The sequence below is a fragment of the Dermacentor variabilis genome, chromosome 1, assembly GCF_050947875.1.
Source record: "Dermacentor variabilis isolate Ectoservices chromosome 1, ASM5094787v1, whole genome shotgun sequence".
In the NCBI taxonomy this organism is placed as follows: domain Eukaryota; kingdom Metazoa; phylum Arthropoda; class Arachnida; order Ixodida; family Ixodidae; genus Dermacentor; species Dermacentor variabilis.
In genome coordinates, this window is record NC_134568.1 from 69634012 (window position 1) to 69706100 (window position 72089).

General features: G+C 45.5%; 1 protein-coding gene across 2 annotated transcripts; it reads right to left on the reverse strand.

Moving 5' to 3' along the window:
* Window positions 1–2053: 2053 nt before the first annotated feature.
* On the reverse strand, window positions 2054–56855 carry LOC142579034 (splicing factor 1-like). Of its 2 annotated transcripts, none has more exons than XM_075688841.1 (10): window positions 56102–56855; window positions 51930–52172; window positions 50555–50630; window positions 44620–44772; window positions 36984–37257; window positions 31062–31412; window positions 23764–23937; window positions 14308–14445; window positions 3805–3910; window positions 2054–3600 (listed from the first exon to the last, which is right to left on the reverse strand). In XM_075688841.1, exons 1-10 carry the CDS (start codon window positions 56658–56660, stop codon window positions 3317–3319), a joined length of 2358 nt encoding a protein of 785 aa, XP_075544956.1. In that variant the 5' UTR covers window positions 56661–56855; the 3' UTR covers window positions 2054–3316. The 2 variants fall into 2 exon arrangements, with proteins under 2 accessions (XP_075544956.1, XP_075544966.1); XM_075688851.1 differs by lacking the exon at window positions 56102–56855 and adding an exon at window positions 55870–56015.
* Window positions 56856–72089: the final 15234 nt, after the last annotated feature.

A 72089-nucleotide genomic window follows, 5' to 3' on the forward strand; every position in this document is an offset into this window, starting at 1 on the left:
CATTTCATCATGACGCTGGCATCTTTTTATGCAGTGAAACTGGTCCTACGCTTTTATGACATACTGGTGCCATTGGCTCTCAAGCGCAAACGTCACAGTGGAACCTGTGCTTCATTTGTGAACCAAGCATATGCAAGGACGAAAGTTACACATAGAAATGGTTTCCATCAATGAGCGCTTTCTCCTTTTACGCAGTTCCAAGTCAATATGAGCCAACAAACTCGCGCACCACTTTATCCTGCCCAGATGGCAAACCGGAGAATGCCTATTCACAATAGTTAAAGCTATATTTGCACTGGTAGTGCACAGCTTGTCCTCGCCAAATATATTTGCAGTGCCTAACAAAAGCATGAATTGACACAGCTACGCACTCTCAGTACTACAACACGTGTCACGTCTCTAGCATGATATATGACAGAACACAGCCCACGCACTCTGTAGGTTCATACACCTGTTTACGACCAGCTTGATCAGGAAAACAAATCAGAACGAGCACCGAGAATAGCACCCATTGATAAGCTTACCCATTGCCTGAGCTCCGTACCCCGCCAACAAAGAAAACAGCTCCGTTCATACACGTTTGCACCTCGAGTACTCTTAAAATCAATCTCTAACATAAAACAAAACAAAAACCAAGTTCTTCAATGACCCGGTTGGCAACGAAACTTAGCCGAAAGATCCTAAATCCCTTGCGAAAGCCTCGCCGCAGAAACTCGACGGCCAGCAGTCATGATAGTGAGTGCGCCGCGACACGGAAAGGAAGACAAAATATAGAAAAGGGCACAAAAAATAGCATGTGACGGTGCTCAACCAATTCGGAGAAGCAGACCTTATCTCCTGCCTCCTCGCAGCAGCGGCGGCGGCAAGATGAAAGTATGTCACTACCTTTCAACTTTATTCAGGGACCTTAAATCGCAGCGCCGGGTCTGCACCTTCCTTTCGCTGTAACTGAGTGGCAAGGCTCAAAGGCCTTTGTTGTACATGCGATTTTGTGCCATTGAAATAACGGAAATTTTGACGGTTGCACAGGTTTTAAGTGAAAGTTCGTCTAAATGGGGCTGTTATATGATGGCTTCACTTACGACAAAAGCAATGTGGCTACAAAATACAGAGAGCTAGTCGAATCTCGTTAATTCGAAATTTCGGTTTATTCAGACTAACGCTGTGGTCCCGTGAAAGTTATGGGTACTACAATGGGCGAAAATGCTCGGCAATTTGAACGCGCAAGAATTTACGACGGTTAATTCGAATATACTGCGCTCCGACAATGCTCTCAGCAGTGCACCAAATCAAGCGGCGCCTCCGAACAGCAAATCTGCCGACAGCCGTAGCCACACTGCAGCAACGTTAAACCTATCAACTTCGACGTCCGTTACCAAGCTTCTTGCTATTCGGTGCCGTGTTTTTCATTGAAACGATTCGCCGCTGTTAACAATGGCACTGACTCCGTCTTTGTAATCCTCGCCAATGGTTTCTAAGCGTGGAAACTATAACGCCTTGCATAATACCGGTTTTCGAAAGTCAGCTTCGCCCCAATACAGCAGTGTTACGCGGTAAAGCATACCAAACGTTAGAAGGGGCAATTGTCACAGGACATGGCAAGTTTCCTTTAATTATACACACGTGCACCCAACTGTCTGCTATCACAGTACAAGCATCGATACGCTTAATAAGTGTACTGGTAGGCCTTTAGAGCTGTTTCGGACGTGCCTCTGGCGACTTGAGCCCATCAGGGCAGTAAAAGGCATGCATTCATTTTTTAGAACTGCCCGATTTATGAAATTTTCTCAGTCCCTATGAACTCCGAAAAAATTGGACTTGACAGTGATTTGTAAGTACGTGTGAATAAGTCTTCTGAAACTTCCCACTCATGTGTTAGCTCAGTGAACATGCACCACTGCAGGTAAGTCCTCCATTCAATTAGCTTCCTTTAATTCAAACTTGTTAATTTAAACAAATTTTCAGGCCCCTTCTAAGTTCAAATTATCGAGATTCAACTGTATATGCACTTCTTCCACATGCAGGATGCAACTGAATGAATACAGACACCAAATACAGGTTTTGATGTTTAATATCCTTTATGACATGTACAATCATGAAAAAAGCAACCATTCATGCCTAGCAATTTCATCTGAAGCAGCATAGACGTATGAAATGAAAAAAAGAATCCAAGCTCTACAGACAAAATGGCTGACAACTACATCGAATTCACTTCTTACACCTGTGGCATGTAACCTTCAATCCAGTGCAATCTGATCAAAATTTGTTGCACAATTTATTTCCTGTAGGCTCAATGTACTCAAAGGGGCAAAGAAAAATGGCATCAGATTCTGAGGAACAGCATTTTCAGGCGACAGTCTTGGATTATCTAGCTTAAAGTTAATCACTCTTAGCAGAAACAAATGCATTGCCCATCGCCAGAACTCATTCAGCTAAAGGCATATTATGAGAGGTTCTAATAAACCTATGATGACAGGTTCGTAACTACAAGCCACTACAAGCCACAGCTGCACATATTGCCATCATGCGCACTTTAAACAATAGCAAAAAATAATAGCTCGGTTTTTACTAGGAGACCATGCAGCATTGTGGTGACCATACAAGGTATGTAGTGCCGAAGAACACAGTTCACGCTACTGTGACTTGCCCCAAGGGAAACTGCAGCATGCCTACCATTTTCTCAACCCAAGGAGTGCAATAGCACAACAAACATAATATAATGTAAATCGGAAAATATCTGAATGGCTCGAAATATCATCCCAACAACAAAGCCCATAAAGATACAACAAAATAAAGCTCATTTACATGGTATATTCAATGCATTCCAAAACAAACCATACCTGCATTGAAAACAGCTGTTCGAGAACACATTTAGTTTTAATGAATCTGCACGAGAGAAAGTAAGACAATGCTGCTTATCCACGATGACTGTGCTTGTCCACAAAGCACCTTTGATTAGCAGCATGAATGTCACAATAAGAGAGCCACCATTGACTTGCCACCTTGAAAATACCACTTTGGGCACTATAGCCTGCTGTCAAGCAGCTGGGAGAACAGCATGCTACAATGCAGAACCAATAAACAAATACTTAAGAGAATGAAGACACTGACAAAAATTGAGAACAATGATGATAGGCTGCCCAATGTCTTGGATGCCTGATGACCAAAGTTTGATGTGTCCTACTGGTGCAAAAGTAGCGCAGTGTGTACGTGAAGCCAATTAAACCACCAGCCCTCAAGAGTAACCCTAAGATGGATACCAGGGTGAATATGAGGGTGTGTCTAGGCCAGCTACTTGTGGCCCAAACAGTGCTGCTTAACTTGGGGGTGGTGGTGGCGGCGGGGCTGCCAGCAGCCCAGGTAGCACAGCCAGTGTGCTTAGATCCACCATAGTCGTAGTAGTTGAAGTAGCCGTAGCACTGGTACTGGCACCTGAAGTGGTGCTGTCTGTGCTGGCTCCTGTGCTGGCTCCTGTGCTAACTGCAGGTGGTGGTGGCGGTGGCGGCGGCAAGCCCATGTTCATAAAGGCTCCTCCAGGGCCCCAAGGAAAGAGCTGAGGTGGCGGTGGGGGCACCCCTGCTATCGGCGTCTGCCAAGGGGCTGAAATACACAGTGCATTTTGCAGCAAATTTAGGCCAACACAACCTACTATATCACATGCCATGACTGAACAAATAAATGACAACCAAAGTGTCAGCCAATTCTCATACTCAAGGAGTTGATAGAAAGCAGCTGTAAAATGCCTACTTATTGTTTGTTCGCAGTAAAAAACAACACAGATGAGAAATTCAGTGTGCACAATACCTCCAGGCCCTTGTGGAGGTCCTGCCATCCATGGAGGCAACCCTGATGGTGGAGGTCCAATCATAGGTGGAGGTGGGGGCACTCCAGTCATGGGAGGCATTCCTCCCTGCCGAACACACATGTAAAAAACACTGCTTGTTAAATGAAGCATTTGAAATCTCCCATATAATTCCTCATAAAAATCAACACCTCTAAATTAAAGATTATTGAAATTTTAAAAGATTACTGACACAAAATTTTTTTATCTTGTTTTTTCTGCTGCAATATTAGCTAATGACCCAGTAATCACTGCACGAAACAGCATTGGCTTCAGAGCGCGACAGGCAATTATTTGGAGTCTTGTTTGTAGCGACCAGTTTCCGTTTGAAGAACAACAAGATGGGCCAAAGAAGGAATATAAACACAGCCGGACACGTGATTGCACAAAACTGTGATGTGCGCACACACTCACTTGCCGGCGCGAGAGCTTCGTCTTGCTAATTCATCTGCTACCGTAAAAACCGGACTATAGGTCGGACCGGAACATAGGTTGATCCCCCAACTAACGAATTCTAAAAATGAAAAAAAAAATTTTTTTTTCAATGGCAAAAGCAACGGAAGACACCCTTACCTTGAAACAAATGCGACTCATGCACAATAGTGACAGTATTTATTTAAATGCTGCTTGCATGTGCACCCGGCCAATTTTTAACAGTATCGTGCGACCATCGACCTGCGTGCTTGTCAGCACCTTATTAACGGTGCTGAGCGGCGAAACAAACAAGATACGCGCACGTGTACACGTGCGCTTACTTTCGCTATTTTGCCACTCTGTGCCGTGATGATCTGGTGCTGACAAACACGCGGGTTGATGGTCGCGCGATACTGTTAAAAATTGGCCAGGTGTACAGCACACAGAAGGGCACGAAATGCGCGAGCGCTACTCCGAATCAGAGCAACGCCTTTGATCAGAGTCGTCTGAACTAGAGTCGGATGACGAGTGCTTCTCGCTCCCCAGTCCAGAGGCGCACTCGATCTCTACCGCTTTCAAACGGATGCCTTCGACAGTCACAGGCAGCGATCTTACACGCAGCTCCCGGACGATCTCCGCAACCTTGTCTTTCAGTTTTGCGGTCCGCCCACGAAATGATGTTTTCTGTTGGTTTGCTGCTTTTGCCTCTGCCAGTGCCGAATGCTCTTTTCGGATACTCCAAATTCATGCTGTGCCGCATGGTTGCCGTGGGCTTCCGCGGACTCAATCGCCTTTTTCTTGAAGGCGATGGTGATTGCCGTCGGCTTCCGCTAATTTTGAAACAAAATGTGAAAAAGCAGCCTCTACCAATATAACTTTGTGACAACGTAAACGCAAATTGGCGGTGCCACAATGTCGCCACGCCGCGCTGCTGCTGATGGCGAAGGCGGCTCTTTACTTCATCCACCCATTGTTGCAAGACTTCCGTAGTTTTTCCGCCAATGTCCGGTATATAAGACGAGGGTCGACTATTCGCAATGGTTTTTTGAAAAAAGAAAAGAAACCATTGGATATTCCGGTTTTTACGGTATGCCTGCACATGCTTTGCGATTGGATTGGACAAACTTTATTAAAGGTCTTGCTTTACGATGTCCTCGCCATCATCGTCGTCCTTGTTTTCGTCGCCCAGAGGCGACTATTTCCTGCTTGCAGTAGTCACTGTGGAATTAAGACGTGGCCAACCATACTTGATTAGATTCACTACAAAGCAGCGACTCAGAAAGTGCGGCTAGTGCCAGCTATCAATACGCGTACGCACCGGTACAAGTAGTATGAGCCATTCGTCAAGGGCGCTTTAGGAATGAAGCATATTCCGGAGCAGGACACAAGGCAAGGTAAAAGTCGACACAGCATCAAGCTTAGGGGTACGTAGTCTTGGCAAAAGATCATCGGACTGCTCTAAGCTCGGCCAGTTTTGTTTATAACAGGCACGCTCGAAATGAAACGAGCAAATCTGGTTGCTCTTCAGCGGGATCCATTCTAAGCGTCCAGCGGTGCGCACGAACTCAGACCACTTCTGCCGCTTATCGCCGCCGAGCAAGCCAAGCAAGCTGGCGATCACTGGGAAACAGTATATAGGCCTAGCTCGCTAGCCGTCGGATCCGAGGCCAACGGCCCTTGCGGTCTTTCCGCAGCTGGTAATAAAGCATCTATATTCTTCCAACGCAATCAACGTCTGCACATTTATGTCGCTCATAAGTGATAATACAATTAGTCCTCCCAACGCCACTGGTAGCAATGAGAAAACATGTTCACCAGGCGAGCCGGTTCGCAGAGACGATTGCAGCCGCGGCTGCGCTGACAGCTTCCGAGTGAAAATCATACCAACGATTTACTACAACGCCTAACGTTTCTGACACGAAATAACTTAGTGAGTTATTTGGTGTCAGAAACAAATTTTAGCCGATTTTTGTGCCACCATCAGCACGAAAGAGATCAGCGTCACGACCAGGGAAAAAAAAAAAGAAAAAGACCAGAACAATCATAGCAGCGAGAAACTTGCATTTCTCGGTTGTTCACATTCCTTTCTTGTTGTCGATGTCGTGAGGTCCTGCTTTCTGCGGTTGGCTGTGCACACATACTTTAAAAGTTATTTTAAATATGTTCTAAGCTGTATTCGCCGTTGATATTTTGAAGACGATGTATGTGTGCCCACATAAATCGATCTCACACATTAACTCAAATTCAAAATTTTGTGTCAGTACTCCTTTGAAACATTTTACACACAACTCATGAGCTGCAACCTTCATCGCTACTTGCTGCGAATATGATATGCCTTGTAGTTTACAAAATTCATGCATGTGTCACCATCATCACTTTCAGTGTTTCAGCTGAGGCGCTGAAATGGAGTGATTCACAAATGCCTCACAGACCGCGTTTGCTCATGGTTCACATCACCTGCTCCTGACCAGAGTACCAAATGGAAACTATTTTCGTTCTTATTTAGCTTTACATTAAACTCTAGAGAAAAAACAAAGAAACATTGAAACCAGTTCACCTTCATTCGCATAACCAAATAATAATTAGAGGAAAACAGCATTAAACTTATCGTACAAAGGTCGACGCTGCTCCTAAGCTGCACAGTAATATTATACGTGTTATTCTGCATGCAGCACGCAGTAGTTACAAAAGAATTATCGAGAACAGACACCATTACTGGAATCTATGTTAAGCGAAGCTTTACTGAGAGAGAATTTGTTGAAGATATGGACAGATTCCTCTAGCCTGCTACTCTTCTCTGCAGAGTGAAAGAAGAAGAAAGAGGTAGGAGGACTGATGTTAGGGTAGGCAGTATAGGATGTGACTATACCTATCAAGCCTCGCCAATTCGGATTTCACTGGACCAGGAAAAATGTCCAAAATACCTCAATGTTGAATTATCAAGGGTATCAAGAAAACAAACAAATGCTTACTACATCAACATGCTTTTACTTACTGAATGAATTAGCAAATCCTGTTTCTAATCTGCACAACAGCAGCGCGGACGCAGCAATTTTCATCATCTCGTGATTGACTCTCGCAGCATGGCCACCAGTGCACGCAATCTTCTGACACACTTTTCACTTTTCCCAATTATTTTTCAACAGTCAGCTGGGCACCAACAGATCATCCGTACATCAAGATTTAGCCAGTGCTCTACACCCTCGACAGCTTTGCACCGAGTCGAAACGACGCGACTATTTGTCGCAACTGCTGACGACAAAACCGCAACTGCTCTCGGCGTGGCTGACACATGCACTGAGTCAAATTGAAATTACCATTTGCTGCAACTAAAGTCCCTCAATGTTTAAAAGCAGCACCATCCCTTAAACTTTGCCGCCACCACGCGGCTCTCTGCCTTTCTCCCTTATCCACACGTTCAGCCGCCCGCCTTCCCTTTATGATTGGACTACCGCCGTCATGTGAGAGCGCGTGCTCTTTTCCATTTTTTTTTTTTTTTAATCCAAGATGAAAGCGCACACTTTCATATGTTTCTCCGGTGCCATATTTAATGCAATGAATGAATACGTGCTGTATTGTACATAATATGTGGTTTATACGATGACTGTAGCTTCCGTCGTGAGCGTGTCTTTAAGAACAGCATGCTTCCTTGGCACTGTTTCTTCTCTTCGTCATGAGTTGCTGCACCTATGGTTGCCGTAATCGGTTCAATGAAGGAAAAAATGCTTTTTACACTGCCATTCGGCAAGCATGATGTGGAGCGACGAAAGCTATGGATGCACCAGATCAGTCATGCAAACTTCGACAGGCTGCAAACTGCACGCCTTTTTGAACGTTTGAACTGCACGCCTAGGGAACGTAAAAACGTCCGAAAATTCAGGCAGTCCGAAAAAATGAATGCATGAAAAAAACCGCACCTTTTTTTCCTTTTTTCTCGGATCTAGAGGTAAAGGGCGAAGTACCAATCTTCCGAAACCCTGCCAAAGCATCAATGAAGGTGCTATAAAAAGATGTGTTCAAAAACTCTGTATGCAGCCGACTGCCGGTTTATTATGTACATGTGCATCGTCGGGCAGCCAGTGTTATTGCTGCAGTGGCTTGAAGAACTTGTTGATTGTTGTTTGGACGGCGTTCCGGTTGCATGCGATCATATTCGCCTCGATCTGAGCAAGGGTCATGTCAGCACTGTACACCGATGAAAAAGTCAACAGTGCTCGCGTCAACTCGGCGCTTGTAGGGGGCGCAGGCATTGGCTCCTCATTTTCAACATCGGAGTCTTCTGAATCCCCCACAACCTGACGGACTATTCCCTCGTCAGTCAGTTCTGCGCAGAAGTTGAGTTCGTTGTCAGCGTCAACAAACTGTTCAAAAGTTATTTCCGTGGGTACGGTACTGCTTTCTGCACTTCGATGCCATCGGGGAGGATGACGAAGAGGGTGTGGGGGCCATCGAAGACAAGCGAAATCCTCAAGTTGCGAACAGTGGAGTTCGCTGACGAGCGTCAAAGCACCTAGGCCTAGCGTCGCAGAGCACACTTGACACAACAGCACAAGCACACACCATGCTAGCCAAAACGTGGCCTGCGCAAACCGTGGCGCAAACAAACGAAATAGCGCCGCTCCAGAAACTCCGCCGGAAGCAAAAGTGTGGCCATTTGCGGCGATGAACATAGCCAGCGTGGCCAGACTAAATCGGTATGTGATGGCTAGATCCGGCTACTTGTGGTTCAAAGCGGTGATATGCTTCGGCTGCAAGTCGATTTCCTTCGCAAGGGCGCTGCGGGAGGAGCCTAAGGACCTTCCATCGCATCAAAAAGTCCGGAAAATTGGACGGCGGGGGGTTCGAGCGTCCGAAACTTCAGATGTCCTTATACATTGATTCTATGGGGCTCGTGGCGGTGCCGCGAAGACATCCGAAATATCAGGCATGTGTGAAAATTTGGGCGTCCGAAAATTCAGTCGTTGACTGTAGTGCATCACTTTCATCGTCCAACAACGCGGCGCTATGGCAAACCTCTTCAATGATAGACATGTTGTTCAACTCTTATGTCCGCATCAACTCTTATTCAACTCTTATTATGTCCGCATCAACGGTGATTTACTCATCTATGCTGACGTCCATTGGTACATTTCCGGTGTCTCGAAGGGCTGCCCACGCCGCAGTAATTTCTGTAGAGGGTGGCTCCACTCTAAAACGGTCGTCTTCCTCGTCCATTGTCGAGTTGGCCGTCACTTCAGCCTCAGGCTTAAAGCCGGCATGTGCAAAGAAATTTTCAATTATGCTACGCTGGGTTGCCGTCCATGCCGTGGCAATCATTTGTAGGGGCATAGTCCACTTTGGTCTCCCGCCCGGTGTCAACATTCAGCAACAGTCGCTAAATTAACCACTGCCAATATGCACTTTTCCCATTGTGAATGACGCCTTGGTCTAACGGCTGAATCAAAGCAGTGCAGTTTGGGGGGAAGAAGCGAACTTCCACATTTTCCAACTAGGCATCCTCAAAATTATGCTTTGAGCAGTTGTCAATAAGCAAGCACACCTGGCAGTTTTGGACATTCATATCGCGGTGGAAAGCTATGATCCAATCGCAGAAGATGGCCCGTGTCATCCAGGATTTCTTGTTTGCTAAATAACTTACCGGCAAGCTCATACCACCTTTGAAGCAGCGAGGCCTTGCGCTCTTGCCGATAACAAGCGGGCAGTGCTTGTCGGTGCCATCCATGTTAGTGCAGAGAAGCAAAGTCACACGCTTCTTCTGTGCTTTCCTCCGCTGCATGGTTGGCTCTTCATATCCAGCGTCTTCGATGGCAGCAGCTCATAAGAGAGTCCCGTCTCTTCTGCGTTGTAGATGTCGGGCGGGGCATAGTCTTTCATTATGTCCGGCAAAGCAGACCACGCCCAAGTCGCTGCACCATTGCCGCCTGAAGCAGCAGATTCGCCGCACAACACTTTCGCAACGATGTCGTGTCGGGCCTTGAAGCAGGTCAGCCAACCTGTGCTTGCCTTAAAATCGTCGATGCTGAGCATGCAAGCATAGTTCAGAACCTTTTGCTGCAGCACGCTTCCGTTGATTGGCATTTTCTTGGCACGCATGTCGAGGAACCATGTAAACAACGCCGTCTCAACATCCTCGTGTGCAGCTTAAGTCAACTTCTTCCGTTTGGTGGACGCTCCCACAGAAAGAGCACTGGTGATCGTGTCCTTCAACTTCAAAATTGTCGACAGCATGCTGTTGGAGATGCCAAACTCTGCTGCAACGTCTCCTTTCTTTTTGCCGCTTGAAGCCTCGCTGATGATTTGCGCTTTGACCTCCAAAGAAAGAAACTTCCGCTTTGTCGCCATGCTAGCCAAGCGCACAAACACAAATGAAAATCTGCGACACCGCGTTGCACCAGCGATCGCGTGACTTAGGATGCACGACTGTGGCCGAGACGAAGCAATTCAAACATACGTTTGGTAAACTGTAGTTAGGCATCTCGTGCAGCATAATACGTTGTGGTTTGTGTTTTGTTTATTTAAAGCCTCCTGCAAGTTTTGACAGGCCGCAGTTGGGGCGACATCGTGCCGGTATGCTCGGCGACCAGCTTCTTTACCACGTCGGCCGTGAAATGCACACATGCACACGTCCTCGCCGGCCCTGCCATGGTCTCCTCTGTGGCGGGATGGGCCGCTTGTTTCGGTTGGTCTCGCTTCACCTAAGTTCTCATACACCACGAGAGTCACGTGGGCAACATGACCTCTTAGGGGCAGCGATATTTTCGGCTGGCTCAGCAACCCAAGGACACAAGTAGACATAGCGGTCTGCGCATGCGCAGTACCGTCACCCCTAGTTCTTGCATATGCAAGCCACTAGCATCCCCACTAGCATCCCTCTATTAAACGCGCCGGCAGCAGGGAGCAAATGTTTTGTCTGCCTCTTGCTCTGTCGTGTCGTGGAAGCTCGAGAATATGCAACCTGCAATACTAAACGAGAGGTAAGATAGCTTACATGATACCTCAACGTCTCGGCATGCTCACTCTCTGCACACGCGGCAGATTACCTCTAAAGCTGGGTGCGCGGCTGCGTATGTGCTCAGCCGTGCTTACTGCCATGCGTAGACACGGCTGAGAAAAACACTAGAAATCACCAAGCGCCAACTTAAACCCCACCGCCCCTCGCGCGCGCTTTACCGCGAGCGAGCTCCCCTGCCCCTTTTCCCCTTTGCTCGAGCGGGAAGGCGGCACTCATAAAGCCACCATCTTTCTTGCCTCCCTCGCACACTTTCACGCACACCTAAAGCACAAAGTGCGTGGGGCACGATAGGATCTTATCGCACTTGGACTTTACATTGAATGTGATGCGGCTCCAGTGGTCCTCTTGCCCAACATGTGCAATTTAGAGGTGCGCAGGCAGCCATCCATCTGTCTCCGTGGAAGTTTCCATTTATTGTCTTGGCATTCCAGTGTGGGGGAAGTGAAATTTCGTTATAGAGTCAACGATCAATTTTTCGAACCCTCTAGGGAACGTAAAAACATCCGAAAATTCAGGCAGTCCGAAAAAATGAATGCATGAAAAAAACGAATTTTTTTCTTTTTTTCTCAGATCTAGAGGTAAAGGGCGAAGTACCAGGCTTCCAAAACCCTGCCGAAGCATCAGTGAAGTGGCTATAAAAAGAGGCGTTCAAAAACTCTGTATGTAGCCGACTGCCGGTTTATTATGTAGTAAATGTGCATCGTCGGGCAGCCGGTGTTATTGCTGCAGTGGCTTGAAGAACTTGATTGTTGTTTGGACCGCGTTCCGGTTGCATGCGTTCATATTCGCCTCGATCTGAGCAAGGGTCATGTCAGCACTGTACACCGATGAAAGAGCCAACAGTGCTCGCGTCAACTCGGCGCTTGTAGGCGGCGCAGGCATTGGCTCCTCATTTTCAACATCGGCGTCTTCTGAATCTCCCACAACCTGACGGACAATTTCCTCGTCAGTCAGTTCTGCGCAGAAGTCGAGCTCGTTATCAGCGTCAACAAACTGTTCAAAAGTTATTTCCACGGGTATGGAAACCCCAGCAGAGCGGAGCCGATGCCGAACTCCTTGCTCACGTCAGCCTGCGATCGGCCGCTCACGACTTGCTTAATAACAACGGCTTTCTTCTCCATCGTTAACCGACGGTACTGCTTTCCGCGCTTCAATGCCATCGACGAGGACGACGAAGACGGAGTGGGGGCTATCGAAGGCAAGCGAAATCCTCAAGTTGCGAACAGTGGAGTTCGCTGACGAGCGTCGAAGCACCTAGGATTAGCGTCGCAGAACACACTTGACACAACAGCACAACCACACACCACGCTAGCCAAAACGTGGCCTGCGCAAACAAACGAAATGGCACCGCTCCAGAAACTCCGCCGGAGGCGGAAGTGCGGCGATAACATAGCCAGCATGGCCAGACCAAATCGGTGTGTGACGGCTAGATTCAGCTAGTTGTGGTTCAAAGCGGTGATATGCTTCGGCTGCAAGTCAATTTCCTTCGCAAGGGCGCTGAGCGAGGAGTCAAAGGACCTTCCGTCGCGTCAAAAAGTCAGGAAAATTGGACGGCGGGGGGTTCGAGCGTCCGAAACTTCAGATGTCCTTATACATTGATTCTATGGGGCTCGTGGCGGTGCCGTGAAGACGTCCGAAATATCAGGCATGTCCGAAAATTCAGTCGTTGACTGTATTGAAATCACATACAAACACACTTTGTTATACCAAGGTTCTAAATACATGCTGTTCTATGGACAAGAGGTTAGGAAAAGATAAGTAGAGTAAAAGCTCGTTAATTCGAATTTGGCGGGGATGCTACAAAAATTCGAACTAATGAAAGTCAGAGAAAAAAAATCGCTTGATTAATGGGCGTATATAGTCAGACGTGGCGTGAGCATGTGCGCACACACGCTACGTCACGTTGGTGTGAACAACAACGTCTACAGTTCAAATCACTGTGCAGCCAACGTAACCGGACGTAGTGAATGCGGCCCGACGTGCCCGACGTCATGATGGCTCCTGCTCCATCCGCACGTTCGTCGCACGTGTGGAGAAAAAAAATTGCAGTTTCGCCCGAAATGCGACGCATCGATTGCAATAGCAAATTAGTAGATAGCTATACGAAGCAAGGATAGTAGTTTTATCAGCCGTGTAAACTTGTAAACGTTTGCTTATCAACTAAATGAACAAATACGGTGTCATGCGCACATAGGTAGACATGATGACCGCAGAAACTCGCTGAAAATCACTGGAGTGAGGAACCGTGGCAGTAGCAGCGAGTGAATTGACCTTCGTATAGCTCTCGCTTCAACACAAACGAAACGTAGAAAGCACATTGCATACGAAGCTGCTGGCACCACGTGCACTCTGTAAACATTGCAGATCACTTTGAAGATGAGGCCCACGCGGGTGCGCACTTTGGCCATGTTTGACTCCATAACACTGCGACAACGGCAACAACTTGCAGTCATCGGTTACGAACAAACTACTAAAAAACGAGCCATCCTCAGCGTTTGCGTGGTTTTGTTCAAGGATGCAGATATCTGCCCAGTCAAAGGGGAAAATGCAAAAAACAAAAGTGATCTTCACTGTCAAATATGCATGCATACCTAAACAGGGCAGCTCACGCACCTTTATTCCCAACTGTGACAACAAACAGACTTCTATGACTCCAAGATATAGCAATATTTAGGACAAGAGACTAGTATCTAGCAATGAAATTGTATAAAGCATTTAATATTCAGCAGCGCCTACACTCCTTGCATACTGGAACCATCGTAGCACAAACACAACCAGCGCAGTTTCCAGTGAGAGCCAGCAAACTGCAGCAAGAACCAGTGCATGTACAGCGCAAACCAGTGCGCACCAGCGTCATGGCAGCGAGACGAGCATCTCGTACAGGGTGACCCAGCTTTTATCGACCGTTCTCACTGGTGTCCCAGTGACTCCCAGCGATCGCCACCGTCCCCAGCGCGATCCAGTGTCAAAAAATATGTTGCTTTCACACTCGAAGGCACTGGAAGACGCTGCTTCTTGCAATAGGGAGCTCTTTACACACCTGGGATGGCTGCCAGGGCATTCCAGTGCCAGCCATATGGGGTGGCGGTGGTCCACCCATCATTGTAGGAGGTCGTGGGCCTCCTGGGGGCATCATTCCTTTTGGTCCTGCAGCCCACTGCTGTGGTGGAGGGCGGTCCTGCACAGAAACCACCCCACCATCATGAGGGCCTCCCACAGGCACAATATTGGAAGCAAAATGATTTTTTGGTACAGAAGGTGCATACACAATGAACATAATAAACAAATGCGGGAGTGAATACACATTACAGTAGCCGACAGACTTTTCAGACTCCAAAAATTCAGACTTGATGGATATTCAGGACTTCATAAATGCATTGTCACGGTTCCCATAGAGCTAATGCATTTTTGTGCCAGATTTTTCAGATGAAGTTAGGCCCCAAAGTTCGATTTTCTGGACTAAATTGCTCATACTGAGCCACACTACTCGGTTTTGTAAGCCACCATGTTGGATTTTCTGCTGGCTTGGCTTCCAGTGGCTTGCTCCATAGCCTCCAAGATTGGGATGCGCACGCTAGCAATAGAGAGCGCATGCCATCGTCCAATCTCAGAGGCCATGCCCTCTCTTCCTTCGCTCACAACATGCTCCAAGGAACAGCACTCTTTTTTTCTTTCTTTTTTTCGGTCAGCACTATCGTCTTAATCACTTGATGCAGGATCCTTTTTTTTGTGCATGAAATTTTTCTTTTTTGAGTTATGGTTGCTATTTTAGTAGCATGGCTCGTTTCTCCGATCTCCACCAACGAAGATCGCCAACGCAGTGGCGCTATTGTCAACTGTATACGGAGACGATTTCGCTCTTGCAGAAATCCAAGGAAATCTGGTTGCCTCCAAGCATAGTATGACGCAGGGAATTATTAGAGATTTCTTTAAACCCCTTTAAGCCTAACAAATTTTATTTTTTGGGGTGGACGAGTTTTTCGGACTTCAATTTTTCACACTATTTTTCGGTGCCTGCGAGGTCCGGAAATTCGGTCGGCGACTGTATGAATTAAATATAACCTTCACGGTGCAATGTTGAGACAAACTTGGTGATACTAACCATAGCAGCCCGATTCAATTCATTAACCATTTGAAGGTCACCACTATACACGTACGGCAACGACCGAACATTTTTCTTTTTCTTTTTTTTCTTCGCTCTATTATGCTGGCTGCCACCACAGTGGTTCGGGAGTATTCCCGCTTGGCCTACTTTACCACCGCATGCTAACGCCCGCACTTGTGCACTTTATCATGGGCATTCTCGCAGCGCAAGATGCTCGCTCACATGGCACTCCCATAAGCTAGCGAATACACTGTTTACAGGTGCGCGCTAGCACACCGGCAATACTGCTGAGCATGTGTTTCTTTTTGTGAGGCACGCGAGAGCTTACAGAATCTTGTCTACCAATCAAACAATTAATTACTGGAAGTTTCACACCCCCATTTTTCCAATGGCTGCACACCAGTGAATTTGCTTGTGGGTGTTCACATGTCATGCATCACTTTCACATTGGGCACACTTTCTTGAAGTCCTTGGTTCAGACATTGCTGGGGTGTCTCTACACCACCGTCTTCACTGGGATCGCACCCTCGGTGCAACATGATTAAAAAGTAGAAAATAATATGGACTGGTGCACAATATAGGCCCTAGCAATGCCAAGCCAATTATAAATGCAAAAACTAGTTGTGTGAGCTTTATGGCACTCGTAAAAAATTATATATGCTACTTTATCCATGTATTCAACTGTAAACTACAGTCGAATCTCGATAATTCAAACTCGAAGGGGCCCAAACATTTGTTCGAATTAAATGAACGACTTGTTTTTAAAGTATTTGTGCATTATAGCACAATGCACGAACGGTGCGACTCCTGAAATATTGCAGCGCGCAAGCACACAGCAAGCGAGGACCACGAAACTGCCCATGCCGGCCAACGCTCGCTTCCCGATAACGGCAAAAAACGGAACTTCAAGGAGCACGCTAAGCGGGCGCCAAGCCAGCACGCACGGAGACCGTGCATGCGAAGATGAGGGAGTTGCAAGGGGAGCGCAGTTGCGAGGAAGTGCGGGAGGGAAGTGGATTTGCTTTCCCACCAGCTTGCTGAATGGCGCTAATTATCTCTGCCACTTATTGCCACCCAAGCAGCAGAGTTGCCGAGGCTGGACTGGGCGTGCTTGTGTTTTTTTTCCTTTGTCTGCTGACAGATCTGCACTGTGTTAACCTTCTTTGTCTTGTGTTCAACACGCGAGTCATGTCTTATCAAGATGACGAAGTCATTGCTATTGATCATAATCATGTTGGTGTACTCCCTTCTGTTTCAGCATCATCGCGTTCAAAAGACAAGGAGAAGGAGGTACTGGGTGTCACCTTCGCGTCCTTGTATTTAGGGTCCGTCTTGTCGTACACATTCGGATATAGCGCACTGTCACCAACAACCTTTCCATCGGGACATCTCAGTTTAGAAACGTCATTGTAAAGAAACAAGTGCGACCGAGACCAACCAAGCTAACTAAAACAAGCACGAGCAAGAGCTGACACAACGAGACAATAGTGCGAAACAAGCAGTCCGGCTGAACCAGATGGAAGTACGAATAGAGCAGTCGGGTGGGCCCACATGATACTAGTTTCCTGTGCGCACATCACTTATTAGTCTCCTCTACTCGCAGCTCGCTTGCCGCTGCGGTGAGTCACAAAAAATCGACCCAAGACCAATCCCTCCCGCAGCACGCGTTGAGCCACTAGTGTGGCTGGGGCATTACGGCGCGACACAGAAACAACAATCTTGCCATTTGAGAGAGGGTGAAATTTCCGCCATTCCCCCCCCCCCTTCCCCCGCGCGCACGGCATTGCGGAGTTTCTCCTAAGCCTCCCCTCTATGGCGAGTCAGACCAGTGCTGGTCATAGGTGCCGTCGCGTGATTTGGCACGCTGCTGAGAGCATTGTTGGAGCACGGTATGTTCGAATTAACCTTTGAAAATGCTTGCGCATTCGAATTGACGGGTGTTTTAGCCCATTGGAATACATATAACTTTGACGGGACCACGGCGCCAATTCAAATAAACCGGTACTTCAAATTAAGCGTGTTCGAATTAATGAGATTCGACTGCAAGTATAAAACTGCACAGATATGTCACTTCAGGGGGGGCATGGGTCTTTAGACCCAAAATATCATAAAAAAACAAATTTTGGGAAATAGCATTTCTCTAATCTACATCTATTATTCTCCCTATCTGCCAAGTTTCCAATCTCGTAAGGTCATATTTCAGCCATACAAACAATTTAAAAACAGATAGGGCACCTGATTTTTCACGTGTGCCGACGCTAAAACGACACGCATTCAATGATGCCGCGCTCGCGTACAAGTGCCTTGAGGGCGGCCATCTTGGTCTCATTTGAAAGAACGCGGTTTCGGCTTCAAATATAGCGCGCTGCCGCTTCGTTAGGCTTGCTTGTTCAATACAAAAACCGGCAGCAAGAATAGATGAAACGCGCATTCTCATTGGCTGTCACATGCACGTGACAAGATAACGCCACATGATTGGCTGGGCGCACTCCCGAGCTGTCTGCTAGCCGCAGCAGAGGTGCAGGCGAGACGCCATGTTCGATACAATCATTGTGCTAGTACGCGTGACGATGCCTCCTCCGCTCTGAAAGTTTGACTCTAAGCACAAGTGTGGAAAGAAAAGGAAAAGTCCATGCTCAACACCCCACCGCGTCGCAAGTTGTTGAGGACGAGCCACCAACAGCGTCAAGCGACGGAACTGATGGAGCCGACGGAGTGCTAGGCCTAGGTGGTGTGACGAAAACGCCAGCCGCATCCGTCGTGACACTGTTATGCTGACGCCTTCAGATTTGGAGCTAATCGACAGGAAATTCGACGAGAAACTACAAGAGCTTGCGTCAACCGCAGCAGTGAGCCGTAAGTCGGAGATTTTGTCCGCTGGCGATGACGCGACCGGCTCGCTTGACGATACTGTTTTCACCGTGGTGTGCCTGGAATCGGTGAATGCACTGCTGGACTAATGAATTGTAATGCATGCGGTGGTAGCGCAAAAATCAGCCGGAAGGAGCGCGAATATGGCCGGAATGCCGGAAGGAGCGCTATGGCGGAATATGGAGCGTGGACCAAAAGTTGGTGACCCTTCATACGAAGAATGGAAAGCCAGTCATGAGTGCCAGAAAAATACGGATAAGAAGGCTGGTGAAATGGGGGTGGAGGCTGGCCTCATTTTACTCAAAAGATCGCTGGAAAAGTACAGCCTAAGATACACAACTGTGCTGTCAGACGGTGACAGCCATACTTTCTTGGCCCTAGAGGAGGCCAAAGTATATGGCTTTATACAAGTTGACGAAGAAGATTGTGTCAACCATGTCCATAAGAGGATGGGGACAGCACTACATAATGCCCTGTCAAAGCACAAGGGGCCTGGCTCAGAGCCACTTGGTGGAAGAGGAAGGTTGACTGGAGATTTGGTCAACAAATTGAGCTCTTATTATGAATGGGCTCTGAAGTCCCACACTGGTGACATTGAAGCCATGGAGAAGGCCGTGATGGCAAGCTACTATCACGTAACATCAAATCATGTCATCTCAAATCATAGCCTTTGTCCAGAAGGTCCCGATTCCTGGTGCCGGCAAAGTGCTGCAAAGGCCAAAGGCCAACCTGTGCCGAAGCAACGCTACAATTTACCTACTCATGTAAGCAAGGCGTTACTGCCAATCTACCAACGGCTCTCTGACAAGATGCTGCTTGAACGTTGCCAGCGAGGCAAAACACGGAACAACAATGAAAGCCTGCACTTGCTCGCACCGAAGGAGCGGCACGCATCCCTCTTCAGCGTTGAGGCTACAGTGGCGGAAGCAGTGATGAAATTCAATGCTGGCTGCAGGAGAACCTCGGGAAGCATTTTGCTAGAACTCTCGATGAACCCTGGCCCGATGAACCCGTATGCAGCGAATGGAGGAAAAAGACCGGCGCCGATCAGCCGCGTCTGAACACAAGCGTGCATCGGCAGAAAATGTGCAGTGCTTATTCAAAAAGCGCCACACAGGTACTAAAAGTGACTATGCCCCAGGAGCCTACTAATGTTTTGGGAATGTGTATGAGCACACATTTGTGACTCTTCACAATTAAATACGACATTTATTTGTTTTCTTGATTCTCTCAAAATACTAATTTTGCACACCCAACAAGACATTTACTGTGATATATCAGTAGCTATCACAGATATAATATTAATTGTTTTTGTAGCATGAAGCTAGATGTTTGGAGCACCAAACATAGGAAGCAGTTCTTCCTCCTATGTTGGGAAGCTTGTGCTTTCTTCTATTGGACCATACGTCATTTGTCTATTTTTGCGCAGCGGTTATTTGTCTATTGCAGTCAGAACAAAAGACATTGTAAAAGACATTGTTTTCTTAATTATGTAACGAAATAATGAACCTACAGAAAAAATAACTGCGTTTTTAGAATCAGGAGAAGAAACTAAATAAGCGTGCCAATTTTTATCAAGTTTGGATCATAAATAAGTAACGATAACTTTTAATCACCACGTCCCCCCTTCATCACATAAACAAATTATTTGCTTGTCTTATACAGAAACTAGAACCACCAGCAACTTTTAAATTACAGCAGCAGTACCAAAGTAAAAGCTACTGTGACAGCAGTCTATTGGCACAGTGCTTTGATCACTGTATTACGATTACTATTATTATTGAAGTACGCATCAAGAAAATGGTTTCCCTTGTGAAGACACTACCTCATAAAACTGCACCAAAGCACTTCATGCTACTCGATACTGTTAACACCCACTTAACTGTTAACACCCACTGTGAATCTAATCTTAGGGAATTCACGTATAGAAATTGTTGACTCAGTAAAGTCACTTGGTGTAGTTTTCCAAAAGCATATCCATGTTAACCATGTTGCTGCGCAGATTGCAAAGGCAATAGGAATTCTGGCGAAATTCAAGTTCCACTTACCAACAGCTGCCAAACTTCATATTTAGAATGCACTACTTTTTTCACATTTAAATTATTGCTGTCTAGTATGGGGCACAACCACGTTAACGAACCTAAACCAGTTGCTTATATTACAAAAGAAAGCACTTCGTCACATTGCATGCATTGAAAAAACTGCGCACACAAAACCTCTATTTATAAAATACAATCTTGTAACCATGCATAAATTGTACCCTCTAAATCTAGCCAGAAAATATAAATATGATTCAGACGGTCTTCTACGTACACTTTCAGAGTTGACACCACTCACAAGGTCTTATAATTCACGCAGTGATGATACCTGGAGAATACCCTTTACACGCCTTATGTTAAAGGGACACTAAAGGTTACTATTACCGTATTTACACGATTGTAAGTCGACTCGAATGTAAGTCGACCCCCCCATATCGCTTGACCGAAAAAAAAAAAAAAAAAAAAAAAAAACCCCGAGGGCGCATTCGATAACGAAAATTTATTAGTAGCTGACATGGTCACTGGACTACTCGTCTTCACTAGTGCTGCCATCGTCATCGTTGCTGCGGTCCCACGGCGCGTCGTGGTCCAGCGATATTTCAAATTTGGCAAACGACCGCACCAGGGCATCTTGCAGAACAGCAGCCCACGCGAAATGCACCGAACCACACGCAGCCGTCAGGGAGGCTCTTTTGACAGGTCCGGTTGGCGTAATTTCGCAGTCTTCTGCCGCCAGCCACTCGTTGTACTCACGGCGGAGCAGAACCTTAAAATTAAGGCGAAGGTCCGGGTTTATTTCATGACCACGTCGCACTTCAATGGCAGGGACCGATCACGCATTTCAGCGACGTACGCCGCAAGCTTAGCCTACAGCTCCGGAAAGCGTCCAGACTTCGGCACGTGGGAAATTTCTCACTTGCCGCCACAGGGTGAAAATTTCGCTTCGCTGCAGTCGCCACTCTCGCACCACCCGTTTAGAAACATCGAAATTGCGGCCCGCTGCGCAGTGATTCGTTTCTTCGGCGTAAAGGATGGCAGCCCTCTTGAACGCTGCTGTGAACGAGTGCCGAACGATTAGTGGGCCTGCAGCACTCATGACGACTGGGGAAGCATAGAAGTAGCACGTAGCCGGCAGTCAAGTGGAGCGCGTCAAAAAGTTGCCCAATGCCTTTGAACAGAGAAAGAGAAACCTGCGAGCGGTGTCTGCTCTTCCATGAACTACCGATACTCCCCGCAAGCGCCGCCGTTCTGAGGGTGTCGCCGCAAATGGGAACAGCGGCGCTTCCATCAACTATCGACACCCCCCCACGAGTGTTGCATGCACTGTAAGACTCTCAAAAATGTTGAAAAACCCTTCCGAAATGCGAACAAACACGCGGGATAGCGAAAAAATACGGGTAGGGCCATAGAGCAAACATAAAATTGTAACTACGTTGTAGCTCTAGTTGGTATCGCTTTTTTTGGCGGAGCCATGTTTTGGTTTCGATTGTAAGTCGACCCCCCAACTTTAGACTTTCAGATTTTAAAAAAGGGGTCGACTTACAATCGTGTAAATACGGAGTCAACGTGGACTGTTGAAATACCATCACAGAAACCTCGAAACGCTTGTTTCGTGCCAAGGAGAGACTTATTTTAAGAGAAAATGCGTTCTGAAGCGTCCGCGTACCTCTAGCGCAGTTCAAATCTCCCGCCCTCCGATCGAGGAGTACTGACATCATGGTCTCATAGTGACGTTGCGCCATCGGTGAGTAGAACGGTGTCCGCAGACGGCGCTGCGGCTTTTCTGCGCAAAACGCGAACGCGCGGCCAGAAACAGAGCCAAGACAGAGCCGACAGCAGAGCGAAAGCGGGAGTATGGTGGCTAGCGGAAGGAGAAACGAATTACGTCCCACATTACGTCCCACGGCACACGGAGAGTCCGTTTTCGTTAAACTATAGGCTGCGGCGAGCTCGCAGCGTGGTCGGCGTGGTCTATGAGAAGCGACGAGCCTTTTCGCACTCGCAACAGGGCATAAAAATGTGCGAATCGACGCAAAACTCGGCCTAGAAACGTGCTTCGCCACAGCCAGGGCTCAATACGACCCAAGCTGGCACGACCCAGATGTCGTTTCCCGCACCGCCACCAGGCGCCGCTACTATACCTCAAACTCCAGCGCAAGACGCCCATAAGCTGGTACTTCATTCTATGACGCTAACTTCGACGCTCGTCGCAATGGACCCTGACACCGACAGATTGGCTCGCGATGGTGGGCTCAACTTCAGCGATTTGAGCACCGACGAGCGCGACCTGCTGCTGAGGGCTCGCACTGCCGGCGTCTTTGCGTACTACGACGGCGGCCTCGACACCGGCTCTCCGGAGCGGGAAAGCAACGAGGGCTTCCCAAGACATCACATGGACGTGGCATTCTCGCTGCTTGTTCCAAATGGAAGTTTCGCGAGCCAGCAGAACCCTCACAGCACGAAGCGATAACGAAACTACTGAAACTCCAAAGCGTGCGCGGCGCAGAGTCGAGCGAAAACGAAACCTTTCGAACACCCATATTACTGAAGGGTAACGTCAAAATGTTATTTTTTCTTAGAATCGAATAGACGTAGACAAGTAACTTTTTTTCCGTCTTATAATCGAATGAAATGATATTTTTAATACGAGTAGTTGAGTATTAGTAACACAAATTATGAGGAGTCCTTTCGTCATCGGGCTAGTACCGGAATGTCGCTGGGGGGTCTCAAATCGTGTCATGCATTTACCTCAATTTCTCGCTTACTAAAGCTATGTTCGCGATTATATTGACGCCTTAGACGTTCTAGAACATTGCTCTACCACTTTAACTTGAGTTTCTGGTAACCTTTAGTGTCCCTTTAACAAAACAAATGCTTCGTCACACGCTTCCAAAGCTGTTAAACGAACTTCTTCAATACGGAATTAAATTAGAAACAACTGGGAACCGTGCAATCAAGGCATTTTTTGTTGCGAAAGATTGATCCATTTCTTTTGTGTGAAAGCTACATATTATGTACATTTCCAGAAGAGGGTTATAGCACCGAAAAAAACACAACACAAGTTGCGCCTGTCCCGTCTCGCTTGCTGTGTGTTGTGTTTTTTTCGGCGCTATAGCCCTCTTCTGGAAATATGCACGAACTAGCCCCCCAACAAGTATTACTCATATTATGTACAATTGTATTCCACATTTCCAACTGTTTTTTTTTTTTTGCAATGTTACAATTGTATAAAGCATCGATGAACTTATTGTCATGAATGCCTTAGAGAATTATCATTGTTCAACGTGTACACACATTTTTGTATTTCCATGCTCTCACTGTATGCCATGTAAACGGGGGCTCGAAGCTTCTCAAGTGGATAGATCCACTTTTTTTCAAGGCCTCGTCTTCCACAAAAGAACAGATTTGTGGATGGAATAAAGTTTTTTGATTGATTGATTGAACTAGAGTTCGCAACCACAGCCTGCAAGGTGCCACTTACCATTCCAAGAGGGGCATTGCCTCCAGTCAGTGGTGGTGGTGCCATGATGGCACGTATTGGTCCCTGCGTGCCTCCTAGCTGGGGACCACTACTACCACGGTTGCTGGCATCATCCCCTCCACTTTTGCTTGGTGGTGGAGGACCTTCACCAAGCTCAGCCATCAAGGACATGTACTGCACCATTACATAGAAGAAGCATGATCAGTGAGGAGCCAGAGCCTACTCTAAATGCAGGTCGCATGCACTAAGAGACTGAGAGACCACTGCCACATGAGTGTCACACTGGTATGCACTACAACCAACGTACAGTAAAACAATGTTTATTTAAATTCCATCGAAGAAGAAGAAACAAAATGGCAGAATTACTCAAATGCCAAAATCTCTAAATTAGCCATGAAAACTATTCACAAATGTCTGCTGGATTATTGCTTGTTTATTCTACGATTAAACTTTACCCTCATTTGTATCTTGCACATAATCTGCACGATGACCCATTAGTTTTTGTAAATTTCAGCAACTAATGCAGAGCTACCAAGCTGTTGAGAGAAGACTGAAACTATTAAAGAATGGCAAGGTTGCCATAATCTCACTCACAGTGCAGAAGTGGTGGCAATGCAAGTTTCTTCATATAACTATGTGCACTTTGCACAATTGAACACATCCTACATTACTCCTGTAGGCCAATTGGCAATATCATTGTCCCCTGCGATGTAGCTACTAAGATTACTAATATGTGGGCCACAACAAAAACATCTTTTAGTCCATTCACCAACGAATTCTGCGTCATCTATTGCACTTCACACTTTAAAACAACTATAGTTTAACCAACTGCCTCCCATTAAGTCCCTCAGAAATGCATGGCACCGTACACATCACAAAATTATGGCATACCCACAAAATTAGGATTACAGTAGTTACTACCCAGCTGCTGTATTTTGACTGTGTGCTTGCACTGTTTTTGCAGTGGCCTGCATTCGCTATGGTCTGGTATGTCCAAATTAAAATAGTATGATCAACCACATACCTCAGGATTTATGAGCATTTGATGCCACAGAGCAGTGTACAACAATAAAGCTTTGTTAATTCTACTTTTGTTAATTTAAGAAGTCAGATCATTGAGACTCGTTCTTTGGTCCTTGCAGGACCAAAGAATAAACCGTTATTTAATGCAAGGGTTCTCAAGCATGTTGGTCCCAGGGAACCCTGCTAAGCTCCATGAAGTAAGTGGCCAGGAACCTTATGGAGATAGAGGCTAGGCGTAGCACACAACATGTTTGGGGCCAATGGTGGTGTTCAGCAGGCTACTTTGATGGCGATGTCAACCCACATGGTCCAAACTGGGTTAATATGCTAACTTGGGCTTGGCACATGCCTGAAGAAAACGAGTAACAGTACTGGACAACAGGACGTGACCGAGACAGATGAAGCACTTTGTCTGTCTCGGTCACGTCCCGTTGTCCAGCGCTTTTACTCATTTTCTCCAAACTGGGTGCAATCGTTATGAGCTAAGACAAGCCAGCATCGCAGCAAGGCATGCCGAAAAAGAATGAGTTTTCAATGCTTACCGCATGAGGACACTTATAAGATTTAATCACAAGAGGTCTTAGAATTAGTACCGACTCTATTCCAAGTACAGCAAAACCTCGTTATTTCGTATTTCACGGAACCGGAAAAAAAAAGGAAACGTTCAAATTAACCGCATGTCGCATTATTGACAGTGTCAAGAAAACAAACAAATGCTTACTATGTCAACACGCTTTTACTTACTGAATAAATCAGCAAATCCTGTTTCTATTTTGCACAAGAGCAGTGCCAATGCTACAATTCTCGTCATCTCGTGACTGATTAGCGCTCGCTGCGGCGAAGGCTGCTGGGTTACGCTACTCTGTGCATTTATTATTTTTTTTAATCCCCCGGCCTATACATCATGCGTGCACACTAGCAGCACTAATGTACGAACAGGATAAATGCACGTGGTGGTAAGTTACGGCCTCCGAAATTCATGCGAAAAGCTTACACCCATTGCCGGTTTTCAGAGGCTGCGTGGCTACAAGCTGCTGGTGGATTTATTGTGCAGTTTGTCCGTTTCTGTTATGCACTGTGATGTGCTTTGACAAACGGACATGGGTAATTGAGGTTTCTTGGATCGAATGTATGTTGTGTTCGCTGTCTTAGGTTAGATTAGTTATAAGTGGCAGAACCCCGAGGAAGAGCCTGCGGAACCCACTTTGAGAATTCATGATTTAACATCCTCAAACTCTCATTAATTCAGAAAATATTCAGAGCGTGGCATGCCTTGAAAGCTGCTTGGTCGCCATCCATGATAGTGAAAGCAGTTTTTGTCCTCAGTGGCTGTGACAAACAGTAGCTTCACTTTGACTCAGTGCAATGTGCACTCAATATCAAACACGGTGGAAGCCGTCAAGGATGAGAAGTGATTCTACCGCGGCACACACACTGTCATCAAACAAGCTCACTCGTAAAAAAATGGCACGGTAGTAAAAAGCATGTCTCAGATGAACACACTGGTCTGCTTAAGAAGTTGCAAGGCCTTGGCCACTGCAAGCGCTAATCAGTCACAAGACGACTACAATCGCAGCTTATGCACTGCTTTTGCACAACATAAAAATAGCATGTGCTAATTTATACACGCGGACAACTCTCTGTGGCTATGAAGGGAAAGCTAAGGAGGCAAAGTGCACACAAGTGAGAGCGCTTCTGAAAAAAGTCCTGCGTTTTAATCCACGTTAGATTAGGCTGGGGAAGATTAAACACAACCACTGTAAGCAACAGTTAAATGAGACAGAACACACCAAAGTGTAAATGCCTATTTGTTTTGCAGCTTTTCCCTTCCGCGTCTGGGCAAAAGCAAAGCCCTCGCACGTAGAAGCTTTGTCGATTCAGCATCTCTCACGAGCAACCAAAAGCACTGTCAACGCACTGTTAACACACCGTCAAAAAGCACGAATGAAGCACACATGGAACCCTCTAATAACAAAAAGCAGTGGCATGTGCCATTCTAGCGTGTAGAAGCAATATAACTATAGTTGCCGCGTTTACTCGAATTTAGGCCAGCCCCGATTCTAGGTCGACCCTTGAATGTCCGAAGCCAGAAAAAAAAATTACCTCGAGTGTAGGCCGAACAAATGAAGTGAGCACAGCGTTCAAGGGACACTAAAGGTTACCAGAAACTCAAGTTAAAGTGGTAGAGCAATGTTCTAGAAGGTCTAAGGCGTCAATATAATCGCGAACAGAGCTTTAGTAACCGAGAAATTGAGGTAAATGCATGACACGATTTGAGACCCCCCAGCGACATTCCGGTACTAGCCCGATGACGAAAGGACTCCTCATAATTTGTGTTACTAATACTCAACTACTCGTATTAAAAATATCATTTCATTCGATTATAAGACGGAAAAAAATGCTACTTGTCTACGTCTATTCGATTCTAAGAAAAAATAACATTTTGACGTTACCCTTCAGTAATATGGGTGTTCGAAAGGTTTCGTTTTTGCTCGACTCTACGCGCTCGACTCTGCGCCGCGCACGCTTTGGAGTTTCAGTAGTTTCGTTATCGCGTCGTGCTGTGAGAGTTCTGCTGGCTCGCGAAACTTCCATTTGGAACAAGCTGCGAGAATGCCACGTCCATATGATGTCGTGGGAAGCCCTCATTGCTTTCCCGCTCCGGAGAGCCGGTGTCGAGGCCGCCGTCGTAGTACGCAACGACACCGGCAGTGCGAGCCCTCAGCAGCAGGTCGCGCTCGTCGGTGCTCAAATCGCTGAAGTTGAGCCCACCATCGCGAGCCAATCTGTCGGTGTCAGGGTCCATTGCGACGAGCGTCGAAGTTAGCGTCATAGAATGAAGTACCAGCTTATGGGCGTCTTGCGCTGGAGTTTGAGGTATAGTAGCGGCGCCTGGTGGCGGTGCGGGAAACGACATCTGGGTCGTGCCAGCTTGGGTCGTATTGAGCCCTGGCTGTGGCGAAGCACGTTTCTAGGCCGAGTTTTGCGTCGATTCGCACATTTTTATGCCCTGTTGCGAGTGCGAAAAGGCTCGTCGCTTCTCATAGACCACGCCGACCACGCTGCGAGCTCGCCGCAGCCTATAGTTTAACGAAAACGGACTCTCTGTGTGCCGTGGGACGTAATGTGGGACGTAATTCGTTTCTCCTTCCGCTAGCCACCATACTCCCGCTTTCGCTCTGCTGTCGGCTCTGTCTTGGCTCTGTTTCTGGCCGCGCGTTCGCGTTTTGCGCAGAAAAGCCGTAGCGCCGTCTGCGGACGCCGTTCTACTCACCGATGGCGCAACGTCACTATGAGACCATGATGTCAGTACTCCTCGATCGGAGGGCGGGCGATTTGAACTGCGCTAGAGGTACGCGGACGCTTCAGAACGCATTTTTTCTTAAAATAAGTCTCTCCTTGGCACGAAACAAGCGTTTCGAGGTTTCTGTGATGGTATTTCAACAGTCCACGTTGACTTAATAGTAACCTTTAGTGTCCCTTTCACAAGATAACAGCATTTATTTAATAAGAACAAGCCGAGCTCACTCTACGTCATCACCGCAGCTAGCCCCGTCCCCATAGCCCAGACCACACGTAAGCTTGCAGACGCGCGAGCTCAAGTCCCATACCCATGCGTGCAAGCTCGCGTTCACACACCCATGCATGCGCAGACAGTGCAGCATCGCACACGTCGAAACGCGGCGCGATCTCGGTGAACCGCACTCTGTTATTGCAGACTTATCTGCCTTATCCCTGTCACCTCCTCGTTTCGGCACACACAAAGGCGTCTCCCGTTGTTCCTTCCAACAACGGATGTTTTTCTCATAGATACTGAAGTCCCGCCTCTGCGGCTAGTGCAACTTTTCATCTGAAAGCGGCACTGTAGTGGCATCGCCTGTTTGGTGCCATTAGGGTAACGCCACGACGTACGCCAAAACAATAGAAAAAAAGAACCAGCTGCGATATGACACAGGTCAGAGCGACATCGCTCGTGTACTTCAGTTGGCTACTGGCACGGCTAGTAGCGGCTGCAATACTGACTTTTCTAGACAGCACTAGCTATGCACCATATTTATCGTTTTCAGTTACAAACTGGCATGTTTTTTTAAAATCCTTGAATCTAAGCCAATCCTAGTTTTGTATGTGATTATTTGAAAAAAGAAAACTATCGGCCTAGATTCGAATAAATACGGTAATAGACATTTCACAGGAAGAAAAAGAAACATCAAATTTATCCAAATGTCAAATTACTGAATGAAAACAGCAAACGTTTACAACATTGGCACACCTTAATTTAGTGATGATAATACAGCATACACCATCTATATCTTTAGTCACTGGAGTTGCAAATATCTGCCCAATAACCAGAACTATTTTTTAAAGGCTGCACAGGTGCAAACATACCTAGACCAAACAGCCACGTGTAACCAAGAATCGAAGCATGCGACCGGGACACAGCCACTGTGTTTACCCAGCACCAAGCCGCGACTTGAATTGCAGACAAGGCACACTAGTTAGGCCTAGCTGGCGGGGGTGTTGGGCAGCGCCACAGTAAGTTCCCCTTTAGTATGTTGATAAGCCTGACAGATCATAACTTAACGTAGAAAACTTTTACTGGGAAAAAAGCAGAAGACAATGTCCCTAGTAACATGGCTGCAGAATTTCATGAAATCTCAATAAAACTAATCAAACAGCTCGGTCCAAACAGCAAGGCCCTGCTGACTAATGCCACGGAGCAAGTGATGAAAATGAAGGAAATTCCAGTTGGATGGTGTTAAAGTAAGATGATCATCACCTACAAAGGTAAAAGAGGACAAGACAAGCTCACACGTGCCAGTTACAGTAACATTGGTGATATGCAGAATGGCAATGCAAGCTGTAAAATTATAACTGTCGAAGTGGGTGGAGAAAAATTATATACCTGGGGGAACTACAGAATGGGTTCAGACCAGGCAGATGCTTAGAGAATATGTTTGTACTAACACAGTGCATAGGGATTTCAATACCTCAGAATAGACCTTTATGACTAGCATTTCTAGATACTGCATTCTTGCACAGACAGTCAAACCCACTTATAACGATACCAGTTTTAACAATATATAGGTTATAACAATGAGAAGCTGCTGCACCGTCAACTTTTGTATGCTTTGGATGGTGAAATAACCCGCTTACTACAATGTCCCGATGCCCCATTATCAGTCATAACGATGAAGTGTGGCTGCTTGGTGTCCGAGCCAAAAGGTAGTGAAGTGCGAAACCCGTGAAAAGAAAAAAAGAAAACGAGAAATTTGAGCCACTGCACGATGGCCCGCTGATCGAACAGCTGCCATGCACTCATTTTCCAGCCTTCTCCGTGCGCCTCTCTCCCATCGCCCTTCCACCCCTCCGAACACGAATGGGCTGTGCCAATCTCTACGCTGCGCCACCCTCCAAAACACGTATGGACCGCGCCAACTGCACTGCTCGCGTCTTTCTCGCTGGCTCTTCATTCAGTGCAGTTCTGCAAACAGGGTACTTGTAGAAAAGAAATTAGCGCTACAAAGACACGGACTAAGAGAAGAACATGTACAACGGACAGGTGTACATGTACTTCCCTTAGTCCACATCTTTGTACGCTCATTTCTTTTCTTCAAGCATGTTAACCACTTCGAACGGAGAGGTTCACTCGTTGGCACACAGTGATAGGTTACGTTGGATTCGCCGCTGCAACTGCCCTTGGCCAAGTTCCGCGGACTGTTCGAGCATCACACGACATCACATGGACGTGGCATTATCGCTGCTTGTTCCAAATGCAAGTTTCGCAAGCCAGCAGAACCAGCGCAGCACGACACAATAACGAAACAACTGAAACTTCAAAGCGCGCGCGGTGCACAGTCGAGCGCGCAGTCGAGCAAAAACGAAACCTTTCGACCACCCTTTCTACTCAAGGTTAATGTCGACATGTTATTTTTTCTTAGAATCGAATAGAAGCAGACAAGTAGCATTTTCTTCCGCCTTATAATCTAATGAAATTATCTTTTTAATACGAGTAGTTGAGTACTAGTGATATAAATTATGATGAGTGCCTTCGTCATCAGGCAAGTACCGGAATGTCACTGGGGGGTCTCAAATCGTGTCATGCATTTACCTTAATTCCTCGGTTACTAAAGCTCTGTTCGCGTTTATATTGACGCCTGAAGAGGTTCTACAGCATTGCTTTATCACTTTAACTTGACTTCATAGTAACCTTTAGTGTCCCTTTAAGGGCTGACCACTCAAAAGTTAAACAAAACAAAAAAAAGAAAGCTACATACCTCTTCATCTATCTTGGACTGGGCCCCTCCTGGTCCTCCATCACCACTACCACCAAAGCCACCTCGACCTCCATAACCACTGCCACCGCTTTTGCCTCTTTCCCTGCAATCTCGCGCAATATGCCCGGTGCCACCACAGCAGGCACAGATGACGTTGTTGGTGATGTTGGGCCGGTCAGGGCACTGCCACGCCTTGTGTCCAGGTGCCCCACAGTTGGAGCATCGAGGTCCGCCCAAAAGATCATTCTCCCGCAGTGTGCCGTTCAGTAAAGCAAGTTCTCGCAGCTGCATCCGTCGAAGATCGTTCTGACCCTCTGGCACTTCAACACCCTGCCGGATTATCTCTTTGATCTGCAAATAAGATTGTACAACACTAAGTTCATGCCATGAGCTCAATGTATACCATTAACACAATTGTTCTAGAACTTATACGTATTAAAGACCAATTCACCGATGTTAACAAACGTGTCAAATGATAGCAAAAATGACAGGCATGTGTCAGGATGCTACTTGGATTCAGCTTGAGCTTTTGTGCCCACTGACAGCTGCCCTATAAGAAGCTTTTTCAGAAGTCCTGAAACCATTTCCAGTTCGTTGTTGCAAAAGTAAGTATGTTGACATCCAGGATTGTCTTGCCATGCGAATCTCAGTGAAATAGTTGACAAATAAGGCTTTTGTACTGTCAGCGTGTAGCAGCATGTGCTCTTTGTAGCAGTTTCGTGCAAATGTAGCAGCAATTCCACCACTGTAATAGGCCTTCTCCTATCACCCAAAAACTACCGTACTCTAGAAACTACTGCACCATCTATAAAAGTAAGTATCGCAGCCGCTAGTAGCCACGCCAGTAAGCAAGCGAAATACAGGAGCGATGTCGCTATTTTGACCTGTGTCATATTGGTATGGTGGATAAGTATCGCCGTGCGGCATAGCGTTATCGTAATGGCCCCAAACAGGTGATGCCACAAACGAAAAGTTGTGCTAGCCGCAGAGGCATCGTCAAATGTTCAAGCCGGGCGGGACTTCAGCATCGATGATAAAAACATCCGTCGTTGGAAGGGGCAACTGCAGACGCCTCTCGCGTGTGCCGCAACGAGGAGATGATAGCGATAAGGAAGATAATAAGCGCACAGTATTAGAGAGGAGCTGTTCACCGAGATTACGCAGCATTTTGATATGTACGAGCCGTGCTGCACCGCGTACGCATACATGGACGCACGTCCACAAGTGTACGAGGCTAGCAGCGACATGACGTACAGTGAGCTTGGCATGTTCATATTAAATAAATACCGTTTTCATTTTGTGAATGCTGTTCTCATTTTTTTGTTTGGCCTACATTCGAGGTAAGTTTTTTCTTTTTTTTCTGGCTTCGGACATTCGGGGGTCGGCTTAGAATCAGGGCCAGCCTATATTCAAGTAAATATGGTAATTGCATTAATACATACGTATGGGCACTATATAGTTGCCCGAGTAATGACAATTCCAAACAGCATCACTGCAACTTAATAAACTTGGTTTACAAGCAGCACTGAAATCACACATATCAGACATTGCTAGAGACATTTCTCCTGTCCCATAATGCACCATTCCTTATAGAGTAAACATCAAAAAAGGCCATATCACTAGACAAATGTAATCTAAATAAAGCTTTTGCTATAAAAGAAATTTCAATTCCCATTCAATGATACAATAGAGTTCAATCATAAGAACCGCTGCAAACGAAGCAAATAGTTTAGCTCGCTGTTACACCTCAAAATGAATTTTAAAAGGTAAACTAAATTCTCCAGTTAAACTCCAAATTGAAAGTCCAGACAATCTACAGCTAGGGGCTTCTAAATGACAACTGAAACACGAGCACCATATTTAGATTTAAGAAGAATCCAGTCCTGCAGTTGAGCACGGTATTGCATAGGCTCCGCTGTGCCTATGCAAGGAGCTAGCACAGCTATGCAGTGACAATTATAGAAAATTAAGCAATGTCCTGGCCTGTCTACAGGGTCTTTCAGCAGTGCAATATAGCTGAGCTTATACTGCACAGTTGTGTTATAAGTGGTGCGCTTAGGGGAGGGAAAGCAGAAGTTCAGGGTGTCTACCAAGTTGACATTTCCAAATTCCCCGAGTTTTCCAGGTTTTCCCTGAGCACCTTTGCAAAATTTCCTGAAAGCCAGAACTTTGTTTTACGTCAAGGCAGGCTGACACCATGTTGCTCAGTGCTGTCACTCTCTAGAAACATGTTTAAACAAAAAAATGACTAAATCCAGTTTGAATAGTAAGGAGTAATATCTATTTTATTGAAAAAGAAAACAGAGGGCATAGCGAGCAAAATGGCAGAACCCATTCCAAATTGTGTCGAACATTATCAAATATGAATGAAAAGGAGATGCATACATAAGTAAATATTTTTGAATATGAGCTATTTCTATCAACTGATAGCAAGCTTATCGGTATGAGGCCTGAACTTGGTCACGACTAATATTTTCTCTCTGCAGCTGGAAATTCAACCTCAACCGTCCTGACATACTCTCAGCCCCTACACAACATCTATGTTGGGTTTCACTGCTTTAAAGAGTTTATTTTGGTTTCAATGAGGGACACCTACATCTCGGTGTCAGCACGCGCTTTGTTTTTTGAGCTCAAGCTCCTTCAAAGAGGCGGTGGCACGCTTCCTTTCCCGTCAATTCCTCGGTGCGTTGGTCCTTTCTCTTCTCATCCTCTTTCTGCCACGCGTTCACCCCATGGATCATTTGAAGCATCGTCTTGGTCAGTTGTACAGTCAACGTCCGATTTTTCAGGCTCCCCAGGGGCCGCAAAAACATCCGAAAAATCGGGCAGTCCGAAAAAAATAAATGCATGTCCTTAACTGCCCTTAAGGGCTAAAATTGCCATAGGCACACCGAAAAAGCTCTTAAGCCCTGCCACTACACTCATTAGGCATATCAGGGCTCGTACTGTGACAGGACATGGGGTGCACGCGTGTATAATTAAGGAATACATACTGTGTCCCTTCACAATCGCCCCTTCCCACGCTTGTTATCCTTCACCGCGTAACAATGCTGTAGTAAGGCAAAGCTAACTTTCGGAGACGCAGTACGCAACGCGTTGAGCTCTGCGAACTTCGAAGCCAATCGCGAGGATTTCAAAGGCGGAGTTGGTGCCATTGCTGACAACGGCGAATTATTTCAATGAAAAACACAGCATCGCATGGCAAGAAGCTTAATAGCGAACGTAGAAGCAGCTAGGCCTAACGTTGCCACGGTGATGGCTACGGCTGCCAGCGGATATGCGTGCGAGTGCCAGTTCGAGGCGGCGAGATAATCAAAATGACGGCGGTGGTGGCTTTGATTAATGCCATTTGGGACCTGCAGTCAAGGCAATATACATTGACTATATGGAGTACGTGGTGGTGCCGCAAAGCCGTGTGAATCATCGGGCATGTTCGAAAAATCGGGCGTCTGGAGAATCGGTCGTTAACTACTCTGGCAATACTTCCTGCCGATGACACGGCATCAATGATGATACGTTGCAATTCCTCTGTTACTGGAGCCAGCATTAAAACGACTTTCGTTCCGTTTCAATAAAGTTACAGCTAATTTTCCCTGATAAAAGCACTAATTCCCTGAGTTTTTCCAGACTATTCAAATTCCCTGAGAATTCCCGGTTTTCCCGGTTGGTAGACACCCTGAAGTTAGAAAATGCTACATTATATCTAGAGCTATACTATCAGTAGTTGCATTACAAATGGCCTGAACCATACCCCAAATTGTTACCAAGTCAATGCTTAGTAATTGCCGAAAAGTAGGGGTGTGCAAACATTCAAAAATTTCGAATATCATTTTAATATTCGTATTCGATTCAAAAACTACGTATTCGAAAATTTTTGAATATCAAACTGGAGACTAATATTTGAAACAAATCAAAAATAATCTGGCTGTGCGGGAGCAAACATGGTTCATAGCCTTTATATATATCTACCCTAAGAAAGCATGTCTGATTTTGTGCAGAATTTTGTAATTTCATGCCGCCGGCGAAATTTCACCTGTAAAACACGTTTACCCAATGGGTGTCTAAGCGTCGCACGAAAGCCAGCCTCTCAGCAGCAAGGGGCACAGGTTTGTGAACAGCAAGGGTGCACTCTTTTATAGGTTCAAACCCCAATCCTGCTTGACAGCAAATGCGATGAGTGATGGCTGGTCAAATGCATCCGAGTTTACGGGTAAATATAATAAGGCACAGGTTGGCAAGAACTGACAACTAGCGGAAATTACTGAATTTTCCAAAGCTAACATGAGCTAAACACACCTTTTAGTATAACAGCTTACTAGTTTATTTTTTTTTTAACAACGACAATGTAATTGCAATGTTCCAACATGTTAAGAATAAACCAACTTGCTAATAGATGCATGTGTATATCATTATTCAATATTCGATGCTAAGTATTCGTATTCGATTCACATTCGAAAATTTTGACATTTGCGCACCCCTACTGAAAAGGTGTTCGCTTTCATTTGCACAGCCACAGAAAGAACATGTTCGAGACATAATGGCAAAATATAACATCTTCCCTTGAATGTCCTCACACTTCTACGTTTCTGACCTCCTTCACACTTATTTTCATACTTGTCAATAAGGCGAAAATATTGTACATACTACTTTTACCCTATTCCACTATGTTTTGTTATTTCCTTCATCCTTATTCAGCCCACCACAATGACAATTGAAATCTCTTTAAAGGTAAATTTCTTTGCACTTGAGAGACAGGAAAAGTGCAAGCCGATTTCCCACCATATCCTCTTCAGGCAACAGATAATTCTGTCCGTTGATAACTTAGTTTCCCACATTTCCTGCATGTTCAGACTCTTAAAAAAGTGCACAGCTGCAGAGCGCATTAAGAATTTAGAATTTTTCACTGAGCTTTGTCAAGTTTACAGAATGTGGACTTTATGTGAGAACTCTGACAGGAACATCATCTATTTCACATTCAGCATATATCGGGAGCACCTGTCCAATGCCTTGCAAAATACTCCCAATGTGAAGAACAGCGAAAAACAATTAAGAAAGTGAACCAGCTGCATGACAACATGCTGACACTGAGAATAACCACCCAGCCGTCTACCTTCCCAACTCCTTTTACTAAAACACTTTAGGCATATTATTCAAACTTGCAGCACAGGCCCAGTCAGAAGCGTTTCAAGATTTATAAACACATTTTATACATCTTTTTTTTTCATTACTGTTCTTGTTCTGCATGCACTATCTTAGTGTGTACAATTGTGCACACAGCATCTGAAGGGGAGTGTACGTTTGTTTAGAACACTTGAAGACCGGTATTTATTGCAGCTGTGTGTTTTTCCAAGTTTGGTGACATTAAGGCAACTCAATGTGCCATACCCACTCATACTAACAATATATATATCCATTTATTAGAATCACCAACCAACCACAGCACTATCAGTGAGAAAGTCATAGCCTTTGAGGCTTTCCAAAAGACATCTGCTTTCCGTGAACTTTTGTGATACTGAGCCGCACTGAGAGACCATGTCGGTACAAATGGGGGCTCAATAAGCTTAACGAAAGCATGCAAAGGATGCACATGCTGTTTGTATGGTGTACTAGTGTACAAAGGCAGATTTTTATCACTTTGCAGGCAGCCATGAGAATGTAGAAGCAGACAACAAGGATATGTATGCCCTCCTTGATGATTACGGCCTAGGTGAATAGTGTCCCGGCATTTCTCCTACACTAAATGCTTCTCAACTTTCAGATTTCACTTTCTGTGAACAATAACTGCTTTGGACAATGTGATCAGTTCACTTGTGTCCATCAAACAGTTAGGAGTTGACACAGCTCAACCATTTTTTTCAACCCTTTTTGATGACGGTAAAAGGGAGCGGAGAAACATAAAAACAACTGGCACAGCTTTCTCACCCTGTCCACAGCTTTCCTAACGTTTTCTTGGCTAGAAGCCGTGACAAAGGCATGCAGCGGTTCATCTTCACCAGGCAACGGCTGGCCGTCCTTGCGCCCAACCTTGCCCTCCTTCACCGAGCCTTTGCCTCGAATGATGATCTTGGCACCAGTCTCCTTTTCAAGGGACTTCAGTGTGTTGCCCCTTGGGCCAATCAATAAGCCGACAAAATTGATGTCTGGGTGCTCTTCCTGTGGAATCATTACCTTCTCCGACACACGTACCAGAGGTGGTCTGAAAACAAGGCAATGTTTAGGTCAGCAAGTTTGAAGGCTGCTGTGCACCAAATGGCACATCATGTAAAATCATGCCTATAACAGTGGGCTACCTCAATTCAGATTCCCTCATTCACTGCCAGTTTTTACGGAATGTCACTCAGACTGATCAAAAATTTAAAGAAGTGCTTGCCAGCATTGCAGTCAAGGTCACGCACATCGTCTGCACTTCACAGAATCATGACAACACATAAAGCATGCCAGGCTGCGTGACAGGCAAATGCGAAATGGACCCACAGCCTTGACTATCACTTCACTTAAAATAGATATTATCTTACAAAGCACAACGATAGGCAACGTCGATAAATTACCCTTGGTAGTGCGGGCGTTGCAAAAAATAACCAGACTGAGTATCCTCTTGAAATTTATTTATTCGGACAGGGCAATTCTTCAGGCATTTTTGCAGTCCCCTCGATGTCCAAAAAAGGGTTGGCAACTTTAAAATTGATGGGCATAGTAAAACCCTCGTCAGAGAGTTGGGATGCAAGCAGTTGGCATACCCAAAAACCCTGTCTGCTTGGGTGGAAGCAGCCAAGGGTGTTTTGAAGCAGCAAATTTACCACAGTGGAGTAGGTTTGGAGGAGAAGTTGTCCGTTTTGGTGCAGCTTTCTAAAACTCAACATGAGCGAAACACAGGGAGATTAAAAACCATGTTTTTTATTTGATTCATTGTTATGTTGCGCTGTGGCAGGCACAGTGACACCCAAGTTAGTGGAATACTAAGAACACGACAAGCGAAGCGCAATCTGTCAACAGAGTTTTATTCGAAAAAGGACTTTTCAAATAAAACTCAGTTGACAGTTTACGCTTCACTAGTCATGCGTCTCTTGTTTTATACTAACACTGTGTCACTGAGCCTGCTGCAGTGCAACACAACAATGAAGCTACACCAACTAGGCCCTTCTCAAGCTATGCTTACTTTCATTCTTTATTTGACTTTGCAGAACAGTGCCAAGTTACATACTGGCTGTGCCAACTATAAATGTGGCCAAGAGATAAAATATACTAATGAATGTTATTACACAAATAGCAGCCATTGTGTGTTGATGGGCATTGTTCTTGTTAGTCATGAGCATCCTTTTTTCCATAGTTCATAAATAAATATTATTTAAGTTTAATTAGCTAACTCTTTTTAGCCTAATCGATGAGGTCTCAATGCAAAGGTTGTAGAGGATGTCAAGAAATGACTGATAACAGCATTTAAAGCAATGCAGCATCTTAAGCAAACAGCATTTTAAGCACTCCGTAGAGCAGTGCAGCTTTTGCACTGTCCGGTGCACTCCTGTCGGCCCTTGAAAACCCAAACGAGGGAGGGTGATTTTCGTGCCGGACCGTACCCACATCCGCAGCAGGTCTCCCAAGTGAACAGCCTCTAGTTGATAGGCCAAGGCAGGTAAGAGAAGTCGGCAAAATGGATCTGTAACCTTGGGAAAAGGACTGGCTCTGAGAGCTGGCCTATGCATGTAGTCGGCACCTATATGCATAGGCGCAGACTACGAGCGGGGCTCCGAAGCCCGAGTCCCCTCCAAAGTTCTCCACGTGACCCCTAAAGTGTCATTACCAGAGTTCTGCTACACACGTCATCCGAGATGCGGCCTCTACCTTTGCACTTAAAATTTTATTGTGGCTAAACACCTACTGCATCATTGTTAGTGCGGACGTGCACAGACTTTAATTCATACTTTCTCTTTATTTCTGCAAATCCTGACAGCAGGAGGGCAAACGAATTAGAAGTACCAGCGACGGCTACCTAACCCATATTTTTTCACTTCATACTTTCTAAAATTTCTGCTGTGAACACCATACAGAGACACAATATATGTAAATGTATATCCAGGACAAAGTTAATTATATTTTTTTCAAGCGAAGGAGATAGCCAACTAACAATTATTGCTAATGGTATATGGACAGCCTATGCCTAGAGAATGAATATGTTGCTGTATGTTCACTTTGCTTCAAGTTGCCTTGCATGCAATAGAAAACCTGCGGACTTCAGTGACCCCTTCAGCAGAGTCTTTTATCAACAGCGAGGGAAATGCACATGAATGTCTAAGTATTGCTTCTCTTTCCAGTAGACAATGCTAACGACTCATGGAAAAATAAAAGGAATGGTTCGAAAATGAGTGCGCGGCAGCTGTAGGAGCAGTGGCCCATCGTGCAGAGACTCGAATTTCTCGTTTTTTTTTTTTTTCAAAGGTTTCGCATTTCATTACCCCTCGGCTCGGACACCCAGCAGCCAGACTTCATTGTTATAACCGATAATGTGGCATAGGGGCATTGTAGTAAGTGGGTTATTTCACCATGGAAAACATACAAGGAGTTGACGGTGCAGCAGCTTTTCACTGTTAAAACCGATATACAGTCGCCGACTGATTTTCAGGACTCCAAAAATTCGGAAATGCTCGATTATTTGGTCTGCTTCGCGGTACCGCCATTCTCCCCATAGACCATAATATATAACAACTGCCGAAAGTTCGGACACCTTGCAACCTCTCGTCTGATTTTTCAGACACTCCTTGAGCCAACTCGATCGAGAGCACCATGCACAGACTCTGACCGGTGCGTGGTTCGACTTGCTGAACGACATTTTTGTTTTGAACAGAGCCTCCTTGCTGCACCACGAAGTGGCGCTACTGCAAATCCCCGCTCATCATCATCGTTTCTGCCTAGTTCGATAAAGTGGCTCTACAGCAGTTCCGGTTTAAGCTTAGTAAGCCATGTCAAGACAATCCAGCAGCTGATTTGTTTCTTCGCGCACGACGCTGCGAGTAGGCCACGTTTTTCGTTTGTGCGACTGGTGTCGGCATGGTGGTGTTTGCTTTGTGTGCTGTGTCGAGGTTCCGGTGATCCAACCTGGCATACGGAAACATAGCGGCAAGTGGCTAATGGTGCCGACAGTGCCCGCGCAGACTGCGCTGGGGAAAGCCGGCAAGCGGGTGCCGGGAGGCCTAGGATTTGTCGCCTTCCGATGTGCTCCCTACTGATGCCGAGAATGTTCTGCAGAGACCTGCGCAGTGGTTGCATTGCGATTCCGGACACCGTCTCATTTGACAGTTTCACAGGTGCTGATACTGCTGTACTGACATGCGCAGAACTCGAGGACGGCGAGATCATTCATCAGGTTTCTGCTGCGGCGCCGGACAATGACTCGGAGTCAGAAGATGACGCACCATGTGCTACGCTGCCGTCGCAGGCGGAGCGTGTACAAGCAGCGACTGCGCTTTCAGCCGCCTATAGTGACCGTACGACCCTCTCAGAGGTTCAGGCTTATCTGATTGCGCGTAAACGTAACAGCGTGTAACGGCGCATTCACGATTTCTTCACGCCTACTGCCGAGCCCAAATAAGTGTGAGGAAATAAAGGAATTCTTTTTCTTATTCTGCTTCTTCGGACACCTGTCTATTCGGACATTTCCGCAGTCCCCGTGAGGCCTGAATAAACGGTTGGCGACTGTATAAGTCAAGGGGTGACCTTTTAGTAATATATTTTGGAAAAAATCTCGACCTATATTCCGCACTATACAATAGGCCCGCATTTGATTAAGTTTACGTTGACACCGCTGCAATCTCAGAGCGCACACATGCTGTAACAGCTTGCATTTTTCAATTTCACAAGGCTTCTTACCTAGAAAAAATGTTGCACAAAACCAAGGTCGCTATAAATGCTACTCTCGGTCATGTATTGACATCCACCACAACTTTCGCATTGACATTTTATCGATTACGCAGGTTAATAAAATGCAAGTAAACTTATTCTTGCACAATGAACAAAACATACTCGTGACTAGCATGAACAACACTCATCAAAGTAGAGTGTATGTCAGTCACATAAAGCCCTCATGTTATATTTTAATTCTTGGCTGGAGACCACATTAATCTAGAGCACACTGGAGACCACCAAAGTTACAGCTTAGTGTCGCATCAACGCAAATATGTTCACAGCGGCCATAGGGCTCTTGGGAAGCCATAAGCTGCTGCGAACAGTATTTCTAAATAATCGAGCAGCTGTAGAAATCAAGCTTAGAACGACAGAAAGCTGAGCTAGTTGGTAAGAATTCATTATGTAACAAAAGAGGTGAGGCTTGCAGACGAGACAAAAGAGTAGAGAAGTGGACAACACGAACGCCGGCGTTCGTGTTGTCCACTTCTCTACTCATGTGTCCTGTCTGCACGCCTCACCTCTTTTTTGCATAATGTAGAAATCAGTAGGCGACTGTGAACAAATTAATCTGTCCCTTGTCTTGGCCATGAGCTTTGTGATGAGACTGGCTCGCATAACCAAAGCTGTCGATTATCTTTTAAGTTTATCATATTTTTGTGCGTATAACACGCACCAAAAATCTTTAAATTTAGCGGTAAAATCAGGGTGCGGATTACACGCAAATTTCGACTTAAGGTGTGGATTCAGAGACGCACAAATTTCACCTCAAGGTATGGTTTCACAGCAACGTGGGCCAGGCTGCCGTGAAACCACCTTTAGAGCAATGTTCTCTGCCATCAGCGTTACCGAAGAGGTGTGGAACAGAGGAGGTGGTCGAAGTTACGACATGGGTGATTCTTGCATCCGCAAATGGAGCCTGTTTTCACAAATACAGTAGAACCCCGCTGTTACATTCCTCACTGCTGCGTTTTCCCGGCTGCTACGTCGCTTTCATCCAGTCCCGGCATAGCTTCCATAGGATCCAATGTATAAGGAACCCCGCTGTTACGTAGTAGCTGTGAAAAACGTTCCCGCATGATGCGTCGCAACCCGAACCCGCCTGGGCTAAAGTAGGCAACGCGCTTCAACCGCCATTTGGCTTTTGACAAGTTTTGACCGGGCTTGGCTATTGAACTGGCTGCAAGAAGCCGCACGCCAGTTCGAGAGGCCGCCACTAGGTGGCCATTCGTGAAAAATGCTCTCACTATCATCACTGTGATTACGGTCACCGCATGGTTTGTTGGGCGGGTCGACTCACGGAGGAAGGAAACTCAGGAGAGGCCCTGACGTCACTCTTCGGGAAGCTATAGCTAAGGAGAAGCCGGAAGTTGGCGTTGCTCCGCCTATCGGGCCAGTTCTCCTCTCTTGTACATTTCTCGCGAAACCACGCAGCGCTGCACGCAACGGGGCTGCTCTGATGCGCGCGCTCCGCAGCAATACTAAACAAACGTTAGCACGTTAGCATGATTATGCCAAAGAGGGCAAAATTTCCCGTGAGCATTCATTCGTCCGTTGCCGTTGCCTGGCACGGTGACAACAAGGAGCACGATACGCATGATGCCGGGGGGTTGCCAAATCCTAGCTTTGGAGAAGCCGTCGCGGCTCTGGACCTCCTCCGCAGGTACGTCGCACCTCACAGCGACGCTGACAGCAACGCGGCCTTCCAGGCTATTGAGAAACGTGTGGTGATTTCTAGCGAGCGAAAGAAACGGCAAGCCACCATTCTAGACTCTTTTTAAGTCCTAAGTGCACCCTGTGGAAATAAATTGTCTATAGTTGAAACTGCACTTTTTTCATTCATTTTCGGAGCTTTCCTCACTGTTACGTTTTCCTGGCTGTTACGTTTTTTTTTCCTCAGTCCGGTGAAAAACGTATGAACGGGGGTTCCACTGTATTTAGGTGTTGTACGCGGTTATTTCTGCGGGTAATTTTTTTTTTTTTTCCTTTCCAGGGTGTTGTCATTGGGGGTGCGGCTTGGCTTATAGGTGGAAAAATGTGTATATTTGATCATTTCGAATACTCAAATTTGGACCAAAGCGAATATTGAATAGTATGCTATTCAATCAAATATTAAAGATAATGAATATTCGCACAAGCCTATTAAGCACCACGAAATGGGCTAAGTAGAAAGGAGGAGCTACGGCTGCAACAAAGAACAAAACACTATTTATAATTGTCGCTCATTGCAGCAAAAGTGTGTATACTGTAGAGCAAAATTTGAAAAAAGAGAAATTGTTAGTCTTCTAATCTTTTTCAGAAGAACCACAATACTAAGATGTACTGTGACCTCTCACTGGCTTCCACCTTCACCAGAACGCTATAAGTGCATAGTCATTGGCTTGCTCTTTAGTCATGGGAAAGGAAAACAACACCTGTTTACATTGGCTGAATGGCTGTTGGCCCGTTTGTGCCGCTCGCTCAGGCTAACAGGACGCAAAGTTTCATGCTCGCTCTCTTCAGCTTTCACATAAGATGAGACACGGGCAGATTTACTGGCAACAACCAGTTAGGGGGACTGCAGGAGCACTATGTAGTCCATGGCACAGGTTTGTCCAAAGAGTGAAAATGTGAAAGAGGACATGACGAAATGTTTTATGGCAGATGGAATTGCGGTAGTACCACAATGTTTTGCACAGAACTCCAGCATGTGGGCCTATACGCTATGCCAGTCCGTACTGTACAAGAGCAAAAAAAATCAATGAGTATACAGACATAGGCATCATCAAAATAACAAAAAATACATAAAAATGGATGCAGCTGTTCCAAGGAAATCAGTACACAGCATTCCTCTCATGAAGCAGATTGTCACTGACTGATACATTAAGATATATTTTAAAGCTCGACTACTTTAGCTTTTCTTGAGTGGTCGCTTATATCGAATTACCGCTTATAACAAATTTTTTCGCCATTCCGCTGACTACGTTATAACAAGGGATCACTGTATTTCTGAAATAGTCTATTTTATCTTTAAATGCATTTCTCCACTTCAATACAAAGTCGTTCAGGGCCCCTTTCAGCAGGAGACCTTATCACAAATCAGAGTACTGTACAAATAACAGGCAGGACCTGCTGAAGTTCTATAACAGACAGAAATCAGTTCACGCCAACTTATAACCCGAGGTCAGGTAAGGTTATGAGTTTGAGTGAACTCACAACACAATAAAATCAAAGTTATCTGCCATTATAACTCATTTTAACTTAACATAAAGGCATTACACTACAGAGCATTATGTTGCAGGTCCAAGACTTTGTCACCAAAGCCCCACATCAAAGTTGCAACAATACACAGTTCCCCTACACACAAACTCTTAAGCCACAGCAAAACAGCAATCCCTACATCAACAACAAAGCCAATGCCTAAGCTTCACATCAATGAATGATTCAACTTGACTATGAAGAACAGCCACAATACTGGGAAAGATCACACAGTAACGCCATAATACTACAAAAGTGCCTCCAGTCAAGACAAAAATGCTTAAGAGCAACACAGCTTACTATACCAATCAATTAACGAAGACAGATAAAAGACAATTTCCCATAACCAAACTTCAATACAATTACTACCACTTCAGTACCAGGCCAATGCAAAAGCTGCCAGATGGCATTATCAAGACTTGCTCACTTGTAATCCGAAGGTGGCTTGTACTCTTGATTGATGGTGAACATTTCTTGTATGAGCACATGCCGCTCATCCTCCAACTTTTTTCGCACTCGATACTCGCGCGTGTTCAGCCTCTTTCCAGCACTGTTGTAAATTGGCTCTGGAGATGGCGACCTAGAAAGAAAGAACAAGAGGTGCACAGTTTGTGTAGCATTAAGACTGTGCTCAGTCAATGCATGTAAAAAGCACTCCACAGCTCATTCGCCCTTTGCTTTCTTTCTACAGGGATGTGTTAAAAAATAACCTTTCATGGACAGCAGCTCTGTCTGCGGATGGCAGTACGGTGGCTCTGCTTGAGCCATGTCTCTCTAGATTATTACAAATGCTGATTACAGGGCCACTCAAAATGCTGATAACACAGCTGTCACACAAAAACAACATTCAGGCACCATGTTGAGTGGTAGTGAGCGTAGCTCTAAAACTTCCCTCTTAAGGGCAAGCAACAAGGTACCGTAAAAACCGGCGTATAATACGAACGCGCATATAGTACGAGGTTAAATTTTTGGGACACAAAATGGAAAACAAAGTTTTATCCGCATATAATACGAGTTAGGAAAACTCGAGGAAAACATTTATTTAAATTGCACTTAGCACTTCAATCGCTGTTTTCCTAAGCTGCACTCTCTTCGGATAGTTCCTTGTCTAACATATCTTTCCAGAGGTACTCATCCTCTGTCCCATCGAGCGCGTTCTGAGATGCCGCACTTCTTGAATGCGCGACCCACAAGGTCCTCTGGTATGCTGGACCATGCGTCCACAATCCACTTGCATAGCGTGGCTGGCGAAGCCCGCTTCAGCCACCCGGTCTGCATCACTGCAGGCTCATCTGAGTACATCCAATCTGCGTAACACCGCTTGACCACGTCCTTGAACGGCTTGTTCACGCAAACATCTAAAGGCTGCAGGTGAGACGTCATCCCACCCAGGATAACGACGAGTTCAGTGCCAAATTCGCGCAACAGCTTCTTCACTGAGTCGGCCAAATGGCAACGAAATGCGTCCAGCACAAAGATGGATGGGAACGACAACGGTGCGTCGGGCCGCCTACACCAGACGGACTTTATCAAGTCGAGCACAAGATTCTTGTTCATCCAGCCTTTCTCATGGCATCTCATGACCACATTTTTTGGCAGCTCCTCACCTTTAGGCACTGTCTTGCACTTGAAGACGACATAGGGCGGGAGCTTGCGTCCGTCTGCCATGCACGACAACATGGTTACTCGTATTTTATTGTTGCCAGTGGACCAAACATACACTTGTTTAGAGCCCTTTTCGTGCACGGTGAGAGGCGATGGCATGTCCAGATAAACCGGCGTTTGGTCAGCATTGCTGATTTGCCCTAGCTGGAAGTTCTTAGACTTGCCCAGCGAAATAATGTGGCACTGGAAAGCCACAAGCAGCTCTTCAAATGATTCTGGCAGCTTTTGCGAAATCGAAGTTCAGTGGCGTAAAGAACATCCAGCACGGCACATGTGGCGATAAATACAGTGCTTGCTCGCTTTGAAGGCGGAGCTCGGTAGCCCTTTTTCCCTTGCAAGCTCCTTTGCTTTTGCCTGCATAAGCTCCACGCTCACAGCTAGATGCACGGCTCGCTGTTGGCATACGAACTTCGTCAAGGTGAGTTCGATTTCCGGGAATGCCCCACTCTTCGGGCCGCGAAAGCTTCTTCGCGTTCTGCTGCACGCGAAAAAGGCTACCTTCTGTCGACGCCATCCACGAATGCTTCCCTCGTTGACGCCAAACTGCCTCCCGGCCGCACTGTTGCCGATGTCCTGTGCGGCTAAAATAACCTTTCCCTTGAAAGCAGCCGAGTACTGTTTTCGTGGTCCAGACATCTTGGTCCTTCAATGCGGAATAAAAAAGATGCACTTCGCAAAGCGTGGTTTGCACGTATGCTGCCAAGGTGCGCACTCAACAATAAAGAAACGATGCTGTAGTCACGCAGCAATAACGAAACCAAGTCGTAGCCACGCAGCATTAACGAAACCAAAACATTTAGCCCAAATTTCTGACTGAATTCTTTGTTCGGATCTGCATATAGTACGAGGCAAATATTTGGGACACTAATAATAGGAAAAAAAAACTCATATTATACGTGGGTTTTTACGGTATGTATTTGAGGTACTAAACTCGCAAAGTTCATGCAACAACTGCAAACACACCTCCAAATGCTGTGACCAATTTCATGAATATCATTAGACATATGGCAAAAATTTCTTATGCTGCTCTTATATTCCAGACTGAGGTAAGCGAAATAAGGAAAAATGTGGAGTAGAACATCATTTGTGAAAATTTTCAATATGGATGCTGAAAACGAAACTTAAGTGGCCTGAAAGAATTCATAAAAGCAACAGCTGGTTAGGCAGCAAAGCGCCCTGAAAAAAAAAGACAATATTATTCTATTGCAACTTTTCAGTCTTGCTGAGCTAAGTCTCTGCTTCAAACGTGGTATGTGAGCCACTGGTGTTGTCAGTGCAAGAAAATTACTCCATACAATTTTGTTTTATAAATTAGAAAAATAGTACTCACACGAAAGCGGTTGTTTAATTTACTTGAATGATTCAAGTGGTTCAAACTGACTAGATGTACCTCTTTTGCGTTATGTGACCAAAAAGGAAAAGCACTGCATATTTTGCAAGACTTTGCACTTGTCCTTATCATAGCATAGAATGTCATTCTTTTTAAAATTAGCCACTAGTGTTGCTTAGTGGATGTTTACACCGAAATGTCATGGTGGAATTAAAGCAATAAAGCAATCATGTAGTACACTGTACTGCCCTTCTCTAGAACCTTTTTGATACCCATAGCATTCAATATTTTGGAAGCCACTTTAGTGCTCTGTAACATTATTGCCAGGAGTGCCATAGGAAGTAATTTGAGGGTCATACTATTGAGCTGGGACAACTGACACATGGCTATCACTGTTTGCTTTTATCCCTCCTCTGAACCATTTCCACCACCCACTTCCCCATCCATGTTACAGTATAGTGTACTTGGATTGCGAAGCGCAGCAATTCAATTTTACTTAAAAATAGGCTGAAAACTGATCTGACCAGAAAAACCAACACTGTTGAAGTGGTAGTTTCATCCTACGCTGACTGGTCCAACATGAAAACTTAAGAAAAGAAAGTCTAGAGTATGAGAAGTAGATTACAATAATAAAGACAATAGCTTGAAAATGTGATTATTCAAGGTGCGTCATGATGACTCAATCATATTAACGGTGAATTTCACTGGTCATATTGTCCAACCAAGAGCTGCCTGAATCCTTGAGAAAGCACTACGATTGCATGATTTGTAAATTGAAATCTGTACAAGGAAAACAAAATTATTTGCACCACATTCTAGCAAAAACGTCTTCCATTCTCATTTCCATGGTTACCAGGGTAATTAAAATGTTGCCACTGCTGTTGTGTACAGTTGAACCCACTTATAACGGAACATAATTCCGGGAAAGTGCTCATATCAGTAGTTCATCAAATTTGGAGTTACCTCTAAAACCTGTAAAAAGCAATGACAATGCATGTAGCTGAGCACTACAGTTGACAAGCCACCTCATTGTTGTAAGAATTTGATAATGGTTGGCTATTTTTGCACTGTGGCTGCCCATCCACTTTATTTAATTTTCCCTATTATCACCCTCCGGACGCAGCCACACCGTGCATTGAGTTAACTTTATTGGCACCTTTACCATGAAACAACCATGAATCACGTCCCTGCATATTCCCAGCAAGTCAACAACTGGCCAGTGATGCAAGCAATAAGGTGTGGCCAACATATGCAACTACCTTTCTTTTTTGTTGCTTTTGCATACTTACTTTCATTTCTGTTCATGGGTTCTGTGGAGGGCATGCAGAAAGAAAATGACGAAGCTTTCTAAAATTTTGAAGAAGCCCATTTCTGTCTCTAAATTTTTTTTTTTTTGCTTGTGCATTCATTTTTATTCTTGCTTCTTGCAATCGGGGTCAAAGCATTGCAAAATTGTTGTTACATCTAAATTTGTGGAATTACATGGAATCGTTATAAGTGGGTGCTCTTCGAGCAATTTCCACCCAACGGCTGTAAACGGCAAATGACAGCCCGCAAAAATGGACAAGCGCTCGACTTCAAAAGGAAAAGATGCAAAGCACTGAAGACTGACCAGTGAATTCACCTTAAGACAATAACCATAAGGCTTTTAGTAGCATTCTTCTAATGCAACTGTTTATCTGTGCCATGGTATTGTGCATCAGTGTGAAACACCAAGTAGTCCAGAAACAAGTTATTTTATGAAAGGTAGATGCCAAATACTTTACTAGGAGCACATCCGCCTACAACGAACAAGGTCAGTACTTAAGACATGTATTTTTATGGCAGTGTTGAGACTGTTATGCTAGAACCTAGACATGAAAAACGATAGGACTGGTGTAAATGATGCCCATTTAAACAGGGCAAGGGAGGCTGTTTTAACGTTATGACAACACACCTAACTCAGTTGCACAGGAGGCAGAGAGTGCAGAGTGAAGCAACTAGTTCACTTTAAATTTAAAATTTGCTATATTAACTGAACCTTTTTATTACTTTTTTATTAGTGCTCCTAAGTGTCTCAAAACTGCACAGTAAATTATGAGAGTTGCCATGAGGGCACAAGATTATATTTAACCACCTGGGATTCTGTAAAGTACAAGCAAAACACACTACAGAAGCATTTTGATAAATTTTCCGTGAGCAATATTAACGCAAATTAAGAAAATAATACTGATCAACCGAAATCACCAATCCCACTAACCTCCTGTGCAATACATGTATGTTGTCATGATGTCTAGCTTGAAACAGTCCCTACAGAAATAGGATTCACGAACCTAAGTTGTTTTTCTCCAACACGAAAAGTATCTTTACATCCATGAGGGGGAACAAAAAGATGCGACGCTATCTCTATTGCACCAGCACTTGCTTGTTACAACACAGCTGCAAAGGCATTATTACAACCAGCACCAAGTGCTCAGTATAATATTCTTCTCATTTTGGAAGCTTTGTGCACTACGTCTCCAGAGAACTAGAAGAGAGCTCTACTATATCTCATCCGTAACAGCCTACAACGCCTCTCAAAATAGGCCCAACTGGCCAAAGGTAGTTAGCTGTCTCAGAAAGGGCAAGCTAATTCCATATTCGGCCTACAAATAAACATCTCAAGCAACATAAAGGTACCTTCTCTAAACAATTATCTGGCTAATTATTTCAGACTACAAATCCTTTGCTGTAACAGTTTCATATAGGCATCTGTACTTTACATTAGAAAAAAAAAAAGACTACTCAATCTTCTTTGTTCCCTTTATTAGTATTAAGTACAGACGGTACTTTGTGAACGGAGAGAAAGCAAAAAGCTTTTCTGTCACCGCAACACAGTCTGTACCCTGAGAATTAGTCCACACATTCCACTTTTAAGTGGAGGAAGCCATGGCAATATGTTGTGGTTGCACAAGTTACACCAAGGCAGAATTAAGTTGCCGAGTTAAAGGAGTGGCTGACATTTTAGAAGTCGTAACCTAGATGAGAGCTGCAGAGAGAGAGGGGGAAGGGGAAAACTACAGCTTAAATCGGTGCCTAGAATGTCCTTGTGGTAAGAGCTAGTGTACTTTGGAAAAGTAGTGCAGCTGCTTCCACAGTGAGAAATCTGCAGCAGCTGCACTGCCCTTTGTGATTAGGATGAGCAGAAGTAGCCAGCTGGCCACCTGTCTCATCCGCACCACAGTGCAAGCAGGGCGCACCTCCCCCTCAAAGTACGGGAAAGTGCAAAAAGGAGAGGAAGAAAAAACAGATTTGTTTAGCCTTTGTGATCCTCGAAGACGAGCACACACGCAGGGGGGGAAGAAAAGAGTGCATTAGATGATGCAGCCAGGGCAGCTCTGGTCCAAACCTGTCCTCAGGGTTGAAGGGGATGCCAAGGTCCTCAGTGCGCAGCCTCCTGCTGAGCTCTTCAATCTGGAGTTGCACTGGAAGAGATGGGGTTAGAGAAAGAAGGGGCGGGGCCCCCCAGCAATTAACCCCGCGTTCAGCCCAACCAAAAGGGCCAGCCTGGCCTGTACACAACCCACATCCCTGGAGTCGGGCGGCGGCCAGCCACCTCACAAGGCAGCCACTGCACACACACACACCGCTGGGGCATGCCAGCAGCCCTATGCGCGGCCGCCTGGAAGATGTGGTGCCATGAAGCCCAGCACACAGGGTGCAGAGAGTGCCGACCCTGGCCTGTGCCTCAACACCTGCTTGGCTGACATGGCACACACACACTGAGCTCTGCTGTTAACAAGCACCGCCATTAACTGCTCATTATGTGACCAAACAACTAATGACATAAACAATTCATGCCTTGTATCAGCTGCTTGCCACAACGTGCAATACCATATCATGCCCCAAGAGAAAGATAAAAAAGCAGCGCATTCTAACATACACACTGGACAAATAATTTAAGTTATGCATCATATATTACAGGATAGTACCACAGTGATAAATGCTGATCTGCAACTTCTAAAAATGCTTAGCAAATAGGACACATCAGGACCTTATATACAATAAGTAGGCTAACAATGTTTTAACACCACAAAAGAAGTTCACATGATCTTACTTTACAAGAACATATAGCCTACCCAGTCCTAGAAGCTTAATTCAAATCTAACAAAACAGATACACACATGAAAAGGCAAAATGTGACCAGTTATTAAGCCTCATGCAAATAATAATTGTCAGGAAAATAACGTTAATTGCGCTATTCATATAGCATGTGCAGGCTCCGAATATCCAGGAGGAGCAATAAAATTAACTAACTTACTGTCCCTAGAAATGCTATGCAAGCTGTTACAAATGAAATCACTGTGCATGATGACAAATGCACAGCAAAGTGTTCTTGTCATGTTGCCACACCCGAACTGGTTCCTCTGCCAGTCTCTGCCAGTTGTATATCCATGAAATGAAGTTGGAAGCCTATCATAGCATATGTGAATAGCAAATTAATGAAGAATACATCATCCTGGATAACAAATATCAAGAGAGAAACAGCCAATCTTACTTCTAGTGCCTCCATTTTTTAGCAATGACTAAAAGAAAAACCTTACCTGAACATATTATCAGCAGTCACTCCGGCAATTATTTTTAATATATGTATGTATCTGTTGTACACTCAAACAGAAAAAGGCTAAAGAAATATCTATTCAAAACATAACAGCTAATTCGTAGGAGAAAACCCTTTGCTGAACAGGAGTCTTTCAAGTGAAAAGCAGAGAAAACCAGCTTACACAGATAGGCCCGCTCCTGGTTTGGATCCAAGTTTGTAGGGAGTACAGTGGGCATTCCAGGGATGAACACCTTTTCCTTCTCGTCGCAGCACCAGCGGCTTCTTCGCTTTCGACGACGTTCACCAGTGTTAGCCTCTAAAGAACCCATGGAACCCATGGAGCCCATGCTCGTATTGCTGTTTTCATCCTGACTAGCCCAGGATGGCAGCATTGAGACAACAGGTGGTGCTCCAGTCATTGCAGCTGAAAAAAAGAATACAGACGTGATTCCAACCTAAAATTTTGCTAATTATAGATGGCTCAAATGTCACTTAAAAATGTACAGGTAGGCAGAATGAGCAGTAGGCATCCCATTTTGTGTTCTGTTGCATCACTCTGTTAAAATATAAAGTGCTTTTCATGATGAAAAGCCCTGCAACAAGATTACCAGCATGCTGAATTAATACTACATCAACAAGACAGCACAAAACACAGGAACTTACAGCTATCAGACCTGCTAAATATTGTCATGAGTCGCACTAAAGCAGGCTTGATATATATGCACTTTATGCTAAAGGTCTGGAGAACAAAATGAAGACCATGCAAAATAGTTAGGGCTAAACCCCATGAGCGCGATTTTGTGCGCGACAGCGACAAGCGACAGCTTCGAGCCGTCGCTCGTCGCACGAACGGATCGGGCCATCGCGCGAACAGATCGCTCGGTCTTGCCGTGCAATTGCTCGGTTCTGCAAATCTAGAATTCGTCGCCCGTCGCCCGGAAGTGCTATGAGCGACTAGCCAATAGTAGGCAGCCGGAACCGGATGTACATTAGTGACGTACTACCAGTTTGCTCACGTGCGCGCTTCTCGGTATACAAACGGAACAAGCGAACTACCGAATTTCGATATGTAAACAAAATAAACCTATTGCAAGACCTTCAGAAATACTTTATGTTGCTTTGTACAGCCAAACAAATCAACTTATATAATTATAGCAAGTGCCACGCCAGGTTTGGCGCTAACTAGATCCCCTAATACCGGCAACACTGGAGAGCCGTCGCGTGAAGCGATCGCTCGCTTGGAGTTTGACTTCTGGGCGACGAGCGAACGCGACAGCCATCTCCATCGCGTCGCTTGTCGCTGTCGCGCGCAAGATCGCTTGCATGGGGTTTATACTTATACTTTACTCTACATGAAAAGCTCATAACAAACGGATTGCCTTATTCCCAATTTTAAATTGGCAATTATGTTTTGCATGGAGTATAAGATGGAATTAAAGTGAGAAATTAGACTGCCTTTGCCTACACTCTAAGAGAACAGTAAAGTTTTACATGCATTAAGTTCTATATAATGCTACTTCATTGAGGCAAGCACCCAACTTCCGCCACTAGCAATAAAATCAACAGGGGTGGAAGCAGCCAAGGATGTTTTGGAGCAGCTCCGGGAGCAGCAAATTGGCCACATTATAGACAGGTTTGGAGCGTTAATTGTCCGTTTTGGAGCTCGAGATATGCATTTTGTATCAGTTTGGTAAAACTCAGCACAAGTGAAATAGACACAGATAAAAAAAAAAGATGTAGCATTAAGTCACATACCAGCTGTGCCAACTTGACCAAGAAATTAAAAGCCAACGGTGCCCAATCTATGGTGATGTCATGCTAGTTATATATATGTATATATCTTTTTTTTTCACTGTGCATAAATAACTAATATAAAGTTAAATTAGTCTACTTTTATTAATGTTCTTAATAAATAAGGTGTCAATGCAAATCATGTGAAGTATGTCGTGAAATGACCAATAACAGTGCTTAAAGCAACCTGGGTCTTGTAGCCCTTTCAATTTTACAAATTCCAAGTGACAGTGTGACATCAGCGGTTTCTTACATAAACCTTATCTGGTATGTTATCTTACACAGGCCCATAAGGATTAAACATGTGCGCCGAAAGCTGCTGATGCATTGAAAAAATGGGAGTGCAAGCGCTCATTCCCAGTGCAGTAAGTTATGCCTGGTATTTAAGGTTTACTTTAGAGACCGCTGTAAGCCCTGGCGTGTGGACGTTACGTCAGGGCTTTTTTTTTTTTCATTTTCACAGGCTTTCCTTTTTATCAGAAAGGGTGACTGCAGAATACAGAGATTGATTTAAACATGTTATCAGTCATTTTTTCTATATCCTCTACAAGCCTGAGATTGACACCTTATCGATTAAGTTAATAAAGGTTCGCTAGTTAAACTTAATTACTTGTGCACAATTAAAAAAAATTAAATTATGGGGTTTTAAGTGCCAAAACAGCTTTCTGATTATGAGGCATGCCGTAGTAGGGGACTCCGGAAATTTCGACCAGCTGGGGCTCTTTAACGTGCATCTAAATCTAAATACACGGGTGTTTTCGCATTTCACCCCCATCGAAATGCGGCGACCGTGGCCGGGATTCGATCCTGCGACCTCGTGCTCAGCAGCCCAACACCATAGCCACTGAGCAACCACGGCGGGTTACTTGTGCACAATGGAAAAAGATACTCATGACTAGCATGGCCAATGCCCTTCAGCATACAGTGAGTGCCATTCACATAAAGACCTGCATTATTTATTTCTTGGCCACATTTTGTTGGCAATCTGTTGCATTCACCAAATGTACTTTTACTGTAACATTCAATATCATTAGATTAAAACGAATTTGTGGAACATTTGAATAACTAATGGCTTGGTCAGCAAATGCAACGAATCCTGCTGAGATACAGTGCGTTGCACATATTTCAATCATCAAATCAGCAGAGGCCAGTAATCTGTGGGAATTACTCCATAGGATTTTTCAGAGATTGCCTCCAGTTATCCAAGTGCCAAATTGTCAGTAAATTTCCTAACAGTTATGAAAACTTGCCTAATGCATCACGACAGTACCTTCTTCAATGCAAAGCTCCCGAATATGCCAACATGTTCATGCCAGCACCTCTGCAATTCTTGCTGCCAGCCAGATGTGCTAGCATCAGCTTGTTTCCCTTCTTGTTTTTCTTCAATCGCTTTTATGGATCAAATCTATTTGTCTTCCTTAATCTAATATTAGACATTTTGCTCAAAATTTTCCACTAAATTTTCAGAATGCTGTTTTAGATCTCTTCCTCCACAGTGTGTAAATGACTCCAATACAAACACCCTTTTACCCAATCTTCACATCAACTTCCTTTCATATTCCCGATTCTTTATTCAAATATTTGATTTTGTGCCTCCCACACTAAACGGGTGACCAGCCCACGCCTTATCGCATGACTTCATTCAGGGAGCCCTTGTGGGCACCTAATGCCAATCAACACGAAGCATTAACCGAAGTATTACATTCCACCAAATGAAGCCCTGTAATGCTCTAATATTCATTATATATGCACTAATTTCACTTTTGCCTCGCATGGCCTTTCGCGATATATATTACCCTGTTGTACGTACATGTGCCAAAGCACTTATATTCAGCTACCTTGGTATCTGGTGACCACTGATTAAAATCGACGAGATTAACCTTTCCGCGTTCCCGCTGCAAGCGCGATGCGCACGTGGCGTGAGCTGACACGCAGGTTCGCCAAGAAATAGCATCGGTCGAGTTTCTTGACTCAGCAATGTGAACTGTTGCATTGCATCGTTAACCAGCCAATATGCACAAGTAATTTGCACAAATGTGCATGGAAAACTCAAATCCGATCTCGTGATTGGCAGCTACTGCTCAGCTTTTAGTTCTCGCATCAGTCTAAACGGCAATGAACAATCATTTAATCGAACGTTAGGAAGGAAACTTGAACACCGCAGAAAGAGCCACGGATACTGCAACAATTGAGCTGAAGGTTTTAAATGTCGGATTATGCCTATTACGCAAGCTAACAGTCGCTACACGTATACATGTCCAAAACGGCAGCTGTAACGCGCTCATATTTGTCCGCAAGGGCTGTGAACGTTCCTTCGAGACCCAACTTACCAAGAAATTTAAAGTAGAATGTCCAACGAAAACGTCAGTATTTGAAATGATCTTTTCTCCGAACACCTGAATGTCACAGACACATTGGGAACAGACACAAGGAACAAGACACAAGACACAAGGAACAGATGCTCGTGCTGTACGCTGGCTGTACCTCGAAGCATGCGCACGCGCAGATGAGCACGAAAGATGTTAAAAAAAAAAAAAAAAGAGAAAGCGGTATAGAACTCACGGAGTGCTGGCTCCCTTTCTTTGTCCCGGTCTCGATCTTTGTCCCTGTCGCGATCACGGTCCTTGTCCCGTTCACGGTCCTTGTCTCGGTCGCGATCTTTGTCCCTGTCGCGGTCTCTATCTCTCCGGTCGCGGCTTTTATCGCGACTTTTGTCACGGCTCTTGCCACGACTTCTGTCACGATGCCGATCCCTGCTGCGATCACGACTCCGAGCGCGCCCACGGTCTCGACCACGGTCTCTCGAACGTTCCTTATCACGGTCTCTCCTGCTGTCTCGGTCGCGGTCACGATCACGGTCTCGATCGCGATCCTTCTCGCGTTCATCATGGTCCTTGTCAAACTTCGTCGACGTAGGCAGGGCAGGGAAGACTGGCAGAACCATGGGCAGCGCAGGTGCAGCCACGGCACCGGTAGTGCCGTTGGGTTGCGTTGCGGCTGGTGGCATAGCGCCGGCCATGTAGCTAGGCTTCAACAAAGACACCCCTGTACCAACGGCTGGCCGAGCAGCCGGGAACGAACTTAGGCGTCCCAACGGTGTAGTGTTTGCGCCAGTAGCCATTCCAAACGCGCCAATAACAAAGCGTGATTGATGGTCACAAATCCTTCACTATTCGCTGCGCCTGCGTAGCTACTCAGGCTACCACTACCACATTATTACCAGCTTGGCACTAGAACATGGCGTCGCATACCAAGTTGGCCCAGGTTTGCCGGACGGCGGGACGGCCTTCTCGTTCTACGCTTTATGACGACATCGAAGACGTCAGCGACACCCTTATGGAGTCAGCCGACATAAGCCAGGGGGCGCTGGCTAGGCACGCACTTATGGACTTTATACAATACCAGTATCTTTAGGCGATAAAATACAATAATAGTATGATACCAATTAATATTAATAGTACAAAGTAGAAGAAATCGGTGAATTCTGGTGGTCTAGAATACTCCAGTCAATGTTCTTAGACACACTTCAGTTTCACAGCTCCCTATGCGAGCCCACAGGCCGACGTGGCTGCAGCGGCCGTCACTGGAACTATTGGCGCTGCAGTCGCACCTTTCGTCACGCGCCACGCGTCGTCTGCTCCTGCTGCAATGCGTCGTTTGCACCAGCTGGCCTGTACCGATTAACGGTTGGTAAATATAGTTTAGATACGCACTCTGAGTTTTGTGACAAGCCTGCGGCGCTTAAGTAACAGCGACTTTACTGTGTCGGTGTATCTGTGTCAATGTGTCTTGCAGTCGCGTCTCTCTTCACGCACTGTGCTTCGTCTACTATGATTGGTGCGACGCGTCGTTTGCCCCACCAAACCTGTACCGCTTGTTCGTTAGTGAATGTGCTTTAGCTGCCTGCTCAAATTTTGATGCCAAGGTTAATGCGAAAAAGATATTTCCCTGCGCCGACCTAGAAATGCACGTATGTCTCTGTGTAGCTGTACGGCGCAAATGAGCAGCCGGGCGCGACAATTCGTCTTTCCAACCAACTTTTCCTAGTCAGAAGCGCCACACTGGTCTGCTCAGTGCTTTTTTCTGGCAGTGTATTCATACCATGTGTAATAAATACGAGCGCCTGTATATAATCTCTAGCGGTATTAAGAACGTATCGCGCGCAGCAGGAGATTGTAAGGTGCACCAAATGCTACTCCTCTGCTGGTAAGCTATAGCCGCCTCTCATTATTTTAATGCATAAGCATTCTTTGGCGAGTACCCAAGCAAAACCTGTCTGTCACGCGAAAAGTGTAATGCCTTATTTGTACAAAAATGCGTAATTTGCGAAGACGTACATTTAATCGTTAAATTAGTGTAAATCTCATTATTTTGATGCATAAGCATTCTTTGGCGAGTATCCAAGCAAAACCTGTCTGTCACGCGAAAATTGTAATGCCTTATCTGTACAAAAAATGCGTAATTCGCGAAGACGTACATTTAATCGTTAAATTAGTGTAAATGTAGATGCATGGTTGGTATCTGTATAAGCTATAAACGATAAACAAACGAAATTAGATCTGTAAACTGCATGTATGTGCTCGGTGAATTTCTCCGCTCGCCATCCGTTCCGTCTGTGCATGCCTTTTTGACCAGGATGAACAGGACGAATTTTTCTTCAACTGCGAGGCTTTTCTTTCGAGGAACCCATATGGGTTTCCTTTGTAGCAATTGCTACGAATGCGTGGATTTCTCATTTCCCTTAATTAATGCCTGTTTACATATGTCCCTCACGCATATAAAAATATGTACGTTCAATGTGATCGGCAGGAATTAAAGTGGCAAGAACCGATTCGACAACTGAACATTCGTAGGTCCAAAGGATTATTTTACTTTCTACGAACAAAATTTGCAACGAACATTGCGAAGCCTTTTTTTTTTTTTTTTTTGCTTGAGCAACCTTCTTTCAAAGTATGCTCTTACATTTTTTACTGGTTGGTCATGTGCGCGTGCTCTGTAAACGGTCGTTTTATGTCGTTCTTTCTTTTCTTTTTTGTCCAAGTGAATGCGCATGATCACATAAAACTTCATTAGCGATGTCAACGATTACAAATCTTCACATCCAAATGCAGGCACTCACAAGTGGTTTATCCAGCCTGACTGAGGTACGTGTTCCAGAATAAATTGCTGGAAGCAGGATTCACTAAAGTGTGATAAATTAATGCTTAATTCTGTACGCGTTCAATAATGGTGAATATGCCAGGATTGTTTTGAACGACCTCATATCTCTGCGAATAAGAGGCTTGAGGGGGTGCAGAATCACGTACGTTTGAAGCCACAGGCATTTTTCTTCATCGTATTGCCCATACTTATGTTTCTGTAGTCGCTTGATGGTTGTGTTAATTCGGAGGCTTGCTTGAACAAAATTGCCTCTACAGCAAGAGTTAACGTTCATAATCTTTCGCAAGTACTGCACTACACTGTTTGTGGTGTCCATATGATCTTGTATGTCGCTGTTTTACTTTGGCTTGATGTTATGCACACCTGGCCGTGCTTTCAAGCCGTCTGCTTCTCTGAGGATGATTTCAATTATACCTTTGAGGGTAGTATAGCCGGCTCGAAATATCATTTTGTGGATTTTGTTGCAGCTTTCATGCAGTAAATTAAGTGCGATACTCTTCACGCGTACAACACTTTCCATAACTCAAAAGATCCCACATATAGTTGCTTCATGTAAAACGACTCACGTATCGCTGCTGCGTGGCATCGTCTTCATTAAATTCACGCTTTCAGAGTACAGAAGGCGAAATCACGGTCGTGAGGTTGTTGATCCCAGTCAGTCGCGCATATTTCGAAGGTAAGCACAACAATATTCCAAGTACAATTGGTTGGAAACCTGCATGAAGTGCATCTCTGCAAGCTTCCGTCGAAGTGCCTGTCAACTCTCGAGCTGCTTCTATAGGTGAACTTCGCTTTCGCATCACATTTCTTGGCTTCGAGATGTGTTCGTGAAGACCGGGAATAACTAAGTAGCGGAACTGCGCCGTGAACAAGCGTCCGTATTTCCAGTGAGGAATCAACATATATTTATTCTCAAGAATTAATATAGATCGTCGTGCTCAACATGACGTTCACACACGTCGGAATATTATCTGTGGGGCATTCTTTCTTTCGGTGCAGCATGTGTTTCCATATATAGAACTGTCTGCCGTCGTTGCCGTGCGAACCAGCATCACGCTGCATCTGTCCGCTCGAGCAGCCATGGGCAAAGCGGAACTGCACAAAAAACTTCTTCCTGTTATAAGACGCCCAAACTCCTCTGCGCGAAACTTTTCACCGGAAGAAACCGCCGCACATCACACGACGCCAACAACATGACCACAGTAGCGACGGATGAAGCAGCCCCACCGAAATGAAATGTAAACAAAACCAGAAGCGAAACCAGAAATGGTAGAAGTGACGAAAGGTGCGATCGCAGTGCCACTAGTTTGCGTGACCACCACTTGGACCATCTCCCCCATCTCCCGAGCGGAGCTGAGCAACTGAAGTATCCTACCCCCGAACGTTGACTCCAGTATTATTCATCCACTTCCACATATTTCAATTAATGTTCCTGATGCACGCAGCACAATAGCTAACATTTCAGCCTCTGCTTGTTGCTTTTATTGTTTAGTTTTGATGACCTTTAAAAAAAAATGACTGAAACTGCTTTGAATTTCCCGCTAAAGGGGTCGCTGGTCCTGCATAATCGGGTGATTATACAATGGGAAAAGCAGGTTTCGGAGCCTGTAATGATACAGCGGGGGCTTAGGCAAGGGTGTCCATTGTCACCTCTGATGTTTATGCTGTACCTACAAGGTTTAGAGGCCAAAATACAGCAAAGCGGACTCGGCTTCAACCTATCATTTTTCAAACAAGGAAAATTGAACAGTGATCATTACCAGGACTGATGCATGCGGATGATATTATTAATGGCTGACAATACAGAAGATCTGCGGGGATTGATGCACAAGAACAGTTTACACCCTTTGGCTTGCCCCTTCTGCCACACAAAAATAATCGTCATCTGCCTTGATGCGTTTCCTTTCTTTAACGCTGCGAGCCCAGAACTTTCCAGTAACGAATGGCACGCGCGTTATCAGCATAGAACAGTTTACACCCTTTGGAGTGCCCCTTCTGGTAACGCGCGTGCCGTTCGTCACTGGAAAGTTCCGGGCTTGCAGCGATAAAGAAAGAAAACGCATCAAGGCAGATGACGATTATTTTTGTGTGGCAGAAGGGGCAAGCCAAAGGGTGTAAACTGTTCTTAGAGTGTGTACATATGTGGTACAGAAGGAGACCAGGGGCCGAATCTTATAACGGTTCGGTTGGGGAACCGTTCTTTTGGCCTCACCTGATTGGCTAAAATTTTGATTACGTCACAGGTCGTCAGAGGCAGCGGGGCGGTATCGCAATTTTCGAATACGTCACGCATCTGCCAATCATCTTCAAAGCGAACCGGTCATAGGAACCGGAGAAGGGGTAGTCCGCTTTGGGTTCCGTTCCTGTGGCTTGGCTGTTGGCTTGTGACCCTGGCCGCGCGCGCCGGTCGCGCACCCCCGGAAACGCGCGGGCGTCGCGCGCGCGTGCGTTGGTTGCTTCGGAGGCTATTACTTGCCTTCGTCGTCTGCTTGGCGTTGCTCTTTCGGTGTCGACCACGGCTGGAAATGCGATACGCTTTCGAAGAAGTGACGGATAATGAGTTGCGCCGCCCTGCGGCATTGTCCACAAAGTTGCTCTCGCAATTACTGTGTTGGCCGGTTGAAGGGCTGGGTCAGCTTTGCCGTGACTTCAGCTTCAAAGTCAATGCCAAGGAGATATTTGCATAGTGAGATTGAATTCCCAGTGCTATCGCCAGTGTGAATAGCTCGCAGATCGCCGTTCAGCAGTCAGAAGGGTTCAACCTAGGCTGGTTCAGCGCTTCCTTCGTTCGGCTGATAAAACTATACAGTCAGGACGGGAAGGTATTGTGGAGCTCTCTTATTTGGCTGCCCTTTTTTCTCTAGTTCGGGAGTGCCATACTTTGTTTCTCATTTTCACGGCACAGCGCGCACCGTCAGCACCACACTCTTCGATTTGACTTCGCGCAGGCAATGCAGGGCCCGTATACCGTAATGTTCGATTTAAGTTCCACTGCTTCTATCACGCGACGCGCCGTGGGGCAGATCGCAGGGATAGCGGCAGCGCGGCGGCGAGCGAGTCATGTCCGAGCCGATGACGAAGGGCGAAAAAAGAAGGAAAATTGATATAGTCGGCTAGTAAAGGTGTCCCTAAGAACCAGTTCACGGTTTTGTCGTGCTATAGCTACTTGAGAAGTGCTGGTAGTGCGTTCCTATTGCACGCATCGTGCGAGCTCCTGGTAGCAGACGACATCGCCCTGCGCTCTGCCAACTCCGTGGCCAACTCATTTACGCTTACGATACCGCCTGTGGGCTGAGAATGAAAAAGAATGACATTAATAAATTACTTCTGCATTGCGTAAACGTCCGACACCACAAGTTTATGCTTCAAAACTTGGCGTATAATATTTAATTTTTATTTTACATTCATTTAGCAAGCAGAAACATTAGGGAGTTTTAGAATAGGGGCCCCAATAGTTTGGGGCCCCAAAGAGCTTTGCGGGTGTTAGCGTTGGGGCACGTAGGAGTGAAGAGTTTTAGAATAGGGTTTGACGTTTGCGGATAGCGTCTTGCGCTGACAGCGCCACTACGGCGTCAAAAAAAAACTATTAGAAATAATTAAATAGAATATACCATTTTATGATAGAAATAATAATTTTTACTTGCGTGTACTCGCGTTTAAGTACAATTTAGAGGTTATTCTCTGTAAGCAGCAAACAATTAGTTGCGCTTAGTTTTGAGCAAACCAACTTTACTAGCCTTCACCAGCCAAGCTTAGCCGTGTTAGGCCTACTAGCCATAAAATCCAAAATCGAATTCAAAATCAGCGGCGTCTAATGAGTCAATCTTCATAACACACGCTAGTTGAGAGAAAGCGATAACCGCACTCACTTCTCCTAGCTTGCGAACTTCACGCGTTACCGCGAATCGAACCCAGTTTTGTGCTAGGTTAGAGCCGTCGCTTCGATGGGTGCCGCCATGTTTGCCGACGCAAAGCTTTTGGGGCCGCTATTTGGGCTCCCGCTAAATCGGTGAAATAGCGTTCCCAACGCAAAACCCAAACGGAGTTTGCGTCTTGCGCATGCGCAGTGGCTTCGACGCTATTTCTTTGGGGCCCCAAAACGTTTGGGGCCCCTATTCTAAAACTCTCTATTCTGCAATTCCTCGATTAGCTCGTCATATAATGACGTACACTTCAGAGGTGGCACCCTCTCATCTATTGGTCACGTACTCCCCTTCTTCCACCGCCGGCTTGGGAGTGGCACATCTAATGACGTAAGCGGCGAAGCGGACGGTTCGTATTCCGAACCGTTATAAGATTCGGCCCCAGATTAGGCTTGAAGTTTAGCAAAGAAAAATCAGCAGTCATGATTTTTAAGGATAACATTTGCGGCGAGCATAAGATACAGGAGGCCACTCTGGAGATAGTCGATAAATACAAATATCTTGGGGTGTGGATAAATAATGGCATTGAGTATCTGACAGAGTACGAAAAATATGTAACGACTAAAGGTAGCAGAAATGCAGTGATTATGAAGAGTAGGGCACTGTGGAACTACAATAGGTATGAGGTAGTACGAGGGATATGGAAGGGGGTAATGGTTCCAGGCCTGACTTTTGCCAATGCAGTTCTATGTATGAGAGCAGAGACCCGAGCACAGTTGGAAACTAGGCAACGTGGTGTGGGTAGGCTCGCTCTGGGAGCACATGGCAAGACACCAAATCTTGAGGTGCAGGGGGATCTGGGATTGTCTTCTTTCGAGGGCAGAGAGGCTGTAGTAGCAAGATAGCATTTGAGGAGCGGTTGAGAAAAATGGGGGAAATGCGGTGGGCTAAGAAGGTTTTCAGTTACTTATACACGAGGAATGTTGACACAAGGTGGAGGAAGCGAACTAGAAAATTGTTAAGCAAATACTTGGGCAGCAGTGGGGGGACAGATAAGGAATCATCCGTCAAAAAAAAGGTTAAGGAGACAGAGAGGGGTATGTGGAAAACAGATGCAAACCAAATCAGCATTAGAGACATACAGGACGTTTAAGCAAGAAATAGCCAAATAAAATATTTACGATAACTCTAAGGGAAGCTCATTGTTGTTTGAGGCCAGGACAGGTGCACTGCGGGCTAAAACGTACCGAGCCAGATACCAGGAGATAGATTTGCAGTGCGGGGCGTGTGGAGAGAAGAAGGAAACGGCTGAACACCTGATACTTGCTTGTAAACAACTTCACCCTCACTCTAAGAACAGTTTACACCCTTTGGCGTGCCCCTTCTGCCACACAACGATAATCGTCATCTGCCTTGATGCGTTTCCTTTCGTGCTGCAGTTGAATGTAACGGGGAACTATTCAAAGCTTTGGGTTTTGAAGACAGTGAAAGTAAAATAGACTTTGAACAGGTATAAATAACTAAATGGAGGCTATCTGATTGGTGGATAATATCAACGCAAAAGTAAAGGAGTAAATACATAGGTATACACTCTAAGAACAGTTTACACCCTTTGGCTTGCCCCTTCTGCCACACAAAAATAATCGTCATCTGCCTTGATGCGTTTCCTTTCTTTATCGCTGCAAGCCCGGAACTTTCCAGTGACGATCGGCACGCGAGTTATCAGAAGGGGCACTCCAAAGGGTGTAAACTGTTCTATGCTGATAACGCGCGTGCCATTCGTTACTGGAAAGTTCTGGGCTCGCAGCGATAAAGAAAGGAAACGCATCAAGGCAGATGACGATTATTTTTGTGTGGCAGAAGGGGCAAGCCAAAGGGTGTAAACTGTTCTTAGAGTGTACATGCATATATAGTACCATTCAAGGGTAGGTGGCGCGCGCCGCCGCCGCCCGATTCAAAGGGTTGAGCCTCATCCATCCATCCATCCATCCATTCATCTATCCATCCATCCATCCATCCATCTATAGTGTACTAGAATAATGTAACGAATGGCGCGCGCGTTATCAGCATAGAACAGTTTACACCCTTTGGGGCGCCCCTTCTGATAACGCGCGTGCCGTTCGTCACTGGAAAGTTCCGGGCTTGCAGCGATAAAGAAAGGAAACGCATCAAGGCAGATGACGATTATTTTTGTGTGGCAGAAGGGGCAAGCCAAAGGGTGTAAACTGTTCTTAGAGTGTATGTGTCTGCGAGGCTCGTGTTGGCTGGTGTTGAAAAAGGCTTCGCCTAAAACGTGGCTATGGCTATGCAAATAACCCACTCTCAAAGTAAAATCTTCATAAAATGCTTCCATTCACACATATTACATCTTTACTCACCCACAATGCATGACCAAGCGAAGAAAAGCAAGAACAGATGGCCAACTGTTTCAAAGCGAGCGCGAACCTTGTCGTCTGTCCTCCAACTTTAGCGGCACGCTGATACTTTTTACGTAACATGTAGTCGTACATACAATAACAAGTTCTCATAGTTAAACAAAACATGTTTTCGCGTAATAATAAAGCTAAAACAGCTTTTCACGTGCTGTTTTAGTAGAAAGTGAATCATTGGGACAGACGGAACGGTATTTGTATAGTATTTGCCAAGCGCGTCTTCAAGGTGTCCTGTCTCTGAAAGTGTCTGCGTTCACCCGGTCGACGGAACGCAGGCGTTAGGTTCACCCAAACGTCACGTCCGGGATGTCGCATTCACTCTTTGTTTTTCGCGTCCGTGATGTCACATCCGTCTTTGGTTTTTGGCGGCAGAATGGCAAGCTCAAAGGTGAGCTACGCTCAAACAACTGGACAAAGATGTGGATAGTTTATTTTTTGGGGCTTGTGCTAGCGTAAGCTATCGTAAGTACTTCACTTTTCCATTCGATGTGCCTCTACTATGCAAACCTACGCTTTCGGCTGCCTGATACTTCATTTCCAGGTTCCTTACCAGCTTATTTTCCTTGTGACGCATCCCGCGGACCGCCGCACCGATCAGCCAGTGCTACAGTGTACTGGTAAGAGCCTTTTTCACAATCACTTAAACGTAACATTACCTGGTTACGGTGCTGCTACACGGCAGAATGTGTAAATGGCAGATGACCCAAGTGCGGCATGTGCGCGCACTTGCTTAGAGAAAATAAAGAGTATTCATCATTTATCTCGCAATGTAAACGCACATTCCTGACACATGGTTCAGCTCTGCCGTCCGCCGACAAGGGCGGTAGTGAATGAAGTCGCTAAAATAGTGCTTTGCGGCGTCATTGCACGCGCGGGAAACAGCGTTCGTTTACATAGTAATATGAGCCTTTACATAGCAATATCGCTGCGCTGTCAACAGCCATTCTCTGGTAACCTTTCTCCGCAGCGTAACGCTCGAGTGCTCTGTGCAGATGTGACGAAGGTTGTGTATGCGGTCGGTATTTGTGATTTTCTAGAAAGAAGCTTCATTACAAAGTACATGATCAGGCTGCGTGGTCGTCCATTCTACTAGAGCGGGACAATCAATGAACGATACAAGCATGGACATACACATGCTGTTGCCAAATAACCCTTATGGTGGGTCCATTTAATACTGGTGATTTAATCGTGGATGAAGACTGGGATGTTCCCTTTATGTGCTTGCTTCAAAGTAGGATAAATCGAAACGTGGCCAACAAATTTTACTAGTGTTATAAGGTTTTGTGAGAAAGGGTGTTGTGTATTGCTTTGTAACGAGTGAATTTTAAGAGTGTGACATTGTCTCCCATCGCACGTGTATATCCCGGCTGGAAGTTATGTTCATGTGCTCAACAGTGCTTCAGGAACCCTCTGAGCGCTTACACGTTGATATTATAGCCACTTGTGAATTCTGGTCCTAATGTAAGCATTAAGGGGTTTTAGCACTCCTCTTAGTGATAACCTTAGACGTTAATTCTATAGTGTATATTGTTAACTGACAAGCTGGGTCTGGTAAGTTTTACATCTTGACACTAAGAACCTGTGGCATGATGAGTTTGCGCAAAAGAACAGTGTAGGTGCCATCATATATACATTCATTGTCATTCACGCACACTATTGGAGGGACTCCAATCTACATTAAGTACAGCGCAATCGGCGCCAGTACCAGTGGTTGCTCAATGTGTGGTTTGGAATTTACGCCAGTGCAATAATCAGTACCATCTTCAATCACGCACTGACTGGACAGCGTTATGTGAACAATATCCTTGAAGGAGTGGTTGATGAGTTTCTCAGCAAAGTCCCACTGTCACATCTTCCGCTTCTGCTGTATCAGCAAGATGGGCCACCTGCATGCAGCAGCAGCCGAGCACGAAACTGGTTGGGTGCTACTTTTCAAATAGATTGGAAGGCATGAGCCTGTAAATAGGCCGGCTAGGTCACCTGACCTCTCTCCGTTAAGTTTCTTTCTTTGGGGTTATGTGAAAGATTGTGCCGGACGTCAGATTAGACGGATGTCAGATTAGTTCAAGGTAAGGATAATGGATGTCTGCCATAGAATTCCAGCATCGGTCATCAAGAAAGCCACTAAAGGTGTGATAAAATAGACAGTACTGCGTAGCTGCAAAAGGAGACCTATTTGAACACGTCCTCTAGGCTGATGTTCAACGGGGCTTACGAATTAATAGATAGTAAGAGCACACAGTTTTTTTTTGTCTGTGTGTGTGTGCCGACATTCTGATTGCCAGTTCGGCTCATAGAAGCGGTATATTTAATTTCGTGAACGCATTGGTTTTGCCTTTTCTCTACAAGTTGGTCGCTTTCCAGTGTGTTTATTTTGCTTTTATTTGTTGACACGAACCTGTTTTTGCAGCACGTATACACTTTCATGAAAAATAAGACGCTCACTTTGTATTGGCTTTGGTCCGAAGCAAGTTTCTGGTGTGAAATATAATTCTGGTGTGAAATATAACTTCGCCCGCACTCTTTCGATGCGGTGCGAGCAAAGTCTGGATTTTGAAACATTCTGTGCCTATTACATTGCTTTTCACATTTCGTGTGTGGTCAGAGCTGCACTTTGGCTGCGTTATCAAGGTGCTTTTGTTATCATTTATCAGTCGGCCTTGAGAGAGAGATAATAAGTGGGACGTAGAGAGAAAGGAGTAGCTGCGAAGCTGCGAAACCTGCTGTTGGGGCTCCTTCCGTACCATTATCAAGGTGGTGCGCTGTCTCTTCGGGTTTGCGATAGGCAATGCAGTTACTTTCAGTCAGCTTATTTGAGGGCACTGCTTTATGATGTGGGTGAGAGTTCACTCACATGGTGTTTTTCATAGTTCGTGAGGTTATTTTCCCATCGGTAAAATTTTACGCAATTAGTATGTGGCTGAAAACACTGCAGTTAGATGTCATTTTGGGATGCCAACAAATGCCTCATTGACACTTTGAAAATTATGAGAGTACTTCTCGAGTTAGATAATTGTAATTACCAAATTAAATCTCAGTAACGAAAGAATTACTGGCTACTACTCCACTTTACTGGAAACAATATGCACTAGGTTTTCTTCGAGTAACGGAACTGTTTTTTTTTTTAAATCTTAGTGCATGATAGCTGTGGAACACTCTCTCTCTTCATCCCTATACCCCTTTCCCCAGTGCAGGGTAAAAAAACGGACATGCGTCTGGTTAACCTCTCTGCCTTTCCTCTCTTCTATTTCTCTCTATATATAATTCACTCAGTAACCGTAATGAGGCCAAGCCAGATTCACTCGAAATCAGAATCAACAGCAGTCATGTGCGGCAGCACTTATGCTCGGACTAGCAGAAAAATAAGAGAGGCTGCAGTTTTGCAGAAAGGCGAAGCAGTGTTAGTGATAGCCAAGTATGCGACAATTACACGAAGGAAGATTACACCAGCAAGGGGACTCAGGCTGTGAAATTGAACTGTCTCCTACTACGAGGTCTTGTATATACTTAGCGCCATCACTTCAGTGCTCAAGTCTTCGAGGTCAAGCGAAGTTTCTTGAAGTGCAAGAAATATATATATATATATATATATGTATCGTAAGGAACTGCTTTATTCCAGCCAAGCTCGGACTACTACCTCGAGGATTAAACTGTGCTGCTGGTGATGATATATGCAGATGGAAAAGATGTGCAGATGATGAAGTTGAAAGTCAGGCATGTGTTGTGCCCATGCTAATTCTCTCTCGCTGTGGAAGCGGCCACCTGGCAGCGCGTAAGTACTATAAAATGCGTCAAGTATTTGGTTTTAAGCAGGAGACATGCACTATCTCTGTGCCACAGCAACGGGAATCGGGTGGCGTTCTAACAAGCGAGACATGGTAATTGACAGGTGATGTCTGCTGAATGACCGTGGAAAGTCGAATAAAACACGAGAAATTTTTTGCATAAGCCAGGAATGCACACAGGAGTCCAAAGAACTTCGTCACCAGGAGAAAAAGTCACAGCACAGTGGGTCCAGTCGTAACGAAACTCGCGAGCGTCCTGGGAGATGCCGGTGTTAAGCGGGGCGAGGCGTCTGCACTCTGCGAGGCGAGACACAAACTGTTCCAAGAAAGGAACTGATGGGGGTACAGGAGTCGAAAGGAATGATACATCAAGAATGAAACTTGGTGAACAGCCATAGATGAAGAAAAAATGTTAAAAGCCAGTAGTACGTTGCGTAGCCATGTTATAGGCGAATGTCATGAACGGCAGGATTGCGTCCCCGTTCGTGTGGCCAGGGTGGATGTACGTACATCACAATCATGTCAGAGAGGGTATGGTGAAAACACTCCGTCAACCTTTTTGCTCTGCGGATGGTAACTGGAAGTCGTCTTGCAAATTGTGTTAGAGGCGCACAGAACTTCGGTAAGGATAGAAAAGAGGAAGACTGCTGCGGTCACTGAGGAGAATGCGCGGAGCGCTGCAGTGTAAGATAATGTTGTGTAGAAAGAAATCGGCGATTTCAGCAGCAGTCCCGGATGGTAGAGATGCTGTCTCCGCATAGCGTGTTGGTCTATGGCCGTTGCAATTTAACAATTTCCATGTAAGGTCATGGGAAGAGGACCGTACAAGTCTATTCCAACTACTTCAAAAGGCGAAGCGGGACAAGGCAGAGGTTGTAAAGAGCCAGAAGGAGCTGTTGGGTTTGCTTTGACAATGAACGCAGGGTGCAACATACTTCGCAACGGCTGAAGATGGGCCAGGCCAGGAGCAGCGACTTCATATTCTGTTGTAAGTCTTGTGGTAGCCTAGATGACCAGTCGTCGCATGATCGTGAAAGGCTTCAAGCACCTCACATTGCACAGAACATGGTATGACCGGGACCCATTTGTTGCCATCGATCTGATAAATGTTGCGATGTAAAACCCCATTGTGCAGCTTGAATTGATTAAGTTGTCGACGAAGTCTGGCATTTGGAGGCGATGAAGAATCTTCCATGCGTTGGAGAATAGTTCAGCAGTATGGGTCGACGCGTTAGTGGGACACAAGGACAGATGGGCTGTCGTGTCTTAGCCATTCGAGGGTTACAATGGGTAAAGCCGATGAAGAGGACTCGGGACGTACACAATCACGGAGAGGTTATGGTGAATCGTCATGATTCAGCAGAGGGTAGCAAGAGAGAGCATTGGTGTCTTGATGCTTCTTTGCAGCCCTGTAGGTGACATTGAAATCGTACTCCTGTAGGTGAAGCACACAGCAACCCAGGTGACCTGATAAATTCTTTAGCGATGAAAGCCAGCACAGTGTGTTATGGTCGGTAACGACTGTGAAATGGTGGCCATGAAGACATGGGTGAAATTTTTGCACTGCCCAACAGCAAGGCACTCCTGCACTGGTTAGTGCACGACTAGCATAAGCAATTACTCGTTCGCGGAATGTGTTGTCACATTGCAGTAGAATGGCACCGAGACTGACTGCTAGCGTCGGTGTGAAAGATGGTGGGCGCGGTCGGATCAAAGTGGCACAGTACTGGGTCTGACGTCAGGGCATGTTGCAAAAGCAGGAAAGCATGTTCACATTCGTCGGACGAAACAAAGGGTGCATTACTGGCGAGGAGTTGATGGAGCGGGGACGTAAACGTAGCGAAGTTGCATATGAAGTGCCGGAAGAAGCAAGTCCAGGAAAACTGTGCATGTCTTTTTGACGCAGTGGACACAAAATTCGAGGATGGCAGTAAGCTTCTCGGGGTCCGGTCGAATACCTTCTTTGCTGACTATGTGCCTCAGAACTTTGATGGCCTTGCTGGCCAAACTGCATTTGTGTGTGTGTGTGCGTGTGCTGAGCTGCAAACCAGCATTTGCAAGACAGGCAAGGACTTCGTCAAGATGTTGCAAATGTTGTGAGAACATGGTTGAAAACACAATGTCGTCGAGATAGCACAGACAGGTTTTCCATTTCAAGCCACACAAGACTTATCGATCATGCGTTCGAATGTGGCAGGCACATTGCAGAGTCCAGAAGGCATCGCACTGAACTCGTAGAGCCCATCAGGGGTAGCAAATGTCGTTTTTGCTTTGTCGGATTTGGACGTCGGTATTTGCCAGTAGCTTGGTCTAAAGTCAAGGCTAGAAATATATTCAGCACTGTGGAGTGAATCTAGTGCATCATCCATCCGTGACACGGGGTAAACATCTTTGCGCACGATTTTGTTCAGCGCACAGTAATAGACGCAAGAACACACTGAGCTGTCTTCGTGACAATTGCAACGACATGAGTGTCAACAGCTCAACTGACAGTTGATCCATGAGGCAACAGTTGGGGTTCGATTTGGTTTATTGCAGTAAGCAATGCAGACCCCTCAGAGAAGCGAATAAGGCCAGGGGTAATCAGAATTGCTCGAGATAGGGTATGGTCATAGGGTAGAATGAATATGCCGCCATCCACAATGTTACAGGAGTTGACACCTATAATCTCTTCTCTAGGTGGCCAAAGAACGTAATCGGAAGAGGTGACGAGACAAATGCGTTCTTCGAGGTTAGGAAGAGAACTGCCAGTGGCATCCAGTTGTGTGAGGCGCTGACGACAAGAGATAGAAGCGAACGCCAAAGATAAGAAGTCCCACCCCAAGATGAGTTCATGGGTCACTCACGAAATACCGCAAAAGCAATGTGGTGAAGAATTTAGTCTATGGACACGTGAACAGTACACGGTGCGATTGGACGAATAATAACGTTGGCCGCTGCACAGAGAGAAAGGCCGGAGTAAGGCAATTCTTGTGTTTTATAGAGTCCCGAACAGTCACATGGCAATAATCGCCAAGCGTCTTGTAACAGGGAGCCACCTCAGAATTGCACCAAACAAAGATGATGGATGCAGCCAGTCTTGCCAGATAACTACATTTTGACTATTCTGTATTGTTTGCATTTTTTGTGCAAAAGGAATTCTCGCAGAGAGTTTTATCTTCAGTGGCCTTCAGTTGACGTCATCTGCTACAACTAGCACATAAGTTAACTCCATAGCACCACTAGGATGGAGACATTGTGTCGTGGGATGCTTCCTTAAAAGTGGACAAGAAGATTCTAAAGGAAAAGTGTGAGATGGTCACAGTAATAA

Coding starts and splice junctions, on each gene's coding strand:
- LOC142579034 (XM_075688841.1), bottom strand. CDS start 56,660: ATGGCTACTGGCGCAAACACTACACCGTTGGGACGCCTAAGTTCGTTC. Junction 23,938..31,061: donor AGTCCAAGATAGATGAAGAG/GTATGTAGCTTT, acceptor GTAATGGTGCAG/TACATGTCCTTGATGGCTGA. Junction 14,446..23,763: donor GCAATGCCCCTCTTGGAATG/GTAAGTGGCACC, acceptor GTTTCTGTGCAG/GACCGCCCTCCACCACAGCA.